The sequence below is a fragment of the Gavia stellata genome, chromosome 2 (genome assembly GCF_030936135.1).
Source record: "Gavia stellata isolate bGavSte3 chromosome 2, bGavSte3.hap2, whole genome shotgun sequence".
Taxonomy (NCBI): domain Eukaryota; kingdom Metazoa; phylum Chordata; class Aves; order Gaviiformes; family Gaviidae; genus Gavia; species Gavia stellata.
Window position 1 is genome coordinate 72024623 of NC_082595.1, and position 67630 is coordinate 72092252.

Genomic DNA, 67630 nt, shown 5'->3' on the forward strand with positions numbered 1-67630 from the left:
ACTGCTAGAAAATCCCTGCCATCTGACGTAGAAGGATTTATAGGTTTAGTGGAAATTGCTTTCCCCACTGTCCAGATTAAATACTGCAGGATGATTTTTTGTATGAGTAAACATCCTTCCAATAACGATCAGACCGATAATGTCTTAAAAGGAGGAACAGGATCTACATTTTGGTTTTCTTCGTCTTGTATGGACTATTTTTGGATACAGAGCCTTCAGGTAACATGTTGACTGTCCATAAAATGCATTTTAGCATCTTCCTGCTGTTGTGGGGATGGGTTTTATCCACTGAATGCAGAGCCCACCGCCAAGGAAAAGAAATACATGAGGTATACAAAAAAGGCAGGTGAGTCTCTTTTTTTTACATTCAAATTGCTACAGTTTGGACAAATGTAATGTTTCAGGTGAAGATACAATGACTAACAGACAATTAGAGTTTGCATTTGCAGATTGTGATCTCTCAGTCAAAAATATTTTCTGTTGCTGTTTTTGCCAATGAATAAGTTCTAATGCATTTTCTACAGTGAAAATCATTGCTCCCCCAAAAAATTAGTTTGTGAGGTATCTCAAAGTCTGCAAGGGTGCAAAAAAGAAGCATTTGCTTATATCTATTGTGGTTAAAATGTGGTAGAGTTTTTACACAAAAGGGGAGAGGAAATTTAGGTCCATGAGGATTGTTGTATTCACTGAAGATTAGCTTGACTTGACATCTGAAATGAAAACATTCAGAATTCATCTTATTATTCCAATACAGGTTGTTTTATAGAGCTTTTGAGAGGAAAAAAATAAAGTCTCTCTGCAAACTTCAAGGCTACAGTCAGTTATCAGAGGAAACAGAAAGAGCATTCAGTGTATTGAGTTAAGATATTTAAAAATATTTAAAATATTATCTACTCTTTTCTGTCTCTCTGTCTCTCTCTCTCTCTTACAAAAAGGCTGTGTGACATTTTTCTCCCACTACCTTGTAGACAGCCATTTTAGGAGGTTTTGAGTTGAGGAAGGTTTTTTGCTACGACTGAGTTCTGATTACTTATATTCTATTTGGGGAATATTTGGAACTTTGTATGAGGATTTTTATACTCAGGCACATAACAAGGTACATCTGGAGGAAAAATCCTTTGGGGTTTTTTTGGACAATATAGCTGGTACATTTAGTTTTCTGTTCAAATGTGTACTTCTGCTTGCAACTGCCTATGTCATTTCTGCTTCGCTATAGTCACTGTTTCTGTTCTGTAATGAGTCCATATCACCATCAATACTGTACAGTGTATGGGGGTGGAAAGGCAGGAGTGTCAGTGTCACAGTCCTGAGGAATTCAAACCACTGCTGTTAGCCTTCAGGAAAAGTGACTGGAAGGTGGAAGGGATGGAAAGTGTGGTGCCTTTTTGTTTTTCTGTAGCCCCTTGTAGCAAGTCAGGGCTACGGTACAGAGTGACTGCAGTGTCCCAGTTAACACTTGGGAGTCCATAAGCCATTTTATGGATACGAAATGGCTTTAGCAGTGACGCCACCTTCATGGAGGTATAACTGGCAAAATGGATGCAGTGGCTCTGTTTATGATCAGCCCCCAGGGGATGTGTTACCACAGACAGTATGGATGCAAGATAGCCACAAAACCTCTACTTTCATTGAGGCTACGTGACAGTGGCAGTGGAGGTGATATGCTGGCAGTAGCAAAATAAAGGGGTGAGATGCAAGGTACCACCATTTGAGCTGAAAAGCATCCAGCAGAGAGGAATGTGTGCACACAGCCATGTTCTTGTTTAGCGTCTTCAGCAAAAACTCCCACTGCACCAAATGCTTAATACGGTCAGTACAATTAAGCGACGATATAATGAATCACAGCAGCAAAGCATTAAAAGTATGTGAAGACAGAAAAGAAATACCTATTCAGTTTATGTGGGAACTGCCCCTTCACCTGTGTTTTGTATATACGATGTAATTGTGCCAGGACAAGCCCATCAGAAAGCCCTGAGGTGTCGTGGCTCTGAGAAGCTGGGTTCACCACCTTCCCAGCGCACCCATGCTGGCCTGGGAGGTCATTTCTGGCCTATTTCTACCTCAGTAGAGCACTATTGATGCTGAGGAGGGCTGATGGGGAGAGAGGAGCAACACTGGCAAGAGGCTATAGGGTTGTCCATCAGCAGTGTGTTGCCCAGTACAGTGCTCACTTTCGCCTGTGGTGGGATAGGCCACAAGACACCAATGGTTTTAACAGCCTTGTAATTTGTAAAGTAAAAAGGGATGATTATGGTCATCCATCTGATTTCCTGCTAAGCACAAGCAGTGAAGCCTTCTGTATGAATTGTACACTGAATCCCTGATTTATGATAATTACCTTCAGTGTCAAATAAACTCAGAATAGGATTGCCGGTATTTTTTAACTTCGTCTTCCATCCATTTGCTCCTGTTCTATGCTTGCTTGTCTCTTCTCCATCCAGGTACTTGCAGGTGGATCAAGCTCCCTCATCTCCACTTAGATATATTCAGAAGATTAAGCTGCTTATATTTCTCAGTGTAGGATGTTTCCCAAACCTTAACTCAGTCATTTGCTTGTTTTCCTCTGTCCATTCACTGCTTTTCTAGGGTTGACGTCAGGACTTGGTGCAGTATTTGTACAGTCCTCATGTAGGTGCTGCATACAGAGTTACTCCTGTTGACCTCCTGGGATTGTGGTCATGGTCTCCATTGCAGCCCCACAGTTGGAGATCATGTTTGCCCAGCATCACTGGGCATCAGCGTATGGCAGGACACCTCGTCTTAGAGCTACAGCCAGTCCTCTTTGCGCTCGTATGTAGTTCCCTATACATTAAGATGCTGATCATATGAGACAGTTTTGAAGTAGGTACAGTTCATTTGCATTTCAGTCAAAGTCAAGGCCTTTTTTTGGTCACAGAATTAGATACTGGAAGAAAAACAGAGCAAGGGGGGATGCTGTATAACATCAGAAAAAGCTTGCAGTGAAGATTGCTCCTGAACATTTTGTTATTTACTCTGTTTCCTCTCCCTTCAAGATGCAGCCCTGAATATCCATTATGCAGAAGAAGTTATAGCAATTGACTTTGTTACTTCTCTCTGAGCACTGCTATCTCTTGCTCCACAAGGCTTATGGTAAAGACCAGGATGGAATCCATCCCTTCACTGCAGCCTTTGTCTTCAAAAGAGACCCACATGCCTCACTGGAGGTTGATGGGGGAAATCTATGAGGAGTGGAAAAGGCTGGCTCCACACCACCACCAGATGCTCAGGGTGTCTTAATTTGCACCCATGGCCTCCCTAGCTTCCAGAAGCCCTTTAAAGGCACAAGACCATCCCCTTCCCTACTGCCAGGGCTCAGTGCCAGCCACCAGTGTTGGCAGGCGGTGCAGGAACCTGCTCTAGAGACCTGTCACCTTGGTTGTGCTGCCAGCATCCTGCTGTCCCTGACAGACATGTCCAGCTTTGCTCCTGATTTTCATGGTGCAGCTGACGGAGGAAATGCACAGGCTTTTAGCTTGTTTCCTTGGATGGTGCCATTCTGCAAGTGTTAGTTTCTTCCAAGGAGACTCATTTGCTCTGAACTCTGCTTTCAAACAAAACCTCATCATTTGCTCTGCAGTTTTCAGCCCCAGGGCTTGTCGTTTCACCTGCCCATATCCAGCTGATCCCACGGCCTTTGCACTCCTGGTGATATGGTGAACGGGGGGATGCAGGTCAGACACATTCTCTGTCACAATTTCTGGCACTGCAGGTACCCCAAGGTAGCCGTTCTATCATGAGACAGAACAACCTTGAAGAAGGATGAGCAGACAGGCATGGTTTTCCCCATGAGAATTCATGCATGCAGCACGGTACTTTGGGGACTGGGTTTGCATGACAGGAATTTTGCAAAAGGGCAAATAATTCCTGAAATAAAGCTGATGAGGCTTTGAGACAGTGCAGAGTGTGACAAGAAAATGGCAAATAAGTGTAGGTCAAAGTATGCATACAGTTACAATGAAAGCAGCAAAGTAGATAGCTTTATTGCATGGGACTTACTACAGAGCCCTCCAATATTGTACATCACTATAAAAATGTCTGTGTGCCAGTCAAAGACTCAACTACTTATTTTTGCTAATCTCCAGGACAAATCACCTCAAAGGGATTTCACTTGAAAGAGCAGCACTATAAAAATAAAACCCTTCTCACCTTGCAGACCTGTTCGCAGTTTGCAGTCAGCCGTGTGCAAATCCTGCGGGGTTTGTAAAGCTTTTTACTCCTGCTAAAACCACAGTGCCAAAACTCCTACAGGAAGGAGCTGAGATCCGGAGCACCGGCAAGAGGGCTGTCTGCTGCTTTCCCAACTGCTCAGGCTCTTGGAAAGCCACCAGGCTGCATGGGGGTCACTAGAAGGGTACAAAGGGTCACTAAAGGTCACAACATCGTTTTGCCAACAAAAGGGCCAAAGCCTGTATTGCTAATTAAACTTGCAGAATCTGCTAGAGAGGATGAGCAACAGGAAAAGAACTGGCCTGGAGCTGAGCCCAGGTTGTTCTGCCAGAGCTAACTGCTGGGAAAAAAAATCTCTTTTAACACTAAAATCTCCCTGGACAGCGTTACAACCACCTTTCAGACAAACAACTCTCAGCAGAAGAGATTTCACTGTAGAAGATTTATGGATCATGTTTGTTTAATCTTAGCTAAGAGACCCTCTTCATGTTTTTAGTCATGTCACTTCCATTCCCTGGCCATGTTATAATCATTTTGCCTCACTCTGGTCTCCAAATAGCAACTCATTTTCCACTCCTTTAGAGCTCCCTGTCCATGTTTCTGTCAGTAAGAGCTATCTTTTACAGAAGTTGAATGACATCCTCTACAATAAGCCCTGGGCTTGTTATCACAAGGTCTCTTTCATGGCCAAAGACCTTTCTTTTTATGACATTTTCAGATGTTATTACAATTATTGACACTCTTCTTAAGTGATGGGAGCCATCCTGCAACATTATGGCCATGGTTCCTTGTCCTTTCTCAAAGGCTCAGCATCATACTGAACATTCACAACACTAAAGTTACCTTCCCTTGCTTTTGTTGAATTTGGATGATACCTGTGTTGTCAGCTCCTCCGTTCCCTGGCCACTTTGTGTGTGAGCTCTCTGTGCTCCGTAAATCACACATGGCTATCCTGGTACCCTCGCTGAGGCTGCCTCCTACACGTAGAGCAGCTCCTACCTTCTTGCCCTCCAAATGCTTTCTCTGGCCTTATAAATTTATCCCTAACAGAACTTCTTCCTTTACCTCCCAGCAATCCTTGAGCTGTTCTCTTGTCCTTGAGTTTTGCTCTTGTATCTTATCTTCAGGATTGGTCCTGAAAGCATTTATTTGCATGAACAAAGCTTACTAATGCAAGCTGTCTTTAGATCAGATCTTCAGAGTGCAAGATAAGCCCATAAAATGCCCTTTGAAAGCATTGCCTATAGGAGAACTTTATCAACAGTGAGGCAGATCCGGTGGAGCACTGACCACCCACAGCTCCCAGGGCACTGCTTTTTAAGATCAGCAGTTTGCATTGTGCCTTGACACCATATGCACCAGCAGTGCTGAGTATCAGGAGAGCAATAAGAAGCCCAGAGTGGGCTTCAGACCAACGCAACTGGAGTCTCTCCACCTCCCCTGTTGGTAACTTGCCTTTTCCTTTCTTTCTTTCACCTCCATCTCCTTCTCCTTTTCTTTCCACCATTCAAGGTTCCTCCTCTTCTCCAACTTGCTCTTTCTCTTTTTTGTCCCAGACTTTCTCTGCCCTTTGCTTCACCTGCCTCATTTATTTGACCCTAGGCACTGCCACTTCCCCTGTCACACAGTTCTGCCAGATATTCTCCAGTCACTTTTAACTATGTATTATTCTGTAACTTCCTCTCCTCTGGCAGCTGTTGCTGCTGCCTGTGTTATCTCTTCTTCCACTTTCCAGAAGTCCTTTTCTTCTGTCCAACAGTGCTCATCTTCTCTATCTTGTTATACATAAACTTATTTTTCATCATTGCTTTGCTATTTCTCTCAGTTTTCCTTTCCACCCCTGTTGTTCTTTCAAGTAACTTCAATCCTGCATGACAACTTTCCTTGGAAGTCTTGTGTTTTTTTCTCAGAACCCAGCCAAAAGTGTCCTCTTTCTGCTTATCATTGCAGATTATAATGCTTTGAAAATGATATTTTCTACTTTCATTATTATCACCAGCCTCCTTTCAACCTTTCTAGAATTTATTTTGGTCTACACTTCACATAGCTTCCTATCTTTATTCAGGTGATTCACGGCAGAACATTGTCTTTACTGGTACTTCTGTAGCTGTGTTCCCATGTACTGTGTACCCATGTACTGTGCCACTTCACTGTGCCACTGATGATAACATCTCCAGTCAAAGTTGCCACCATGTAACTTGCTCAGGATCAGCAGCTTCATATTGTCTTCTAGCCCACCATTTCTCCAATGCTTTTTATGAGCTGGTGTGAGAAGACATAACAGACTCTAAAAACCTATCTGCAACCCAGCAAAAAAAACCCCAAACAAACCCAAAGATACTGCAAGGCAGTTTCCTCCCATTCTAAGTACATATAAATGGTTTGATTTCCTGGCTCAGGGGTTGGATTTACATCTGAAACGCTCCTGCAGGTCTTTCTTCTATAAACTGCCCAGTCATCTCCCAAACTTGTGGTTTTAGCCCTCACAGCTTTCAGTGAGAGTGAATTTCACACTGCGATGACATGCCGTGTTTATGTACTTCCTTTCAAATGTCTTCTCCATGTTATGTGTTGTGAAAAGTCTGGAGCAACAAATTCCTGTTCACCCTCACCATGCCACTCCTGATTTTATATCACGGCACCATATCACTCAGCTGTTGTCTCCCTTCCCACCTGGAGAGCCCTGCTCAGGCTGCCTGGAAGTCCTCTCCACCTCACAGCTCCCTCTCTCCTCTTGTTTTCTACTTTTTCCAACTATGGGCACTGGCTATATGAGATGTTGGCATGCCTTAGTGTTGCTAATAGCAGTGAAATGGTTTCTGTTTGGTTTGCTTCTCCATTCCCAATAACACCTAACCGCCTGTTTGGTTTTTTGAGCACCGTGGAGCATTAAGCTGATGTTTACAAAGGAATAGCTGCAATGACACTGAGACCTCTTAACATTGTTTCTGAAAGTACATTGAAAAAATGCAAAAATACAAAGTACAAAGCAATGTACACTATTCTGAATTCACTAACAGTGAATTTCTGCTGTCATTTTATCTGAAGTCACTTGGCATCATGAGGTCCTGCAGTAATTCTCCACTCCCAATTCTGATTTTGACTGCCTTGAATGGTTACATATCCTCAGTAAACATTGTTGCCAGTAATTATTTTTTTCTCCCAAATAATTTATAAATTTATTGAACAACAGAGATCCTATCATAGATTCCCATGGGACTATATTGAAAACGTTTCTTCACAGTGAAAACTCTACATTATTCCTTTTGTTTCTTATTTTGCAACCATTCACATGAAGGGAATGTCCCTCCTTCTGACCGGTTGGTTTCTTTACAAGCCTCTGGAAAGGACCTGTCAGCACCTTTTTGGAAATTGAGGTACACTGTGTCATCTTGATCATCCTTATCTACAAGGTCATTAACTTTTTAGAGAAGTCTATTATATTTACAGTGCATAACATCCCTCAAGAAAAGTTATACTGTCTCTGACTCTTCTTCGATACATACTGTATTTATCTGGTGTCTACCATTGGTGTTTGTTACTATGGTTGTAGCTAATTTGTCCAGTGGAGCAGTCTGTAGCTTCTCAGATTCCACTTGGAGCTCTTTTTCCAAAGAAGTGGAAAATTGTCACCTTCCGCTCCTGTCACACCAAGGACAATTTAAATGCTGGTTCAACAGTTTCTTATTTGGCTTTCTTCTGGGTGAAAGTCTGGTGACTTGTTACTGTTCAGTCCATTTACTTTAAATCTGTCTTTGGTCCTGTGCCAATATGAATATTTCTTAACACCACCCAACATCAGAGTTGTTACAACTCTGTATTTTTTGTAGTGTAAAAGAATTGTTAGTTATTGATGTTTTTGATTGCCCTTATAAAGACAGAGTGCTTTCATTGCTGTAAATAAGGAACTAAGACAAGTGTAGCACTGATAATCAGCTAGTTATTCCCCATTCTGCATTTGTACAACTATTTTTCTGTACTCCATGCAGTTCTTTGTATTCTCTTTTACTGAAATTCATCTTATTGACATCAGAACATTTCTCCAGCATGTTGAGGCTGTTTGAATTCTGATCCTAAAGCCCAAATTGTCTGTTTCTCTTTCAAGCATGCTGTCATGCATGAGTTTTATAGTTCTGTCATCTGCATTATTATTGAAAATATTGACTAGCATTTTTCAGGATGAAATCTGTGAGATGTCATTTAATGTCTCTTGACAGCAAAGTAATGGCAGTTACTCTAAGCATAGACTTTCAACCATGATCAAAGTCACAGTTTCTCATCTCAACCATATTTCCCTAGTTTGGTAATGAAATATTAAAAACCTCATTTTATTTTTCCTTCTGCTTACACTAAGGCAGCCAGTTACACTGTCAGAAAGGACATTAGACTGGTTTGACATCAATTATTGCGAAGATTCACATTGAGTCATCTTTATAATCTTGTTATCCCGGGGGGGCAGATAAACAGATCACGAATTTGTCCCAGTTTCTTTCCAAACGTCAAAACTCCAACATCCTTCTTTTTTCCCTTGCTTAAAAACAGGTTTTGTGTTCACCCTCACCCTCTCTCAGGGGTATCACCCGTCTGTGAGGAGTCCTCAGAGGTACCTGTTTACAGCTCAGAGACTGTAACAGCTGGTACTCCCAGTGCTCCTGGGGAAGTGCCATCAGCCTCTGTTGACTTAAATACCTCCAATATATCTAAATATTCCTTAACATGCCCTTCCTTCATCTGCACTGTGCTGACATCCACTTACAAGTCAACTTTTCTTCAAAGACTGGGGCAGACATGAAACCTTTCCGCACATTCTGCATTGCTCCATTAGTTGCTCCCTTCATCCATTGCTCTTTTTCTCTTAGCTGAGCCCTGGCATGTCCTGCCTCCTCCTCCGCTGGCAGGACGGACCTCAGTCATGCTCATTCTCCTCCCTCCAACCATTCCTTTCAAACTGTGTAACACAAAACCCAACAAACACACACCCACTGGATGCAATTTCTGCCACATAGGGTCACTTCCAATTTTGCAACATCAGGCACAGTGCTAAGACCTCAGGTGGCATGACATTTCTGTGAATAATCAAGATGTGTGGGTTTGTTTCATTTTTTTTTCTTTTGCTAATGTTTATGTCCAGACAAAGAACAAAGGAAGTGCAAAATTTAAAAGTTTTATATATGTCTCCTGCCTCTGCATATTTTGCATTCTGAGATTGATGTATATTCAAGTAATATTGGATTAAAATGGGGTTCTCATTGAATTTTCTGTATCACTCAAAAATAAGATGGTAGAACAGCTCTGAATCCCACTGTTTCTCAGACTTCGCGATGTGAACATCAAAAATAGTGCTCTTTCCCCATTCCTTTTCACAGATTTAACCACCTATAATAGCAATTGGTGACCTTTCTTCACCATCTTTAAATCTAGTAATCATAAGGACACATGACCCAACATAATTACAAGCAAACAAGAGCCTGCCAAATGCCAAGATAAAATACATTTGTGATTAATTTTCCTCAGTTTTTAGTGGCTTGTTTACAGCTCACAACTTTGTAACTCTCCCAATTTGAGTACAAATTAGTGGGTTTCTATCCTACATTATTCTTGGGAACTAGTATGTTACACAGTGGATCGTGTCTCCTGCAGTGCATGTCGCTGGATAAGAACAGCTTCCTCCTGATGCAAGTTTGCTCTCTCCTCACTCAGGTGCTGGGTGGTTTTTCTCCCCATTTAGCTACCTCACTTTTCCTCCTCCCGCAAAGCACTTCTCTGGGCTCTGGACTACCTCTCAGTCTTCACCCAGACCTGCTGCACCACCTGTCCACCAGCACCTCCTGCTTGTTGAGAAGGTCTTCCCAATTAATTTGCAAGTCAAAGGCACATTATGGGGGAACTTTCTGCAACCCTCCTGCCCCAAAACCTCTTTCGCTCCTTTGGGACACAGCCTGGGAGGTTCTTTAGCCCCGCGATGTTCATGCATCTCCAGGGGCCAGGCAGCATCTCTGCCCTGCACCACTCTGTGGTGAGGGGACACCCCTACTCATGCAGGACTGTCTGGGGTGTCTGTGCCCGAGGAGCCATCCCACACAATGATGAGGCACCGTTTGAGCATGATGTCTCCTCTCTGCTCCTTCTGACATATTCCCCTCTGGCCTTATCCAGTGTTTCCCCTCCCTCCCCATCTCTGCCTATCCAGTCTCTTTTATCTTCAGAGTCACCCAAAGCATAGGTTCTGTTGCAGATCCAAGCTCTTTTTGCCTCTGCCCCACTTTTTCTCTGCAGAAACCTTCTGTGTGTTTGTACAGACAACCCCCAGCCCCTTCCTCCCTCTCCCCCATTCCCTGACCCAGCACCCCCCACCTGGTTTCTGCCTTTAACATGATGCTGATCTGTTATGAACCTAAGTCACTAACTGGTCATAAAACAGAGGAAGAAACAACACCTAGTCAAATATTTAGGCATCGGTCTTTAATAAGACCTTTACACTTCTCACAGCTCTTTACTAGTACCAATACACCTTTGCCACTCCAGTGTCCTCCCTGCCAAGGCTCTGTCCCCTGCAGGGGGGTGGGCTGCCTCCGCTGCTCTCTCCTGATCCTTCTGCCTCAGGCAGCGTTTCATCAGGGCCTTGCCCAGCCATAATTTTACAGGAAGACCAAGGAGAACGTGGCTCCTGCCATTCTCCTGCCCAGCACGGCATGAAGGCTGTGCAGCATAGCAAGCGCAGGACGGGAGGCACCGCACAAGCTGCCTACCGGTGTCCACCCAGGGACGGGGAGCCCAGAGCTGAGCACCATGGCATGGCTGGCAGGGATGGGGGAGTTTTCATCACTTTCATTACTTCCAATTAAAAGTTCTGCAGAAAACTGGCTCAGCAACCTCCACACCCTCCCTTGCCTTGCATCAGTCGTAGGAGAGGCTGAGGATCGGCTGCACCACAGCACAGCGTGATCTGCAAAGCTTGTATTTGATAAAATTAAGCGCATGGTGCTTTCAGAGGCAGGGGGGAGAGTCCACAGTCTCTGCAGTGGAGGAGGGGTGGAGGCATCACCCAGGCATGAGATAAGCAGAGAGGAAATGGGCACCCTGGCTGTCTCTGCCACAGCCACCAGCTGCCAGGCTTCCCGGGGCGACAGGCACCTCTGCTCAGGGTAGGAGGTTTGGGGTCGGTTGCAGCCACAGCCGCTGGCCAAAATGTTGCTGATGATGCAAGTAACTGAAGGGACAGAGATTACGCCACAGCCACATCTCAACAATATTTCCTGAGACAAGATCCGTTCTGACATCTCTTCTCCGATCTGCCATCCTCTTTGCAGACCTAAGAATACCGTAAGTGATGGAGAGAACAGACTGTTCCAGAATTTCATGAAATCTGATAATAATAACATTAGTGTTAGCCCAGTCTGCCAAACCCACCAGCACCGTTCCTCGAGGATGTCACCCCTTGGACCCAGGAAAGACAGTGTAGATCTGGGTCCACAACTTCAGCAAGTTACTTTCACTTTTCTCTTGAGGAAAATACATCGGATCTTGCTTTTTCCTGAAGAACTAAAACTGTATCTTGATTTGACTCCTCAAAAAAGAAGTGTTCTCAGAGATTACCCCAATAAGACTGTAAAATAGGTCACTGCCTACTACAGGTATATTGTCTCCCCTAGGGAAAAGAGTATGATTTATAGGTGGGAAATGTATGCTGTATAAGTAATTACAAACTAAAATGCTAAGATGGGTAGTGGCTTCTCTCACATTTATTGTGGTTGCTTCCAAAAGCTCTTATTTCAGTGATGAAGAATATTGTGGGTTTTCTGGTGCACACTGCAAGTGTGGACCTGACACTCCTCTGGCACACGTCCTGTGAAGCTGGGCATTTGCAAATGCCTGCTGGAACCTTCAGATGTCATGGTTGGACTGTTTCTTCTGAAAATCAGACATAGTTATCCATAACCCTGCAACCCTTTTTGTTGTGTTGGAGGGACTATAAGTGCCATAGTAAGTCTTGGGCTTTAAAAAAAAAAGAGGAACCGCTTTTTGCCTTGTGTCTGTAGCTATAGCGATAAAAATCTGGTTTTGCTGAATTTTTTTCCCCCTAGGTATCCTAAGCTTCAGTTGCCTTATTCCCCCCAGCCCCAGCAAGCTTCAGCCTTTGGGGCAGAGGCATCTCATGATGCCTTGAAGCAGTGGGGTGATCTGGGGGACTAATGATGACTTTAGAGAGGTTGCATCAACCCAGCTGCCATCAGGAGCCTGAGAGCTATTCTAGCAATGCACAGGGAGCACTGTGAATAAATGCCACTCTGCTCCAGTTGTTGCTTTTTCATAAAGCCTCTCAGTGAGCTTCATGAGCCATGAAATGCCTTTTGTCACTGTAAGTATTAGGAGATAAATATTGACACTGGGGGAAAAAAAAAAAAGGTTGTTCCTCATTCAGTATATTTTACCTCAGGAGTTATCGGTTAGTTTTAAAGACAGCCTGTCACCCCAGCAAAGGCAGGATCAATACTGTCACACTGCGTGGCCACAGTAGCAAACGGTTGCGTTGAGCAATCTGTGAGCAATGTCTGGACCGAATCTCCTGAGTGTGGCTGTCTGACGCAAACGCTCAGGGACAGCAGATGTGCAAGGGGAAGCCGTAGCGGCTTGCCATTGATTCACAGCCTGAACAGGCAGGCTAATGGGGTCCCGTGATGGAGCTGCTGTTGATCACTTAAGCAGCAGACCACTCCCCAGGAACCGGACCAGAAAAGCTATTTATTGAGTAGGAAGAAATGGGGCTTCAAAATGCCGTAACTGGGGAACGAATGGCAACAGGTAAAAATGTTTTGCTGCCACAGGAGGAGGCAGGGAAGCGGGGGAGGCGGGGTAACCTCAGAGCTGTGACAAGGGGAACGGGACTGGCACAAAGAAGTGAAGGAGCTGAACCAAAGCACAAATTAACACAGTCCCCTGCAGCGGCTGAAGCATGGGGGGACATTTTATGCTGGTTTGTGATAAGGAAATAAAGTTTAGTTCAGAGGCAGTGGAGAATCACCTGGAAGAAATAAGAGGAACCACCTGGAGTTGCTGGGTGCAGAGGATGGGGAGGATTCAGCCATGAATTCTTGATGGATGGCCATGCCTTGAAAGCTCCCTGGACAGGCAGGATAGGGCCAGGGCCAACATGAAGCATTAGATAAGCTCTACAAAGAGAAATGAAAATTAGAAATTGCAAGAACATGGCCTGCTACATCCCTGTTTGAATACCAGCATTATTCCTGAACAGCCAAGAGTTTACTAGGGCACTTCAAAGTCATGTAAATAGGTCAGCCTGTTGCCAGAGTCTGCTTATCCCCAAAACACGTGAAATTAGTTCCTGACAGCCAGCAGATGAGAAGCAGGCAGCAGTGAGACATGTCAGTGGCAGCTCAAGGGCGTATCGACAAGGCAGAATACTCCAGAAAGTGCATTTTGCATTTGCAAGTGCATTTTGCTGCATGATGCCCAGGTCCAAGCAGTGCCAAAGAAGCTGCTGCTTGCAATAGCAATGGTGCTGCATGGTCCAAGGCTCCCCCAACAATGGTCTGCCTGTGGACTTATTCCCAGCTCTCCTCTGGGAAGCACAGAGCAGATTCTGGAAAAAAACAATCCCACTTTGCCAACGCTTCGCTTCAGGGCGAGTCAGTGATACAGCCCAGTGTGCCCACCCCTAGCCTGGGTGATGCGGCGGTTGTCCGCTCCTCTGTGGCAGCAGAAAGATGAATTTCCCTCCAATGCTCATCAGCTTTCAGAGAGTTCCCAGCCCAGAGAGAAACCATCCTGCAAATTCAGCCACCGCTCGCCAAAGGGACGATGGTGCTCGGGTGGTGACACTCGTTATTGTAAAAGGAGTTTTGCCACTGTAAGTCTCTACAGAGGGATTTGAAATGTATGTTAATGGGCAAAAAGTCTCATTAGTAGAGTTGATTAGAATTAGTGTTTATTACAGAGAGAAGCTAACTTTTTTAACTTTTAATTAAAGATGAGTTTGAACTGGTAAATGTTTAAAATGTTACTTTTGCTCAAGCTAGCACTTATATTGCTAAAAGCAATATTCTTTCCTTTAACGATAAAATAAAATATTGGCCAAACACCTGAGAGGAGCTTTCTTGAGAGCTAGCTGGGAGACAGTACGAAAGCAGAAACAAAGATTCCCACATTTTTTTACTTTTTTTCCCCCTGGAATACTTCGAAAAGATTTTTCTTCTCATGAAAATACCCAACTGCCTCTGGTGAGTAGATATAATGGCTGTGGTCCCTGCTGGCAGAGGCCCCCAGGCAGCCCGCCTTGGCCCGTGCAGCACGGCCTCTCTCCAGAGCCCCTGACGGTGCCGGCCACGGCTGCAGGAGGAGGGAGGCAAGCCGCCTGCCTGGGTCCTTTGCCAGGCAGTCAAAACCAGGGGCGTCCCACCTTACAAAAATCATCACTCCCCTCCTTTTGCCCTGTCCCGGCTGCAACCCCCCGGCACCCCCACCCTCCACACCCTCCGCCATGCCCAGCCTGGCACCGACCTTTGTTAAAAAGCTTTTAAAAAAAGGTAAGACCCGCTTCAAGAGAAGGCAACACCGTGGAGATCCGGTGCTTCCCACCGCGCTTCCCTCCCAATGTCCTCACCCACCCGCCCATGAACGCCTGTCTCAGCTCTCCCTTTTCCTGTCGTTTCCGTGCAGCCGGCCGCAGCGGCAGAGGCGGGAGGCCCACGGCGAGGCGCACAAGCAAGGCAGGTAGGCGAAACCCTCCGGTGGTTGCTGCTGTCCCAGCCCCGCCAGCCGCATCCCCGGGGCTGGGCTGAGGCTGTGGCAGGGGAAGGGGACACCGTTCGAGCATGTCAGTCGTATTTAGGTAGGAGTCATGCCATTAGCAGGATCCAGTGGGCTCCAGAGGACGCCACGTTGCCTGACACCACCTCATGGAGGTGAGGTGTGATACCATGGCCATTCGCCACAGCCCCTTGGGCTTCGTGTTGCACTGCTGCACGGTTAGTGTGGCCCGTGCGGAGGGTGTCTTCCCTCCGAGCATCCCTTCTGCAGAGCTGAGCCCCCCTCTATGGGCTCTCCATCACACCAGTCGTCCTTCCCTCTGCCACTGCCAGGGAGAAAGCACCTTTCTGAGCGTGGTCAAGCCCGCTCACAAATTTTGAAGGTTTTGCCAGTGATCTGCTAATATCACTCCCCCATCTCAGCCAGGTGTAGACCTGTCCTGATGCATGCTCACAGTGCCACAGGTCTTTCAGAGGCTGAATTAAATCTAAAGCAGAAGCAGGGGCCACCTTTTAAAATGCCTGAGGGATAGTTCATGACTGGAAGAACTCACTGATGGAGATAGATGACACGCCACTCCTCGAACTTATTACACTGAAACTGAGCATCTTTCTAAGATAGTCCGTAGTCCAGATAAAGCCCTGGGTTTGAGAGAGGAGTTGCTTGTAACACCGCTGGTCTCTGTTAGGAGATTGTTGTACTGGCTTCTTGTGGTACAACTGCCCGCGAGTCTGCCAGAAGTACAGCATGGTTAAGCAGTCTCATTTAGGAGGAGTTTTATCTCAGGAACATATTCCCCGTCAAGTTTCTGTGTTGTTCTGTTTTCCTTTAATCTGTTTTTGACTTGTCTTGTGTATATTCAGGCAAGTGCCTCCCTGAGCATGCCACCTTTTCTCAAACCGAGAACCAGCAAAACCTTTCCTCCTGTTTTTGAGCCCTCCTGCTGCCTGGGCGACTGGCATGCACCTGGCTCCCAGGGCAACAAGGCTTCACCTACATGATGGAGCAACCCAGGAGCTGCTGCCTCCACCATCCCAGCCAAAGCACTGGGGCCCTGAACAGCATTTTGCACCTTGGATGTGGAGGAGGGGCAGGGCATCCTCTGCCCAGCATTTGGTGCAACTCGAACAGCTTCTGAAATGACCCTCCCAGGCTTTTTAATGCTCAGAGACCTTCCAGACATTTAATGCTCCTTTTTATCCTCATTAGAAATCTGGGGCAGGCGCTAATCATTTTATCCCAAGTTAGGGGATGGCCTTCCCCCTGGCCTGGTTCCCAGCCTGTCTCCATTTTGTTCCTGGGCAACAGCCAGTAGCTTATTTCATATATTGTTTCCCTAATTCCTGCCCTCACGCCCCGTCATAACTCGATGTCAGAAATGCCTCCCCTCCGTTTCCATTTCCCCACCTGTCCACACACACTATTTCTCCAGCCCACACTTTTGAATGATTGTCTCCAAACTGTGCTACAAGCAGAGATGATTTTACGGAGCCAAAAAAATCACCAAACAAATGTTTTCTCAGTGCCAGAATTATCGCAGGTGCCTAAGCTGTATGTTGAGTGCAGGAATCATTTTTTTAATGACACGCTCCCAACCGCTGCAAGCAATCGCATGGTTATGGTCTAAGGGGTAAATGGTCTAAGAGGTAATGGAGCGAAGTGGCCACGTACTTCTCACAGGCACTGCTCAGGGCTCATAGCTCTGCTTCTCTCTTCCTGGTAGCCCAATCCTAAAACGAAGCCCTGACATCACCAAATCTCCGCTGACGAAGTCAGAGCAGCTGCTGCGAATAGATGACCATGACTTCAGCATGAGACCAGGTTTTGGAGGTAAGAAATGTGCACATTTGTCACTGTTCCTGTTCTACACTGTCACTTCTTTATACTCTAACATGTACTCAGGTGAACAAGCAGATTGACAAGCAGAGCCTTTTCTGTCTCTAATTTTTGTTATTTTGTGTTGTGAATTCATGGCATGCTCGGGGGTATAGGGGTGCAGTGAAATAGCCTTCTTCCTTGGATGAGAAAATAGCGTAGTCAAAGGCATGGAAATGTGATTACAGGCAATATAATACTCCTGGTATTCAGTAATACTTTCTTCTGATAAAAATCTGCAAATACACCTTATGTTTATTCGTGGATGATGGGAAAATTCTAAGATTTCGTCTTACTATGGCGATGTGTGTGCATAACCAAATCATGTACCACGCTTACTGACCTGGGCATTTCATTTATAACCCAAAAGAAAATATTTTGACTGCTGTGTCTTAATGCTTGCTCACAGTTTTGTGGCTGTGTGCTAGAGCAACCTAAGCTTTCAGGGAAAGGGATAAAGGAGAACACATTTTCTTTCAGCCCATTGGATTAGAGAATGTTGCAATTTATCTACCCTTTCTGGCTGACAGATGGTCATTCAAATCCAGGTTACCATTATATACTCTGATGGAGGAAGATTTTATTGCTAAATGCTCAATATACCAAATACCAGCATGTTCAATCAATTTAAAAAGGTTTCAGGTTCATTGCAGTCCGCTAACGTGAGCATTATTTGTCTTGACAGATCTCCTGTACTGTAATTGCCAGAGGTATACAGGGGGCTAGTCAAAGCCCGGAGGAGGGAAAAAAGATCGAAATCCCTATTCCATGGGGTCACAGATGGACCCTTCCCCATAGGAGCCTCAGGCTCCATGGCACATGCCTGTGTCCTGCAATGCATCCCCTCCCATCACCCACAGCTGAGCAGAGAGTGATGTGAAAGCCAAATACATGGAGTAGCTCTCAGGAATGTTATTAGCCTGAGAGGGGAGCAGAAGTGAAGGAAAAATTTGGAGTAACAGTCCTAACATTCCTTTAGCTGCACCGCCATTGCTCTCCATATGAATGGATGCTTTGCTGGGTATCCATCTCTTGAGCCCTGGACCTGAGCGCTAGAGCTAAAATCAATTAAATTGCTTTTAAATTTTGAAGGGACACATGTAGGATGACACCATAAAAAGAGAAAGTCGGTAATAGGCCAGTCTCATTGCTGAGTTTTATTGTTATTAAGAGGTTTTTGTTATGAATTCCAATCGCTTCTACTTTTAATAGGTTTACTGTTGTTTCTATTTCAGCCTGAGCATCTATTTTTATCTGTAAGATACAAAAGCCAGAGGACTACTTTGTCTCACCAGCTTTATACTTTGCCAACTTTTAATTTCTTTTCCCCCAGGCCCTGCAATTCCTGTTGGGGTGGATGTCCAAGTTGAAAGTCTGGACAGCATTTCTGAGGTGGACATGGTAAGAGTCATAGAAGGGCTAACGTCAGAAGGGACCTTTGGAGACCATCTAGCCCAAACCCCTGCTGAGAGCAGGGCCAGCCAGAGCACGCTGCTCAGGCTGCCTGGGTTTGTGTCTGTGGGGTTTGAAGACCTCCAAGGACAGAGACTCCACAGCCTCCAAGAGGCAGATTCAAGTTTGATCTGAATCTGCCAACAATTACTTCTATTCACCTCACGCTACCATTTCATCCCCCTTGAAGCAGAAGGAAGGAATCTGACATTTTCTTTTCTCTAGGACAAAATGATACCACACTGCCAAAACTGCTCCAAATGGATTTGGGTTTTTACATTTTCTTAAGTGATAGTGTGTTTAAAAGCTAAAGGCACTTTGATATACTGCAGACAGTCTCACTTTGGCCATGTTCTGAGGTGGTCAGGGGCCAGCTAGGTCCCAGCCAGAAGCCATGTAGCCATCCTGAGAGCAACACTGCATCAGACTGGTAAGCCCTGCTCTCAACAGGGCAGCCAGAATGAGCTCGGAGGATAGAAGTTTCTCCAGAACCTGCCTTTGGTGCGTTAGCACCCGCTGTATTTCCCCTGCTGTGTGCTGGGGACCGGCATAAGGCTCTGTTGAGCCTTCCTGTATCTTCACACTGATGCTGAAGTAGGATTTCAGGGGCACACAGGACTGATGCTGGTGCTCTGCGCAAGCTGAATTCCTTACTGAGTCTCTGTCCTTTGTTTCCTACCGTACAATTAGTAATGTGAAAATGGACAATTTTCAAACGCTCTCGAAGTGGTGCAGATTTTGGTCTTGACGTGTTTTGCTGGAAGGGTTTTTTCATCACAAAACACTGCTGAAAGTAAGGTATGATTTCTGCAGGAGATCTTCCATGGGAAGATTTTCCATGCATACATGACATGTAAACAACAGGCTGCGCAGGAGAGCAGGAGCAGGGAAGGGGAATGGGAGGTGGCCCTGCATGTACATTGCAAGAACTACCCCAATTTTATTCACCCTTTCAAAACCCAGAGCTTGTCAGATTACCCTGTTAGAGCATCCCCAGAGTCTCTCAGTAGCTCAGCTTTTGCTTTGGAAGAGAAAAAAAATCACACCCCAACACAGAATACTTTTCAAAATGTCTTGCTCTTTCAACAAATATATCAAACAGCTCTGAAGCTTTCACAGAAAGCCGCAACTTCTCTGTGCTCATAATTAACAGCCACAGGGTTAAAGAGCCTGCGCTCAACCTCCTCCCACGTCTAAGCCAGGAATGTGGCCGTGTGGCAGCACAGCTGGTGTTTGGCAGCCACCTCGGTTGCATGCTGGGCTCCTCTCACCACAGCTCTTTCAGCTTTTGAGCGGGCTGGGATATCTGCAGTCAACCGACCACTTGCAGAGTGCAGCAGGATTGCAAAGCTGGGGCGCATCTGGGTGCACATTCTCCCCAGCCCCGGGGAGCCTTCCAGTTGTCCCCGCTGTCTCCGGTGCTCTTGGCACCCTGACTGCCAGGCATGGGGACTCTGAGCTTCTGCCTCTCCTGGGATGGTCCCAGCCCTTCTGGTTGTGGAGAAAGCTTGTGAAGGTGGCCAGAGAGCCCCTGAAAAGCTTTGGGACTTGAAAGCAAAGGGAAAGAACTTAACACTGAGGATTTTAAAGGAAAAAAAGACAACAAACCCACTCACTTTTAAAGCAAGCATTATGATTTGAATGACTTCCCCTGGTTTTTGAATACTGCCCCTGCTCCCCCTGTAACATCATGCTGCAACACCTGGCAACATGGGCAAAGCACTGTATGGCCTCGGGTAAAAAAACACATTCAAGGTCAGTTTTGGCTGTTTGCAAAATAATGATGGACTTTATGTTGTCAGAATAAATTCTTTTTAACTCATGCATCTTTATAGAAAAAGGTCATGGTGTTTTGCAAGACCATTGCTTGCTTTTTAAATGAAGAGACATCAGTGACAGAGATATTCATTCTATACTAAATTTAAGCTTGAGGAGTTAGATGTGTCAATCTTTCCTTTTTTTCTCCTACTTTCTGACTATTTGCAAGAACATGGTAAAATAATAGAGGACATTACAAAACTTCATTAGTATGTCACAAATCAGATTCTTTTTGTCCAATTAATGAAAAAATTTACAAATATCTATTATAGGCCACTGACCCTGAAATGAACAGACCTTCTGCAGGATGTGTGGGGCAGCTGTTTTAAAGGAAGGAAAAGAAGGAAAAAACCAGATTGTTAGCCAGGATTGGAAATTCATTTGCAAACATAATGGGAGAGCTAATAATGTCTCTAAGAAATGGACCACAAGAAGTGGAAGATATTATATGGTTGTTGCTTGGGGGGTTTTCAGATGATGCGTGGTAAAATATTGTGGTTCCCAGTTTAATAGCCTAAAACTAGTATTAATAAATCTTTCCTAATGAAAGCTGACAATACTTGACTTTTCCACAGCAACCATAAATGTAACTTTATGCAAAAAAGTGAGGCATTGACTTCTTGCTGAAGAACAAATGTCTGTCAATTTATTACTGTTTAAAGAAAACATTAACACGCAGGAGTCAATGTAAAAGGTTTCCCAGAATGATCTTCTTTAAATTTGAATACAGGGAAAAGATGTTAAAGAACGCGATAGAATGAATCAAATTAAAAAGAAGAAATTACATGCTCAGTGGCTTTGGGAGCTTCAGCTGGATGTGATATAAAGCATTTCCAAGAATTATATTGGCCTCTAATGTAATAATAGCATAGGCTGCAACTAACAAATCACTTCTACTGAAAAAAGACTGCAGAAACTCTCATATTTCAAAATGCTTGGAAAACGTTGGGGGGAAAAAAAATCAAATGTCAAAAAATTTTTGAAAGAACACCCCAAATCCATCTGACTTCCTCGACCCCAGACACCAGGGCAGACTGGTCAGTCTTAGACACTTCCCTCAGTTTATGGGCAATATACTACGCTACACTCGAAGATACCATGCTTATAAACACTTGTGTGTGAGCTTATCTTCAGATACATGAGGGTTTCCTTCGAAATAAGGAAAAAGGCAAACCCAGGTGTATGTGCCTCTGGGGTCCGACTCCAAATACAACAGAGCTCAAAGAGAAGAAGCATGCCTCGGATCGAAGAGTACAGTATGTGGGGAGAAAGAGCGAAAAAACCACATTTTGGTCAAATACTGAGTCAAAAACATTTCAGTGGCTGTGCTGGAGGAAGAGTTCCCACTGCAGCACGCTCCTCCAGCTGCCCGGGGGAAGGTAGTTGCCAGAGCAGCGTGGAGGACAGTGCGGGCAGCAAACGCTTCTTCACTGTTGGCTCCAGAAATGCAGCATGATAGGGTTGGGGGATTAAGTGGTCAGCAGCACTCTCCACCTAGTGCTGCCTCAACATGTCTGCCTTTTGTCCCTGAAGGGGGCTGCAAACACCAAAACACAAAGTTTGCATTTCAGAGGTGGGTTCACCACCTGGTTGGCCTCTGATTTCTGAACCCAGTAAGTTGGTCTGACCTGAGGAATAAACAAGCTGCAGCCGGTTGTGTCCCCTGCACAGCTCAGGGAGTGGATGTGCCTTCAGGAACGGTGTTTTACAGCTTGTGGTTTGTCCCAGAGAGGAGAAGTCACTGCTATGCCAATAAGGCATTAAGTTGTGACACAAGCCTGTTTGTTGCAGGACTTCACCATGACACTTTATCTGAGGCACTACTGGAAAGACGAGAGGCTGTCCTTCCCCAGCACCAACAACCAAAGCATGACCTTCGATGGCAGGCTGGTGAAGAAGATCTGGGTCCCCGACATGTTCTTCGTCCACTCCAAGCGCTCCTTCATCCACGACACCACCACGGACAACGTCATGCTGCGGGTCCAGCCAGATGGGAAGGTACTTTATAGCCTCAGGTAAAGCTGCGTTCGGTCAATGCGAGCTATTAGTGGAGTGAGAGAGAAAGTGGTTTAATTGATTCCTGTATTGTGTTTTTGCATGACTTCATACTAAAAAAAAACCACAAAAAAAGAATGAATGTGCTGACTAGTCACCAACATCGGAGCCCCTGTGAGAGTCCGTTAAGTGCCATCGCAGGAAGTTGATTTCTATGACAATGTTGCTGTTTCCACCAGTATCCCTTCACCTTGCGTGCGTCGTTAGCCTCTGTAGCCTCTGCTCCTGCTGTCGGGAATCTGTGACCAGATGTGGCAATCCCTCGGGGCAGCTCACCAGGGGCCAGCGGGCTGCGATCCCCGCAGGGCATTGCTGAAGAGGCAAGGCACAATCTAAGGAAGAGGGCAATGTCTGGCAATAAACAGAAGTCCAGAGCAGCTATAGTTATCCACTTCACTATACAACAAAGTCTCTGGGCCTAGCAAAATGTACAATTTCTATTCTTATAGGTAACTATGAAGAAGTATCAATTACACTGAGCGCAACTTTAGCTTTATGATAAGCAACAAAACAGATGGAACACCCTTAAGCACATGAAGTGACAAACTTCAGGGCAAGGGTGTATAGCTCCTGGTGACTCACATGTGTGGCCAGCACAATCAAAACACTCCACTTTGACTCTTTCTTGCTTTTTGCTCACATTCATGTGAAATGCATGAAAGCTCCTTGAAGGAGACATTTTGGGTAAACTTTGTTTTGTCCTCTAGTTTGAGGGGTGACCCCAGTTCTGGCTTTTTCCCATATTTTCCAACTGGTGGATCAGCTTTGAGAGGATTATTGCTGGCCTAAGTCTGAACATTGTTAAACCAGGATTTTTTTCTTTCAATAAGTAACACTTTCATACTTCGAGACGCTAAGTGAGGAGCATCTGTCAATCTTCAAAAGAAACTAAACTCGGTGCTTCTGTTTTTCTTGGCTGCAGCTCCATCCAGTTAGAAAACAAGTATTGCCAAATGATCCATAAAAACCTATTAGAGAGGAAATTGCTGGACAATATTCTGATGCAAGAATGTCGACACCATCTCCACAGCAATGAAATAGCAAAATACATGATAAATGAACAAAGCTTTGTATGATAGATAATGTATTCTGAAGATAAAAAGAAGGAAAATCTGAATGATACGGGGTCAGTATCAGCAAGATGCTTGGATGTAACTAATGATAAGGTTGCAGAACACATTGCGTGGGAAGGCTGTGGAGGTCTTTAAGGGCATGTTAGATAGTGACTTTAGGAACTGCAGAGGTAGAGCTGAGCCTGCCACGAGGTGAGGAGATCAACTTCTCAGCCTGCCAAGGTGTTTTATGATTTTATGAAAGGAAGGCAAGCAAAGCAGTTCTTGAATCCCTGAGGGTATCAGTTTGACAAGAATTTTCTTGTTCTCTGATATTTTTATCTTACTGTTCGTTGGAATTCACAGCCTGAACAATGTCTACCTTCTCGTTATTAAAGCTTTTTCTTCACTCGGTGTATTAGACAAGGTTCAGGTGTACCTCAGGCCTTTGCAAAGTTTGCTCAGGTCCTTAGTACCATAAAAAAGGACAACAAAATGACATAATGTTCAGCTATAGCAGGCATGCCTATGTACTCTTCATTTAGCTGCATAATACCAATCACCTGTGTTGCATTTACGGTTGTCTAAAGAAGATGGGAACAGAAGAATATCAAACTACTCAGATCCTGCCACGGACAGTCTTGTGCTTAAACAATTGCCCTGTACAAATTGTGGTGAATGTCTTGAATAGCAAATGCACAGAGTTTCATTTTTTTATTCAGTGGTGACAGCAGGTTGCAGTGCTTTTTGAATGCTGGGGAGTATGAATGCTGGTCTCCCCTTAAGAGCAAATGGGTCATTACTGCCTGCCTGCTTTTGCTGAATGCCTTTGCCTGTAGATTATATTTTTCCTTGGTGTCTGCCTTTTTAAGGTTCTTTTTGCCAGACTTAGTCTTCTCTTGTCTTGGAAACCACTGTAGACCTCGCTGGCACCTCAACAACAAATCTGAGCCAAGCGCTTTCACTCAAAGACTAAATCCATATAGGAAAGCAACATCAGCGGGAACCCGCACATGCAGAAGGACTACTAACATAAGGGACTGCATTGTGGTTTTATCATTATGTGACAGACGTCTGTCTACCATTAGCCCTGCTATAATTCATTAATTCTTTCCCCGTTATGTTTTATACTTTTTTTTTCATTCACTTCCCTAGAGTTCAGGCCAGTTGAGTCAAGATTTATGGACGTTTCCAGTGTAAACACAAAATCATGCTATTAAAAATGAGATAATGAGGCTATAGCAAGACCAGAGCTTTTGATTGATGGGGCAAAACATTTCAGTGGTCTCTGTTGCTTAGCAGCTCCAGCCCTAACTCGAGGCACTGCCTGTGCCCTCTGGTGGCTGATACCCAGATGTGATCACTGGATTCTCATTGAGCAGCTGGAAATTCACGGTGTTTGGAGAAAACTACCTGCAGACCTCATGGCACTAGGATGCCTTTGATAAATGTAAAATATTTTCTCATATGAAGTATCTGTTGAAAGCACAGATCTCTGCAGAGAGATGTTTGCTGAGAGTCAAAGAGGAAGAAGTGCCCTCTCTGCCCTTTCCCATTTGCTTCTCCAATATTTTTGTCATCCAGTAGCGATTTGTAATGGCCTAACTTTCTGGTCATCTTTTCTAACATTAGTTTGCTGAGAAGAAATGGCTTTAACTAAAGTGGAATGGCTTTAGCTGAATGGAAGGTATCTATTTTCAGTGGACTGTTACTGGCCAGATAGTTACTTAATAAAAAACTCACAGCTTTACTGTTTTTCAGTCACCTAAGAAGAAAGTTTTAAATGGAGTGTTTTTTATTATTCCTAGAGTTACAGTAACGGCAATGTGCAACATGGATTTTAGTCGCTTTCCCCTGGATACACAGACGTGTTCCCTGGAGATTGAAAGCTGTAAGTAAAGTGGAGGTGTAGGGGAGCCAAGGGCTGCACCCCATGGGCACCCAAAGTATGTTTAATTATATTAATAATTATACCAATAATTAAACTCCTGCTACATTCATGGGAGCTCAACCAAAGTCAGCAGACTTCAACACTAAGAAAAACTCCCTGCCCATATTTTTTCACTAGAATTAGATGGTGTTTGCAACAATGCAGCTTTTTTAAACACCAGTTGTGAGCACTGTCTTGCCAGTGTCCCCGAAAGCCAGCCAGGTTGCCCCACTGCCACGTCATCCCCAGAGTTCCCCGAGCCACTTGCCTGCAGGTCAGCAGCCTCCAGCAGCACTCGCTTACCCAGGTGCCCTCAAACACATAAATAATTGGCCCTACACCCTTCACGTGCACCATCTGTTTATCTGTGGAGTAGAAACCATGATGGGGCAGTGACATTAACCACCTTCCTCTTACATTTCTTACACCTATTTGAGATAAACCCAGCTTATACCCACATGTAGCTCCTTTGTCCCGGGTATGACGCACATACAAATTGGCTAGATTTCATACAGTGACATTTTAAAATTTTTGCTTTTTAGGAGATTTTTTCTTCTTCTTCTTAAGCTTGCAAAAGGAAATTATAATTTTAATTCTATTTTAATACATCTATGCGTGATTATTTTCTCCCTGTCTGGGAAGAGCTGTTACTAAACCCATCTGAAAGGGTTAACATTACTATATTTCCACATGTATTAAAAAACCAAGACCTGTAATGTTCATGTGTGCATCACAGGCAGAAAGTTTACCCAAGATTTCTTCTTCCTGCATGCCTCAGACCATCGATAGATTGTTCCTCCTGTTATCCCAAGCAGGCTCTTTCCTCTAAGTCTCCTTTCCTTTGCTTCTGATTTTAGGGTGTTTATAAGGGACAGTTTTTCAAGTTCTGATGGGGTGGTTTACCTGACGCATGGGTTATGTGTGTGAAATTATGATTAGAGAAACAAACGGGTTTACAAAACGCACCAGGCATCAGGACTGAGGGCTGTGGCAATGAGCTAGTCCGCTCCTTGCCGCAATCATACCCACCATCATCGTGGCTCTCAGCCGGGTGGTGGCATGTGGCCTTTTCAACTGGGACCTCACAGGTAGCCTGGAAGGTGTGTGGACACACCCTGGGTTGTGGGTGCGATAGCAGCTGGCTCAGTGCACTGCACTGAGGTTTGCTCTGCTCCTCTAGATGCCTACACTGAAGATGACCTCATGCTCTACTGGAAGAATGGGAACGATTCCCTAAAAACAGATGAGAGGATATCACTGTCCCAGTTCCTCATCCAGGAGTTTCACACCACCACAAAGCTCGCTTTTTACAGTAGCACAGGTGGGTACCAGAGTGCTTGCCAGAGAGTGGGCTGGGGGAAGAAGGGGTGCAAACCTTCCCTCTTGATCTTGGCCATGGAGGATTGCCCATTGGGAGGTCTCCCTGTGGCCTATCAGACCTGCCTTTCTTCCATGTCAAGGCTGCTGTCCCTGACACAGGCTTCCATCTTGATGGTTATGTAGTCTGGAAAGGCAATCCCTCTTTAAGATCACACCAAGCCCTAACATGAATTAAACTCTCAAGGTGCACAGGTTCTATTATCTTCTCTAGAAGGTGTGGTCCTGAGACATGCTTTGACTTTGATAGTTGGTTCAGTAGGGAGTCTTTCCTGTAAACTGCAATGACCTGTGGTCATTTACTGTGTTTTTCTAAAAGCAAATGAGGCGCTATTCCCCTGATGCAACATCACCTTATCTGAAAGTAGTTTGATATCGGCGTGATTTCTCTTTTTCCTTCTCTCTGTTACACAGGGTGGTACAATCGCCTCTACATAAACTTCACTTTACGCCGACACATCTTCTTCTTCTTGCTCCAAACCTACTTCCCCGCCACCCTCATGGTCATGTTGTCCTGGGTGTCCTTCTGGATCGATCGCCGAGCAGTTCCTGCCAGAGTCCCTTTAGGTAAACACAATCTTGTAGTCAGCAGACCTAAGAGACAATTGCTGCAACTGTGGCCTTGACCATCAAGACAAAAATCCCCTGTGCTTTGCACTGCCCCTGCATTGCCTTGTGGCACAGAAATCAGCTATGCCACACATCTGTCCCTGCCCCATGCAGGGGACTGGCCATGGTACAAACTCTCCAACTGCCCTGCAGTGCCAAGTGAATTGCTTTCCCTGCTTGCACAAGCGCTAGCTCCACACGGTGCAAATCTGTGAGCAAATGTCCTGCTCTGCTTTTATTGCTGTTAACAGAGACGTGGCACAGAAAGAGCCACGTGGCACAGAAAGAGTCTTATGAAGAGCAGCTGAGGGAACTGGGGTTGTTCAGCCTGGAGAAGAGGAGGCTGAGGGGAGACCTCATCGCTCTCTACAACTACCTGAAAGGGGGTTGCAGAGAGGTGGGTGTTGGTCTCTTCTCCCAAGTGACTAGCGACAGGACAAGAGGGAATGGCCTCAAGTTGCGCCAGGAGAGGTTCAGGGTGGATATTAGGAAAAATTTCTTTACTGAGCAAGTGGTGAAACACTGGAATAAGCTGCCCAGGGAGGTGGTGGAGTCACCATCCCTGGAGGTGTTCAAGGAACATGTGGATGTGGCATTGTGGGACATGGTTTAGTGGCCATGGTGGTGTTGGGTTGATGGTTGGACTTGATGATCTTACAGGTCTTTTCCAACCGTAGTGATTCTGTGAGCCGAAGTGTCAGTATCCTTCAGAAACTTCAGTGTGCGAGAAGGTGAAAATCAATATTAGCAGCCCTGACAAAATTTCAGTTCATTGAGTTTTGCTAGAGGAGGGAGGATGGAGGAAACACAGCCAGCTGAGCTGCGTTGTTCAACTTGTTAAATGAGTTTACAGTGCAGTGTGTGGGATTCAGTTTCCCCTTCTGCAGCATCCTTCAGCCAGATGAAGCCATATGCCAGAGGAGTCACCATGGGAGCAGAACTATGCTGTGGACCTAATTCTTCTTCTAAAGCAGACACCTTGCCCTTAGCAAAGTGTTGTTTGTATTTTTGCAGACTTTGAGCCCAAGTTTGCTTTCACTTATTCCAGGCAACACACCTCAGGACTTAATTTATTGTTAAAATTGTATTCCTCAGTGGAGAGGATACACACAGACATAACAGAGATGGTAATGGGGCAGTTATCCATGTCTGTGTTTAGAAACAGCATCCATTGCCTTCAGACATCATCAAAAATTCAGTCCTTTGTGCTTATATGCATCACTTCAACTTTCAAAGGGATTATTAATGTGACTTAATCAGCCCCTGGAATAAGAAGGGCACAGAGAACCTCCCTCAGAGCTAAGATAACTCCAAAACTACGGAGGCTCCTGCCCTCACTGATGTGCTCATTGTGCTCACCCGTGGTGCTAACGTGGGGCAGGATTGCCCTGTGGGGCTCTGTTAGTCCCTGCTCTTGCCCTGGGGAAGGCACAGACCTGGAGCTGGCTGGTGACTTTGCAGAAAGCAGGACTTCCCAGGAGCAGACAGAAAACACAGAGGCTTGGGGAACCTGGTGCAGAAGCAGCAGATGGGTTTCACTTGTGCCTGTGCTGCAGACAGGGTGAACTAGAAGCTGAGCTCCATGTACACCCCCTCCAGGGACTGTCCTGAGCCCAGAGATGGGGTGCAGCCAGCACGGGGACAAAGCGCTGCTGCCTGGCTGCGGGGTGGGAGGCTGGGGCCGTGACGAGGAACCAGGCTAGCAACAGCCTGAGGCCAGAACTGGAGCTGTTTTCACTGAAAAGACAAGAAAACCCCCATTAGAAATCAGGGCTGCCTGGACCCTCCTTGGGCAGTGAAACCCACCACTCAAATGTGAAAAACAATACTGCAAGGTAAATTCAGATGTCAGGAAATTGTAATGACAGCTGTATTTGTGATGAAGAGTCTGGGTTGAAAGTGCCTTACGGGCTTTTTGCTGGTGTATTCCCAGGGATAACCACCGTGCTGACCATGTCCACAATCATCACTGGGGTGAACGCCTCCATGCCTCGTGTTTCCTACATCAAAGCAGTGGACATTTACCTGTGGGTCAGTTTTGTGTTTGTCTTCCTCTCGGTGCTGGAATACGCAGCCGTGAATTACCTGACTACGGTGCAAGAGCGGAAGGAGAGGAAACTCCGGGACAAGGTGAGGTTTTCTATCTCTGATGCAGCTTTATGCCCCTGGGAAAAGGTATGGCAAATGTCTGGAAATGTTCAAAAGTTTGCAATTACAGTGTGCTGCTCTCAGCTGCCTGGGGAGAATGCAGTGCATGCAAAAAGACACCGGCAGTGAGGCATTCCGGGTTATAAAGATTTGCTACAGACAACCCACACCCAAGCTCATTGCTCCTTCTTCAGTCTGCGGGCACTCATTCCCTCCATGTATAGCCCTCCACTGCCTGTATAAATGGGATAGAGTTTAGGATTTTACCTTTAAATTTTTTTTTATGCTAAAGATCCAAGCCTGTGAATAGCACCAGGTGGATACTGCGTTTTGGGTTTCAGATAACATGGCGGATTTGCCCCACCTTTCTTCAGGCACAGCCTAAACTTAGACACAGTGGTCCAAACTTCCCCCTTCTGCCTTTGTTGCATCAAATTACAACCTAAGCTCTTCTTTTCAAATGGGACAAGCCTGATACATTCCTCCTTGCGGATTTCCTCTGCCCTCTTCTCTGATTTTCTTAGCTTCAAGGTACAGGTCCAAGCTTTATTTACAACCTGATAGCCGTGCTTAAACCAAATGAACTTTTCCAGACAGCCCCGCTCTCTCCCTGACTGCGCTGTGTCTTGCAGACAGGAAAATGGAGAGGCAAAAAGCTGCTGCCCAGCTCCATCCTCTCGTTCCCCCTTTTGTGTCCCAGCAGCCCGAAATCCCCAGGCTTGTCCACTCCTCTGCTTTTGCAAGGAGAAAAGGAATGTCCGTATATATCTGGACACAGCTCAAAACCATCCTGCACTGACCTGTGTCCACAGCTTCCTTGTGCGTGCAGCCTACCTCAGCCTCGGCCCATGATGATGGACGGCAGTTATAACGACGGGGATGTGAATGAACTGGGGCACTACGTGTCCGAGAACGGAGATAAACAAGACCGAATGATGGTGCAGCTGGCGCTGGGGCCTGAGAGGGGCTCAGGCAGGAGGAAAAACCAGAGATACGTCAGCATGCGGATCGACACTCATGCCATCGACAAGTACTCCAGGATAATATTCCCTGGTGCATACATTCTATTTAATTTGATATACTGGTCCATTTTTTCATAAATATACGTAACTTCTGTAGGCACAGAGCATTGTGACATTAAATGAAAGTAACGTCTCATAGGCTAAGAGAAAGAAAATGGAGAATTGTTTTAATTGGAAGAAAGATTGATTTTTTCCAGGATTTTTTTTATTAGATACAACTCATCTGTAGCATAAATAATTGTGCAAGTTTCACATTTCAGCAAAATACAGGATATACAATTTCAAATTTTATACTTATTTAAAGCTGTGCTATGTTCCTTCTTGTGCCTCACAGGCCACTGTAAATTATTTTAACACGTGACTATAATTGCCAGTTGCTTATATATGGTGCAGCCTCCATTTTGTGCCCCTGAGATCCTAATTCTGTAAGTACCTGAGTACACGCATACATCTCTCAACTCAGCAGACTTATCACGTTCAATACCAATAAATACATAGAATATGCAAATACTTGCATGTTTGCAGGATGAGGTCAGAAATGGTCATTAGAAACACAAAATATCCAGTACCGGGAAACACGTTGGCAAGGTTATTGATAGCTACAGCTTGCTTACACTGCTAAATGCTGCCCTAGCAGTACTGCACTGACAGGTCCACGTAGGAATACTTTCAGACTTGTGCTTTGTCTTGATCATATTTAAAAGAAAGAAACCTTTCCAAGCTGTTTTGACTATCTTTTTAAAATATGACTTGCAATGTACACTTACTAAGGAATGAACGAAAGCTGGACTTTCTGCGATGCTAACCAAATCCTCTGGGCAACACAGGAGCTCTCCTTGGGTCCGCTTATTTGGGTCAGTGGGAGTTTTGCTCTTGAATTTCCTGGGGGAGGACACAGGTTTCTCTACAAAATGATCCAGTGAAGATGATCAGGCATCTACAAAAAGACTAAAACTGCTATAGGAGAGACCACTTCTCTCTGAGATACCCTGGGCATTACTGCTCTGTACAGCCTGAGAACCTGTTGTCCCTGCTGAAGTCGCTGGTAATTGCACTCGCTTCCAGGAAAAGCCTATTCCATCCTTTTTTAGTAAAAGCATAATAGAAAGGCGCTCAACAGGTGACAAAGCAGATGTAAGGACTTTATATTGGAGTTACGAAAGATACCATGCCAAAAACTTTGGAATGAAGTAAAAAGGAGCTTCTACCATGAGACAGGAGCTCCACTGCAGACCCAGGTACATCTAACCAACTCTGCTCTCATGCTGCATCTGTCCCCCCAGCACCCTGCAGCCCACCATGCCCTTAAAGCAGGCTCAGCACCCTCCAAGGCAGGAGCAAGGAGAAACAGCTGGGGCTGGGGGCACTTGGCATTGACTTAAGTCCCAACTCTCCATCACAGTTTCTGCAGAGCAGCCAGCCAGCATAAACACTCCATATGGAAAAGGCAAAAAGTGTAATGCAGACATAATAAAATATTTCAGTAAAACAAGAATTGGTTGAATGGAATCAGGGACCTTTACAACAACAGGAGCACCAAAGGTGTCTCAGAAAGCGAGGTCATTCAGTTGGTCTGCTGCTGTGTGTTATCCACCTACATCCACAAAGCTAACTGAGGGTTTGGATTAACAGGACTTTAAACACATGCATGATTTTCCACACAGTTACAAAATTCATCATTGCCTGAACAGCAGATGCTGTTGTCTTTTACAGGTGTAGCTGCTCTGAGAATCAGACCAAAGCAGTTGTGTCTCCAAAATGAAAGTGAATCTTCTTACACGAAATCTGCCCTGGACTGACTGATCTGCCACTCTATGCATTAGGCTCATGACACAGACATTGCAGTTGTTCGATCACTGCTGGTTGTTGCTTTAATTTCCTATGTAAATAAACGTCATGTAAACATACCCAGCATTTCTTACAACTGCTAAAATCATGACCTGCAAAACTACCTACAGTCATCTTGCACTTTCAGCCTGCACTCCATAGGTAAGGCAATGAAATCACAGAAGCTAAAATCATTAACAGACACACCCACCCATAAGATAGTTTTACCACTCATTTCTACATAGCTTTTTTTTTCCACATACACAGACTATCTTAGCTTCATAAGTTTCCTTCATATCATATTATTCCCCAGTGAAGTTTTTTCAAGTGATTAAAAAATACACATTTTCTTAAACCATAAACATTTCAGTCAGATGAAGGTAGAGAGGTCATTCTGGCAAAAGCAGATGAAAGGCTGGCCACCAGGTTTAGCCACCCTACCTTATTCCGATGGCACCTTCCCCCACAAGTAGCTCCAAGATTTCTTGGGCAATACTTGCACAGGAATTTATTTAGACCCTCAGCACTGTAAGAACCCATTTCTTTCTACAAATTTCCTTCTACAATTATAAAAACAGCATGAACAGGGATGCCAGATTTTACAGTAAGCTCTCCAGTTTTATAAGCAGCCTAATGCTATGTAGTTCACTGCAGTACTGTACATTCCTTTATAAACTCAATCTCATACTACATACATTCTTTGGCATCTGACCCATATATTAAGGGAGATTGTGAAGATACAAAAGGGAACAGGACTTTCAAATTCCCTGGCTTTCAGTGGGAAACTGGTTTCTAACTTCCCATGTGATTTTGAAAGTCTCCCTTGCAATAGGTCCTGCTAAACAGATTCCCCATCTCCATGTTTGGATTCACATTGTTAACTTACTTGTGTTTTATTTGAAAAACTCTAGTGCCTTTGCAGTCTTATAAATGTGTATATAGATGTATTCTATAAGTACAGGATATGTCATATACAGCCAGTGTTTGCTATCAACAACTGTACTCATTAAACATTTACATACACAGTTTTTTTTGGCTTTTAACCTTCTAGTGTATGGTTTTCGTCTCCAGTCATTAACATTCTGCTCCTTTCCATTTCCACAATAAATCAGTGATTTGTTTGGTTTATTTCTAGAAACACTCAAAATCACAATAAAACGTCACAGGCAGGGCTCTGTCAAGAAGCCTGCACACAAACTCAAAATGGCAGAGGAGATGACATTAAGCTTTCCACCCCAGACCATTCGTTACAGTCCTTGTTCTTCTTCCTTAGGGTGATACTTTGCAATATAATTCAGACCAACTTCTTGGAGGTCAACGCAAAGCCCAGCCTGGGATGATGCTGTTTTTAGAAGTTGAAGTGTATTGGCAGGTCTGGGTGGAATACGGATAGACTCAAGTTCCACCTGTGATCATGCTTAGATTAAGAGCTTTGGTGACTGAAGCCTTTAATAGTCTTTAAGGATGCTGATAATTACTGATAGGGGAAGCAGCAAGAACGTAAACTTCAGTCAGAAACAGATAGAGTAGCAAGAAGACATGAAAGATCAATGATCTCTTCTTCCCCAGTGAAAGGATATTCTCACAATAAATCGTCAGATATCTCTTTTTCTACATGTTGCACACCTGAGCAAGTGGTTGTCTCAGTACAAAACAGATCCAAATTCCCTGCAAGCCCTGATGAGCAAGTGGAGACCCCAGAACCCCACCTCTTCCACACTTGCTCCTATGGCAGTGTGGTATTTGATGGAGCACTGAAGAAGCAGCAAAGAGAAAAGAAAAGCAAATGTGAGACCACCTGTACCACATGTTCCACAATGGGACACGAGTAGCTCGGTGCTTGTACAACATGAGGGCTGTTCAGATGCTGAAACAAATCCATGAAAGCTGAACAAATTGTAGGGTGTGAAGCATGTTCCTGTCTGAGAACCAAAAGTATGTATGAACAGGAAAACTAAGAAAAATTACAACCCCTGATGAATTTTAAGTACTTACCAAACAGTTGTTATGAAACAAGACTCCAGCACTGTAATTCTGATGAACATGTACTACATTTGTGTGCTTTTAATCCTTCAATAGGGTCTTGAGAAGCTAGGAAGAGATGAGCCATTATTACATTTGCCAGTTATGTCTGAGTAAACAGCTGAAAAGATAACTTTGCACAGATACTCTAGAGCAATCATAAACGTTAGCACTGCACAAATGGCTGTTAAGACTATCCACAACCATGTGGACTTCATTCTTTCCTAAAATTAAGGCATTTGGCTTTCACTGTATTTTTAAATAAGGACATTCAGATGCAGTTGTGGCTAAGAAAAATCCTCGATGAGTTTGTCAGATACTTTTGGCTTCCATCAGTGCTTAAAGGAATCTAAAACAGCAGCAATCTTACCCAAATTCTCTACTAAGCCAAAGTTGGGTAAGAACTTGAGGGATGCACTTTTGCTCCCTAATAAAAACAAGGAAATGTGGTTGCCAGCAGCAGTCAACCAGACAGGCCAGCAGACAAAGGCTCTGTAGAGGGCTGCTACTTTCAGGACCAGGGAATAGTAAGCAGGCAATCATGTAGACTGACTTTTTCTTTATTTTAAAATTATTTGATCCTAAACACTTCGCTCTAAATAAAAATCTGTTTTAAAGAACGCTGTTAGCAGGTTATGAGAAGATCACTCCATGAATACTAGACAAAGGCCTACTTCAACAGATAATGTGTTATAACTCTTCTTCACAGGAAGAGTCTTGCTCTCTGTGACTGCAGTGTAGTCAGGTACAGAGCACTCAGACAGTAGGAACAAAATGATTACAGAAATGATTCACAAGAATGTAAAGCTGCTTCCCATTTACTGTTTGAAGAAAGGCTGCTGGACCCTTCTACAGCAGGTAGCTTAACTCAGTAGGTTACAAGTTCTCTCCTGCACATCTTTTTATGTTAAGAAATCCATTGCTTTTCACGGTTTATTTTTTGTTTTGTTTTAAACCAGGCATATTTTTTACTCAAGTTCTAGGACAGATATTAAATAAGGAAACACTGTAGCTTGGTAGGCTGGCAGAGGCTTTAAGTTTTTCACAAAGTCTGGACATGATCACCTCATCCTTAAACAGCTGCGATTTCCTATCAGCTGTTCAGAATCATTTCAGCAATTATAGTTTATTACCTACACATTTGATTCATTGCTAAAAGTACTACTCTTGGCAAATATTCCAATATTCTTAAATTACAAACAGCTTGGGGAAGACTGCAGTTAGGGTTAACTTAAAAACATGCCAGATATTTTCATATACATGCGATTTATGAGCACAAATTACTGAAAATCAAAGTGAGTTTTATTCACACAGGAAATAAATTTCTCTCTATATAGTATCAATGTGATAGTAAAATCCTAACATTGAATCCCAAACTGCTTTAGTTCAGGACCTTAAGAAAGAATATTCTGAGACACAAATTGGAATTAACTTGCCTGGGGAAGTCAAAAAGTCTCTATCCTTGGAAGCTTCCAGGATGCAGCAGGTGAAGCCAAGCTCACCTGATGTAGTGTTGGACATAATCCCACTTCAAGCTGGAGGCTGGACCAGGTTTAGCCTAACAGAGATCCTCCAGAGAGCCCTCCCCAGCACCATTCCTATTATTCTATGAATTCTAACATGTTTTAATAGTTAAAACAGCCCTAAGATTATAAAGATTATCATTAAGCATTGTGTTTGAAAAGCATTAACCCTCACAAAAAAACCTGCTCACTATGGCAGACCAAAATGGAAAGCTTAAAACACCCTCACACTCTTACATAATCATACCAAACTAGGGAAAAAAAATCAAACAGGCTATTCAAATGAAGTCATGCAGCATCCCAACATTAATCAAAGGACAAGAAAATTCAGTCAGAATTAAATTGCTTTATTGATATCAACTCATCTTTAATCAGTACTTCAGTTTCATTTTAATTCCAGCAATGATTACAACAAAATTAAGATGTGCTTTTAGTGCAGAAATGTTTAATTAAATGATCTTAGACATGATGCAGCCAACAGCCAGCTAGCCTGGACAAAGAGAACTGAGAAGGCTGTAATGCACGTCAGCTTATAGGAAACACAACAATGCAGCATGTATTCCCATCACTGGGATCCCAACACTCCATCTTAAAAACAGCAAAGCAAGAAGTTACAGTTGACACAGGAGGAAACCAAAAGCCACAGATGCTAAGGAAATTCATGAACTAGCTTGTTAACCAAGTAGAACTTAATGAATCATAATTGTGTCTGAGAACTGGCAAGGCAGGGTTTAAATTAAAAGTTAAGGAAAAAGGTCCTTTGACCTTCGACCAAATTTCAACTGGATTTAGTATACAACTGTTGGAGTGGGAGACAGACCCGGAGTAACGATGGAATCTCAGTATGAGTATAGTCGTTCTCCCCTTTATTCAAGCTTACAGAGTATATATAGACAGATGCCAAGAACACACGTCCGCAACAGTTGTATAATTGGCTTACAGCCTCTGTTCACGTGCCAAGGCGGCGAGTGTGATCGGTACAGTGCTCTTGTGCATGCACAAGAGCACTTCTCTTCGTGGATGTAGCTCCTTCTTGTTTACCATTCCACTGTCTCTTATCGCAACGGGCTTTCAAGGACAGTTAACGGTTTCCTCTGAGCCTTTCCCCTCATCAGAGACTGGGTTGCTCATGGGAATCAGATCATGTCCCTTGTTACTAAGCCATTCCTCCACATACAACTTGATACCCTGGACATATCTATAGCTCAGAGTACAACCCTCATCTGTTTCATGCGTTCATCTGTCAAAACCATCTGCTAATGAAAGCAAGGATACGGATGTAAGTAAGGACCACCTTGTAACCTGGAATACTTAGGTCATGCTCAACTCTTTACATAACTGGCTTGTAATACAAAACAAACCCCTTTAATTGTGCCTCTAGTTCTTACAGAAACAGATAAACAGTTACCTTCTTTTTCCAAAGACACTGAGCATTTAATATATTAATGGATAGTCTGTGTCCCATTACTACAAGCACAGACCCTGAAGTATCAGAAAGTCTAAGAACTGTCAAATTGTGTTGTCTACACTGTCTACAGGACATACAAACAGAAGCCAACCTAGTCACACTTTTTTTCCTTCTAAGAAGGGAAAGTCTCAATAGAATTCTTAAATAGCAGCTGGAGGTCTATGTTAAAGAGTGCACAGAAAGGCAGAGGAAGTGCACAGTTAAACCAAAATAAGGGATTTGGTTTTTTCCAAAATTAGAAATTTAATATAGACATCAATAAAATATAAATTCTGCTTAGAATTCTAGAGTTTACCATATAGAGACTGGTGCTTTTAAAACCAGGTTTCTGAAATTATTCTAGGTATTCTGACTTCCTGGGGAATACAGTTTGGCTGATGACTTTACAGAAGCTTACTGTAATACCTATGCTTAGGAAACTTAACGAATAAGCTGCTTTCTCCCCTCGGCCTGTCCATTGACTCTGGAACGTGTATCTGCACAAAAGATTAGTTCCTTCTCTATGTATTCACATGATCCTTTAATAAGCAAATTAAAAAAATTCCTAACACATTTGGACACACACACCACCACCTAGGTAGAATTTGCAACATTAATGTCTCTGGGAAGCAAAATAACACGGATTAAACAGACTAACCACACAACACACAGAAAGGAAAAACTGGCAAGAGTTAAAGGATCTGCCACTTAGGATATGGGAACAAACAGGTTTGAGAAGCCAGTTACTGCACAAGCAATCCTCAATGTGACAGCTTACTACAGGGGTTTGCACAGAACCAGTTTAAGGTTACCTTCATTTACTGCTTCATGGTACCACACTCACATCTTTAAGATTACCACTGGTTTAGCTAAATTTATACACATCCTTCAGATCAGTTAAGCTAGTGCAACACCTTGTGTGGACACTTGTATTGCCTTACAGTAGAACTTAATGGCACACATGCATTTTCCTGCAGTAGTTTCTGTGTTCATTTAAACAAACAAACATTTAGCTGCTTGCCAATTGTTTTGATCAATGACTTCTCCACAACAGCTCCAAAATTTATTAGGAGGAAGGTCAATGTATTTCAGGACAATCAACCTTTACAGATTGCATTTCCATACAAACAGTTCTCTTTCGTTGCTAGAAGATACTATTGTCAAAACCAGGCATGCTTCCAAACATATACCCTTCTTTCCAGTGAAACCAGCTCCAGTTTTAAGTCTCTCTTGTCCCAAGAAAAAGTGACTGCCCAGAGACAAATGCTTCATAGATCAGATTCAGCCTATGATCACTGAGTGAACAGTGCTTATTTTAGAACAAAAATTCCCATGTACATGCCATATTTCCCCTATAAGGAATATTACTTCAGTAATAAATAGAAAAATCACTGACAAGGGACCTAAGCACTATCATTTATACAACACTGCAACTTAAAGACAACATATTTAAGATGTCTCACTGAAATTCATCACCATACTGAATACAGCAAACACTACAGCTAGATAAAATAGCACATTTTTGAAAGCAGTCATACTATTTGCTTCTCCTAAAGTCCAAAAAAAAAATCAACATTTCTTCAGCTATGTGTTTATCCAGTCCCTTCTGGGATTTAAATATAGCATCTCCATTAAGACAATCCTACTGAGAGAGGTTTAATAAAGTTTAGTGTGATGCACATGCTCCTATGCCAATGCCAGATTCTTTCTTAGGTTCTGCTGGGTTTATTTGCCCCTCTTCTTTTAGCTTCACCTGTCTAAAGTCTTCCCTGACTTCTTCTAGCAGACCTGGCTTGAAAATGACATCCAGTGCTGTCATTGCCAAAGCTTTTGCTGTGCGCAAAGCATAGAACTGAGCATTCTGTGACCCTGCAGAATAAAGTTGAGAAATTTCAAGTTAGATTACTAATATTAGATACAAATCACTCCATACTGCATAATGCATATTCTATAAAATAAGATCTTCAAGTTTCAATTGCAAGAACAGTTAAAAATCTGCTTGCATGAAGGATGTCTATTTTCTGATGCTTCAAAACAAATTTTCACATGCAAGTACTTAACTGCTGTAAACAACTAAAAACAGGAAAATGAGTGTTCACATTTTCCTTTTTAGAAAATGCAAAGCTTTATCCCGTTATCTCTATTACATTTTGAGAGTACTGTGCTTTAGGAGTAAAAATTATTTTTATCTTTTGGATATTTAGAAACTCTTCTGAATATGCTGCTAGGGATAATCCCAGTTTCTTCTGACTAGATGGTATACTAAGGTGTTTAGTACAAAGAGTGGTCATCCTTCCCATATACATCTAACTTGAAACAAAAATAGAGTTTCTACGTTTCATCAGCTTTTTTCAGCAACTCTACAATTAACTAAGTTAATTGTTTCAGGGTCTGTATTCAGCTCAAATCCCATCATGCTTGAAGAATGCAACTCCATTTCTATATAGGTATTCACAAGCAGCCACTTCCAGATCTAGTACTTACACTTTTATACATTTACTACACAGTAGCTTTGAATACCATAGAAGCTTGTGAAAGCTTTAATCCCCTGCAATTTGCGATATTTATAATTTCTAGGTTTGCTGTAGTGAAGAGGCAGCAACCAGTCCCTACAATGCATAAGGGTTCCAAATACAAACCTTTCACTTCCACTCACCTGCAGCTTCTGTGTACTGCTCAGTATGATTCAATGCATCAGAGCCAATATAAAAATAAGGATGAAGCCCAGGGACTACAAATGTAACATTTCCGAAGTCTGTGGAACCTAGAAGCAGCATAGAAATTTTCTTAATGAACAAGTGTTGAAGAGTTTTGAATGCTGTAAGAAAACGTATGATAGAGATTATCTCCAGCCCGTATCTAAAACAGAATATCCTTTGCCCCAAATACTAAAATAAAAGCATTTCTAATGAGTCATTATCAATAAAAATATCTCCCATCACCAAGACGTTTTCCCTAACTAGCCAACTTCAGATGCTGCTCTCCAGTGCGCTTCTGATTAATAATCAGTTACTGGACTGCAAGGAAGATGTATCAGCATGTTCCTATTCCGTTTACTGTTAATTTTTTATCAAGCATCTCCTGATAGTAAGCTGTTAATTCAGAAACAACAAAAGCTGTAAGCCTTGGAGTTTCAGACAGTTCAGCTATTTTCCCCACTACAGCCCTTAGAACCAGGCCCAACAATTCCTGCTTTTCACCAGTATGCAAATATTCAGCATTAGGTAGGAGACTGAAGTAGGAACAATCTATCTTTAAGCAAAAACAGACTGAGGACAATTATTTTTCCTGTGTTTTTTGATTATTCTCAGTTACAGAAAAAACAGCACAAGCACTCTTGAAATAACAAGATCAGAACTAAACTCCAGACAAAATGCTAGTGCTTTGTAGACAAAAAAATTCTTGATAGCAATGCTGCAGATTTTAATGATGATTCTTTCATGCCTGACTAGTACTTTCAGGTACAATCACTAGCTAACATACTATCTCATAGTGCTGCCTTATCTATTTAATGATACCATCCAGAAGTAGTAGATCCTTCATAGTAAATCATCCAAGAGTCTGCAGCTACTTCTTAAGTGACTTTTTTGTTTTACCCAAACAAGCAATCCACTCAGTACTTGTTAAAATGACATTTAGAAGCTGGAGAAATCAACATACCAGTTATTGTGAAATTCAGATACCAGAGGAAGCATTGTTTTGTAGCAGGGAAAAATAGGGATGACCAACTAAGATTTCAATTAACTTTTCTCAGGCCAATCAGAGCTGTAAGAATTTTTTTCTTTAGCAATGGCATATAAAGTGACCATTCCAAAGATTTAAAGTTATTCGTAACACATCAGGTAGCCTCCATATCCTGATACTTTATGGAGAGAAGATATTGCTAATGCCTTAAGACTTAGTAATGAAATGATTGAAGAATATAGGTTTTACTTGGAAGCATATAGTTATTAAAAGTGAGTCCACAGAGCCTACATTATGTGATCAAAGAGGACAAGACTAGCTTGCTATTTGCTCTGCCTACAGACAAACGGAAGCAGCAAGGTTTGTCCAAAAAAACATGATCTTTTCCCATAAATTCAGTATGCCTTTGAAGAAAATCCAACTCTTGGCACAGCAACAAGTTATTTTAATTTTCAGTAGTCTACACTATTGATCCATTCTTCGTTCAGTCTGGAAAGACAAACCAGAAGTCCTGCCTACTCCAGGCTAAACAAAGAGTTCTTCATAGGAAGTTCTATTTAAACATGAGGAGGAACTTCTTTAGTTTGAGGGTGGTAGAGCACTGGACCAAGCTGCCCAGAGAGGTTGTGGAGTCTCCTTCTCTGGAGATATTCAAAACTCACCTGTGCAACCTGCTCTAGGTGAACCTGCTCTGGTGGGGGGGAGTGGACTAGATATCTCCAGATGTCCCTTTCAACCCCTATCATTCTGTAATTCTAGACTTGCCTTACTAAGTCTTAATACACAAACTGCTGGAAAGACTGTGTTGGCCTTTTTCCATGCTCTTACTCAGCAAATCAAGCATTAGAAATTTCAGTGCATTCCAGATCTTGGTCATGTAATTCCACTTAAATTTATATCCATACCCAATCTACTACCAGTTTACAAGATATTTTTGCTGAATGTAAGGGATTTAAGCTTGGTATTTTCTAGTAAGATGGAGAGCTTACCAAGCCAAAATCCAGGCAGCTTTTAATAAAGATATGACAATCAAATCTTCTCCTCAATCAGAAAAAACATTACACCCTTTAGTGGTAATAACCTATCAGCATGTTTAAAACATCAGGTGTTCTAATGGTTTCCATACAAACATCTGGAACTATATGCTTACTAGAGATGTACAGTTCAGGATTCCTTCTAGAAGCATAAATAATTGTACAGTTATCAATGCAATACATAGACTTGTGCACTATCTTCAACAGAAAGGTATGGGGAGCTCCAGCCTCTCAAAAATATCCTGAAGCTGATACTGAATCCTTTTTAAGTCACTGAACACGTAATGGAAGTCAGTATTACCACAAACATGAACAAAAGGGAAAATGCAAAAGATTCCACAAAGCATTTTTATACAGTCCCAAGCTTCAAAAGTAGTATTTTCAAAACATATGACTCCTTCTTAGGATCGTCTATACCAGTCTTGTGCACAGGAAGCCAATAAACCCCATGAATGCTAAAAATATCAAAGTTATCACAAGCATGGGTGCCTCAACTAAGGCATGCTAAATTAAGCCATCTGCTTTGGGATGTTATCAATATCCTGTAGTAGAGCTACCTTACCAGCAGAAGGAGAAACAGGTCATGACACCTGGTTAAAGCTAACTCAGATTCACATTATTTCACATCATCCTGGCTGTGTGCCAAATGAGTGGAGCGTGCACGAGGCACACACAAGGTAGTGTGATTTGATGGACTAAAGGAATTCTTCGAAATGCTTAGCTGCCTAGAGAGATACCTGTAAGCAGACCGATACTAATACCCATGTAGAGGTGGCAGCGAGTATGCTCATCTGTTAACGACTTTTCTGCTGCACAGACATGGAGAAGCAACTGAGCTATCTTCCTTCCCTTTCAACAGAAGAAACTGATATCCTAAAAGAAAACATTGAAAACCATATGAAGACTAAACAGAAATAGATGTCTTGAAAAAGAAGAGACAAAACACTCAACCCCCCCGAAAAAGGGTAGCACAGAAAATTCCACTCCTGAGTCTCTGAAGACTGTGCTTTGTTATGACTCCTGAATCCCCACTGCAAAAATTCAGAGGATGAGCTGTGGAAAGAAAATTCAGTAAAGCCTACTGCAGTGAGAGATAAAAACACAATTGCTCAAGCACATTTTGACATTTGACAAGCAATTTAAGGACAGGACAGGCATATGGAGTGTTTCAGTTTAAGCAAGTTAATGGTTAACATTTAGCATATATGTAACTTACATATGAAAGCACTATTACAATTAGGTGTCTGTACTAAGTTCATTTGAAGTCCTCTGAACCAGCAAGATCACCAGTATTCACGATCTTCACCCTAATACAATGGTTTGAAGGAAGCAACTAGCAGAGCTCCAGAAAGTTCCACTACAGTAAACATTCTAAGTCAGGTTCCTCAGCCCTTTTCTTAGGCTAAACAAGCAAAGTAGTAAATCTTACTTGTACCACACTGAAGAAGAAATCTGCCTTTAGTTATAATTTGTTTTTAAACCCTCAAGACAATGAACCAGTTGAAGAAAATATGCTACTGTTGCCTTAATTTGGAAGGGAAGTAAGAAATAGAGGAAAAACCAGAACACCATTAGATATGCTGTCTCCCCCACCCAAAAAAATTTGGAGAACTCTGTCCCCAAACACCAAGATCTCAACTGTCCAATGATAATCTGCATTTAATATAGAGAAGATTAGTACCACAACCAAACAAATTAGAACAACTTTTTTCTGAGAGCAATCTTTTCCTTCTAACCAAAGAAAAACCTTTAACATGAGTGGAGTAAAAACATTTATATATACAGTTATGATCAGTAGTGAAGGCTATAAGTATCAGCACCAGTTAAGACTTGAACAGAGCTCCTGTAGGAAGATTCTGAAAAACACCTGTTAAGGGTAATGAGAAACCCACCTGAGCATTCAAAAATTCACATTCCTATTACTATAGCTCTGAGAGACCAAGAAAGTGAAATAGTTTGAGACATAGTCAAGACCCAGAAGTGAACACCTACTTGAACAGCACCCTTTGGAAAACTAATCTGTGTTACTTGTGAACTAAAATTAGAGGCATAGAATTACCTGTTAATGGAAAGAGGTTTAAATTAGGGTTACAGAGATGCTTAAACTTCCACTTAAAAATCTCTTCAAAAACTCCCTCTAAAATATTAGTTGGATGCTAGTAAATTTTTTTTTATATGTAAGCTTGGAAAATATTATTAAACAAGGTTCCTAAAAACTAAGTCTCATCTCCATTCATTGACATACAGAATCCTGGTTTGCTAAGCAAGAGAATAAGCCACAATTCATTACACATCCTCATGTTCTCAGTAAGACTGTTCTTAGCCTTCCATCCTTCCACCCCTCCCCACAACCAAGCAGTTTCTTACTTGAAATATTTTCAGAAATATTATCAGAAAATGATTACTGCTTTTCATACCCATTAGGAAAATTTCCCAGCTTCTACAACAAATACAGAAATACATGCCAGAAGTATGATCCTTTTACAGAGCTTCAACTTTCTAATGTGGCTTTTTCTTCTGACCAAACTACATTTAACCTAGCTCTATCCCATTATTTTATACACTTAGAGTTGATCAACCTAAGCTTAAGTCATAACAAAAAACCTCAGACAGAATTACCTGACAAACTATTCAAGATACAGTCTTCTGATATAAATTCTATTCCAAGTTTCCTTCCATTCTCCTTGTAAACTTTCTGCAGGCTCTTATTTGGAAGCACATTGTAGTAATCATTTTCACCACCTTTTATTTCCACCTAGACAAAAAACCCCAATAATTAGAAATTTTTCTCCAACTTAAGCCAGTTTAATGTAAACAATTTAAAGACCAGAAAAAATAAGTACATATCCATACTTCAAGCCCATGTCAAAACAGACGTAAGTGCAAAGTTTCTTTCAAAAATACAACATTCTGCCAAATATTAACCTCGATCAGAACACAGCTGGTGCTCCATCAAGCTTGCACTAGACAGCCAAATTCCAGAAGCATGGATTTCATGGATAGCATCCCCCAAAATAGGAAACAAACATTTCCTGTAACAGCATCTAATGATTTCCATTGCAGGTACTATTAAACTACATAGGAATCAATTTAGGCTTTCACCAAATTCTATTTTATTATTGTTTAGAACATTTTCAGTAACTACAGCCCCATTCATGGAATTACTTTACACAGGCAAGAAGTTTGAAAACAACTGTAAAAAACATACTAGTGTCAAATTTCAAAAGAGATCTTAACTTTGGTTCTGCATAAAGTACACTTTCTGAAATCCTCTCCCAGCTAGAGTGGAGGGGCCATACTAGGAAAACAGCATCTAATGCCTCAAATAGACCTTAAAACTCACTAGCTCACAATCATATACACTATACCTATTTGTTCTGATGAGCATAGACATTCTTTTCACAGCTGTATTAGTCAAACCTGTAACTACAGAGCAGGTAGAGCTGCCTACCTTAGCAATACACTGCAAAGTAATCATATTGCTTGAACCAGCTACAGGAGGCACTTCCATTTACTAGAAGCAAAAAAATGAGTGGAATGCAAACTGAAAAATAACTGATTTTTCACATTTGGTTGCTACATGATCCTCCTGTTTAATGGGGCAAAGGACCTAGTGACAAAGAACATGAAAAAAGACAACAGACTTAATACCCGTTTTGCCTATTCCTACCGGTAAGGTTTGCCATCAAGCCTCCCAGGTCTCTGAGCCTAGTAGCACTGTCTGTGGGAGAGGAGCATCATCCACAGCAAAATAAAAGATTATGGGGCACTTAAAATTATATGTACATGGGACGAGGCAGGATGCATCCAAGGATGCTGAGTAAGAGGAGCAGCAATGCAATCAGGGAGCAATCATTTTTTAAATGCCATTGAAATAGAGGGATGCTCCAGCTCACTGAAAAAGACCTAAAGGTCACATCCACCTTGAAGGGCCAAGAGTAGGATCTTGGAAATCACAGAGAGGTCAGACTGTCCTACCCTCAAGCTCCCAAGGAGATTATAGAGCAAATAAATCTTCCTAAGATGCATGTCCAGGCACATGAATCACAAGGCAATTGTGAACATCCAGCATATAGTCATGGAAGAGTAGATAGTGCATGATCAAGCTTAGCTTTACATGATGACATGTCTGGCTCAGAGGACACAGAAGACATGCAAGCTCAAAGTCTTATGATCAGTGGCACAAAAATCCAAATTGCTGCCTGTTACTTGTAGCACCCATCTGCAATCAATACTGGTGCCATTACTGTTCTAATATCTTGATTATTGATGCAGACAACTCCTGTGAGACCACATCTGATGTACTGTGTTCAGTTTTGCACTCCTCAAATCAAGACTCGAGCTAGTCCAGCGGAAGGCCACCAAGATGATTAGGGTGCTGGAGAACATGACATACAAGGAAAGGCTGAAAGAACTTTATTTGTTGAGCCTTCAGAGAAGAAGGGTAGGGGGAGATCTTATTGCTGTCTAGAGTTACCAGATGGGGAAGGTACAGAAAGGACAGAACCAGACTTCTCAGAGATGCCCAGTGACATGATGAAAGGCAACAAAGGGAATTCCTGTTAGATACAACAGAATCACAGAACGGTTGAAGTTGGAAAGCATCTCTGGAGGTCATCTTGTCCAACTCCCCTGCTCAAGCAGGATCACCTAGAGCTGGTTGCCCAGGACCATATCAAGGTAGCTTTTGAATATCTCCAAGGATGGAAACACCACAATCTCTCCAGGCAACTTGTTCCAGTGCTCAGCCACCACAGTATAAACATCAGGAAAAACCTCATTCACCATGAGATGAGCACTTGTTGAGAGAGGTTGTAGAATTTCATCCTTGGAGATACTCAGAAGTCCACATGGAGCAATCTGCTTTAACTGGTCCTGCTTTGAGAGGGATAGACTAGATGACATCTGGAGGGCTCTCCCAACCTAGATTCTTCTATGATTGTGGCATTCTATTTATAAACCAAAGCTTTCTTTCAGGACAGAAAGCAACAGAATAGCAAATAGTATCATAGAAATTTAGATTTCAGCTAAACACCATGCAAACAAATGCTGTAAGCCTCAATTTCCTGTTCTGGCCTATCTTATCTCCAGCATAACAGAAACACATGACCATGAACACATTCTTACCTTGCATCCTGTGGCCAGTGATGCAGATCTGAAGCAGTTCTCGACCTTCTCTGTCAGAACAGAAAGATCTTTCATTGAAGGGGCACGCAAGTAAAACTCTAGTTCAGTGTAAGAAGGAATGATGTTAGGCTTCACACCACCATTTTTTATTACACCTGCAGAAAGAGAAGAGTCATGTTATCAGTGTTAAATACAATTGCTTGATCTTCAGCCCTGTCATGAAACACCTTGCTCAAGAACTGCATATATAAACGAAACATCAGCTGAGCATGAAATACTGTATTTTTGACATTCTTTGTATGTGGACAAAGTTTCTTCATCACATCAGATTAAGTGGAACATGTACATGTTTTTCAGCACAATTTCATTGCAGTCTTTGGTTAGACACTTGTTTTAAACCTAAAGATAAGCCAAAGTAGCATTTGTAATTAATTCCCTGAAATTCAATGCATCAGAGTCATAAAGCAATCTGGCTGCCACTGAAAGAAAAAAATGTTGTTAAAAAGGCTACCTTCGATTCCAACTTCAAAGGTTCCCTCAATGAGCATGTTTCCAACTTATTTTGCCAGCTTGGAGAGAAATTGAGTAAGTTGCATTTCTCAGCAATACTGGAGTAATGTGTGTGTTGCAGTACACAGAAAGTTAATTAGATTCCTCATACTGATTCTTTAGAAATACTGGAATATATAATATATGTAGTTTTATTCAAGAGTGAAGCTTGAGTTGAAAGTGTTCCCTCAAGGAAACATGTGACAACTACATCGTTTTCAATTACGGCATCAGAGGCATTACCATAAAAGACTAATATTTAGATACTTCAACAATAAAACATTAGACCTCAATTCTACATTAGATTTCAATGCATTTTCAATGCACGTTTGTTTCCCCGGCTTCCTACCCTCAATTTATATATGTGGAATAAGATTTGGTTTCTGTAGAACCTGAGAAACTATCTACTTTAAATGGAAATACTGCACCAAGTTACTGATGTGTGTCACTGAAGCCTGAAAAGACAGCACTATCAGGATGCAAATGGACAATTCTTTACTTTTGGTGCAGAAAACCTATTACGACTATGAACTCCCCCTCAAGTAAAACCTTTCCAGTCTGGAATACAAAGTAAACTAAGTGCTGAATTAAACCACTATCAGTACTAGTCCATAACAAAGGGAACAGCTCAGATGAGAGGGACAGACATCCCAGGAAAGGAACCAGCAAGTAAGTAGTCATGCAAATTTGACATACCATAACACCTTTGCTCAAAACAAATAGTTTAACAAGTAAACAACTTTCACTTGTCTTGTCCAGCACATTTGTAAATGGAATTGGATAGAGTCTAAGAGTATGTCTACACATAAATTTCAAAGCAACCGCAATATGGACTGGACAGCAGATCTAGCTTAGAAGTAGGCTGCCTGCACACTACTAGTAGCACCCTGTTTGCCCTTCCTCTAGATGGAACCTTTTTCTTTTACAACCTGTTTAATAAAGCTTTTTAAATAGAAAAAATCTACATTCCTATTTTTCAAGGGGGCAACATTTATTCCACTCATAAGCAGGGAAGAAATATAATTATCAAATATCAGACAAACTCAAACAAACAATGTTCAAGTACATAAAGCAGTCAAGTACATAAAGTAATGGAAAATATTTCAGTTTGTTAGTGGGTTAACATCAAGATTTTTAGGATCACTTAAGTCAGCCACTGCTGTTACTGCAAGTCTACAACACAAGATATCCAACACACTGTTGTAAAGAAAGCATTCCTAAAATTAAATCTCATTCTGGCTGCTTATACTTTCCCAAAGGTATTTTTAATATTTCCAGTTTGAAAACCAGGTTTATGACAGCAGTTGATTCAAGACAGTAATTTAAATTTTGCTGTCATTCAGGAAGTGTTACCTCTAGGAGGCTTGTTTAGATACTTAGCTTTTTGCCTACATTACCCATGTAGCCCTTAGAAACTATGAAGAAAGCAGTATTTTGGGGTTTAGGCTTAGATTCAATAGAAGACTTAGGCACCTCCAACCTTAAACCTGCAACACATGGGTTTCAGACACCGAAACTCATAATTAAGTGCCTTGTTTCCTACAGAGCAATAAGATAGAAAGGCTATGCCCACTGTCTGAAATTCATTTGGGTATGCTGCACAGAACGGCAAACATCTTAATCTACAGCCAAAAGGGTTAGGGCTTCCAGGCTCCATCCAGATATCCTGGAGGGAAATACACACATGTATTACACAGCACAAGCAGCCAAGACGTGTTAACAATTAGCTCAGAACTTCTGGAAGTGTTTTAGGCTCACAACAAGTATTCCAAATAAACAGTTCTACATTCAGAAGTCCTGTAGAAATGGCAAAGTTTCTTAATTTCAACTTGAACAAAGTTGTGTTGGATGCAGTAAGGGAAACCTGGGTTTATAGCCAAAGGGCAGCTTCCAGCTCAACTTCTGAAACTTTTTCACTGTACAAAAAGAAATCCACAAAGTTGAAGGAGTACAAGTCAAGCTTAATGTTTAACACATCTTATTGCAAAATTACCTTTCTACTCCAAGGTCTACTAGATATTTAATATTAGAATCCAGTGAACATCAAGTTGATTGGGCTACTAAACAAAACTATAGGCTTCTGCTATTACTTGTTTTTTGTAGTTCAGCAAATAAACTTCAGTCACTCTAGACCACTACACATTTCCAATATTCTGTTAATTAAATGGCATTTGTCTACTACAAAAATGATGCAGTAACACTCCATTTTTCAGAAGCATTTAATCTTACACTTTGCAAAGATATGTACATTAAGGAATTCAAGGCCATGTACGAAAATAAACTTGCCCTTTTTTTCCTTTCTGAACTGCAACTTCAAATGCAAAGACTTAAAGTTTGTCTAGCCTCTACCTAGGTACCAGTGTCCTCTTGAATCTGACTTAAGTCTATTTTCAGCAGTTAGTGCTGGACACTGACATGATTTTGAAGATTACAGACAAACTATTTAATGAAATGGTGCTATTTCATAATATTTGAAGTGACTATACTAATTTAGTGCAATAATGCAATACTTAAAATTGTGGGATTTTAAGTTAGTATTTCAACAGCCTAAACTTACTTGCTGGACATTAGATTTAATGAAGATCTCACCATGAACTCTCCAGGTCGGTTTCATTTGCTGTCTTAAAACAGACAGATTGTTGTATGCAAGAACAGCAGCATCTAATGCATTAACTCCTTCCCAAGGATAAGCAGCAGCATGAGAAGCTTTTCCATAGTATTTCACAGTCACACTAGGAAATAAAAGGCATTGCTTATTTGTTTTTCATTCACCAAGAAAGCTGCTAAAATAAAAAGTTCCTTTTGTTCACACAAATACTTAAGTTCTGTGCAGCAGAACACCAAACCATTTACCTGGCACTACACTGTTGCAAAGTTGAACTATCTTTGAGTGCAGGAAGATGCTGAAAGATTTCTAGAAAACCGATGAAATAGAGCGATACCAAGAGCCAATCAGGCAAAAGAGTTACCAGTAACATACCACTATATAGCCTTTTCCCGAGTACAAGCTTCACATACTAAATTTCTTCAACACTTTTTTATACTGCCTGACTGTTCTGAGACTTAAAGTTACCAACATTCTTCTCAGAGGATAACAAACACTTTTCTCTGATTCAAAGTTAGAAGTTGATTGTCCTAATTCTTGTCAAACTTAAAATGTGTACAGTATATAGGACAGCAAAAGCACATTAGTAAGTATCACATACAATCCATAACTAAACAATAAAAGTCAAGTTTTAAAAGGGTAGTAAAGGCATAGCCTAGTATAAATTATTCATTACTATGCTACAGCAAGGATGTTCTTTGCCTGCACATGTCAAATGCTGGCAGAAAGGCTTGCAACAGGGAAGAAATCTAGTGCAAAGATTACCCTCCAACTTGGTAGAAGTCATGAAATACTGCACCTAAACATATCCAGTAAGAATTCATGCTTTGCTTCATCTGAGGGACATTTATATTAGCCTTACAAAATAATTTAACATTTCAAGTTCTATGAAAACTCTTTACACAAGAGGCAAATATTAAATACTGACAACTACATAAGGTATTACTATTTATCAAATACAAAAATGTTAGGTTTTTACCAATAGTAGAGATTTTAACTGAATCTGTTCATACTCAATACCCAGTCCTTTACACAAAAAACTCCAGCTTCAAGCTCAAAGAGTTCCCCCCACCCCAAGACGCACAACCTGTCTCTTACCCACCTAGGACCAGCCTAACTTGCTTGTCCCTCTGTCTTGCACAAGTGCCAGCTTAGCACTGAACTGACCCCTTATACTCTCAACCACAGCTGAAAGTTAATATCAGAACTTAAATACTGGATAGCAAAGAGGGACACAATGGAGTGTACTGTTGCAGCAGAAAATGACTTCTGCTACTGTCTGCAATCCAAAGTAAGTACACCCTCTTCCACCCTCCCTGATTCTCCAAGACAATCATACATCCCAATCTGTGAAGTATGAGTTTTATTTAAAATTTATTATCATTATGATATCAAGATAAGAAAACTTATCCATTGACATACCAAGTACTAGACTGCAACCCCTCAAATCAACTCACAAGAAGGCAGGCCAGATCCCTGGATATTGTCCAAAAAATTGAGAGAAGGCAAAGTAAAACAGAAAGTCTTGTTGCAATAATTTTTTTCCCCACAAGAAACATGTGGTTCTTATTTAAAAAGTGTTCTTTCAGCTTTCTTTTTCTTGTAGTTCTATTGCTACACACGTCACACACTCAGAAAAAACCCCACATTTTGGTGAATAACAACACCCTAAGCCAGTTTAAGAATATCAGCAGAAGAATGTGGATCCTGTTTGACCAACAATAGGTGATTAAGTGAAGGATAAGCAAGTAAGAATCAGCAAACTTTGGCATGTTTTCAGCCACAGTTATTCCAGTATGTTAATTTTACTTCAGGCACAAGCCAGCTTTCAGAGTGTGCAGACATAGCACTACTAGCAATTTAGTCATCACCAGCCCTTAAATTCCTTGGAAACAACCAAATGTCAATTACAAATTATCAAAACAGTCTTTGTACCTTTGGAATCTTGCAATTACATAAATCATGACATAAACTCAGTATTTCAAGCTTTGGAGGCAGTAAGTTGTTTCACTCAGTACTTCAAAATTCCATGCCTCCTCCATATTCAAGGTTTGAAGGCTATCTAGGACTCACAGCCTACAGCAGACCATCAACTCAGAAGGAGATTTCCAAATCTTACTGTATCAAGCTCAAAAGGCTATTGCAAGAGTTGAAATGAACAGGACAAAACTGTCAATGAAAACTGCATCTTGAAGATTATAAATATAGTCTTAAGGTACAGCAATCAAAAGGCAAGCTGGGATAAGTCTTGAAGACTGCAATGACCAGTTAAGACTCCTTAGAAACACAAAGATGGAATATAGCAGAGAGCTAGCTAGGAAAGGAAGACTAGGTGTTGCTAACCTTGTCTGCTTTACCATAAAACTCAGCAGTAACAGAAGCAAATTATCAACCAGAAACAGCACTGGCAAAAGCAAAACGGCCAATACAATCAAGCACATAGGAGCCAGAAGGTAGCACAACCAAGCTGAAAACAGTTCTCAGCACACCAAGTCAGAAATGATTGGTAAAAACAGTTATTTTAATATTAGAGAATTTAGTCAGAGACAGTCAAACATAATACTTGGAAAAAACTGTTGCACTGGAAGGAGGTTACTAGCAGAGTCTCTGCAAGATAAGACCTTAAGATCAAGAATCATTAGTAACCATGACACAAAATGTAGTAACAAAACCTGCTGATAGACTACTACTGGAACACTACAAAAACAGAAGAGGTTTATAATACCAAAGGAAGAACAGCATGGCCTTGCAGACTGGCAAAGAAAGAACAGAATAAAGCTGAAAAATATTTTAAAAGATCATGTACTTACAGACTAAGCATTTCTCTAAGAGTTGATTGCTTGAAAATTACTGAGGAGGAAGCCCCAAATATGCCAGCTGTCTCCAAAATGATAAAAGGACACTATGGTCCTGGCATCAGCTGAGTAAGGTCTAAGGAAATTCCGCCTCACGTACTGTGTACAATTCTGGTTACGCACATCCAGCAAGAAGTACTTCAAGACAAGTCAAGTCACTCCAAGTACAAACAAACAAGTGCTGTCACTAAATAGTAGGGCTAATGAAAAGAAGACAAGGCATAATTTCTGCAGAGTTATAGGGCTGGCAGAAAAAAAGTTGAGTGAGGGTATGACTGCTGTCTATACTTATATTGGGGGTAAACATGAAGGAAAGCCAAGAACTACTTTGAATAAAAAAGAAGTTGATGTGAGACTTGATACAGAATGGCCATGCTTAAACTTAGGCTGGAAGTTAATAAGGATCCAAACAGCAGTCAGGCTCAGCTGGCTGGCTCTTTCAAAAGTGGGAGAGAAAACCTGAAACACTTTCAGAACTGATTAAAATAAAATGCGTACAGAGGACTATGTAACCTGGTGCCCCGAAAAGCAAGGAACTACAATCCATGAGACTCCCTCCAGTTGCATGTTCTAAGACTTAAAAAGCAGGTGTTTTTTTAAACGAAACTTCTTTTTTTAATAGATAAGATAATCACATGCACGTATAAAAAGGAATACCTAGAAACATCAGATAAAAGAATGAATTTTGGGGACACATGCAAGATTATCTCAGAGCAGTCAGGGTTCTTTAACGCTAAGCTGAATACTGGCACTTTGGAAGAACAGCTCAGAGTGTCCAAAACAGTGACCTGGGTCCTTATCTGACCGCAAATACTCTGCCTGAAGGGCACCTCCAAGGTCCCCAGCCCTACATTCAGCCCCTTCCAAAGCAGCTCCCCTACTCGGGGAGGGGAGAAAAGGCTAATAACAAGCCAACGCCTTCCACCTGAACCTGCTCACTCACTCATGCTCAGCCACATCGGGCAGGTAAGCTGCGTTCTCTTGCGAGGGGTGTGCCATGAAAACCACATCCAGGCCGTCAAACGCTCCAGCCTTTATCAGGTCTATTTTGCCGCCTCCTTGTTCTTCCGCAGGCGTCCCCAGCACCGTGATCTGCAGCACAAACGCAGAGAGTCAGGGGCCGACCGGTCCACCGGGGCGGGGGCCACAGCCCCTCGGGAGGGCTCTCACCTGGACGGCGACGGGCGGCGGCTGCGGCAGGCTCTCCAGGGCGCCCTTCAGCCCCAGCGCGGCGGCGGCTCCCACCTCGGCGATGAGGTTGTGCCCGCAGGCGTGGCCGATGCCGGGCAAAGCGTCGTACTCGCAGAGGAAGGCGACGCGGAGCGGGCGCGGGCCCTGGGGAGCGGCCGTGCCCCACTCGGCGCGGAAGGCCGTGCCCAGCTTGTAGCGCGGCTGCACGGCCCAGGCGGCGCCCAGCAGCTCGGCGCTGGAGAAGAAGCGGGTCATGGTGTCGTGCGCCCGGTGCTCCTCGTAGGCCAGCTCGGGCCGGCTCCAGATGTCGCGGCTCAGCGCGCCCAGCCGCGCCGCGTTCAGCTCCACGTTCTCGCACGCCCGCTGCTTCAGCGTCTCCAGCGCCGGCAGCACGGCGGCGGGGTCGCCCTTCGGCGGGTCCTGCGGCCTCATGAGGGAGGGGTGGGCCGGGCCCAGAAGCACCTGCCGGCGCACCAACCGCTCCCTATCGCCCGCCTGCACCTGTCCACCGGCGTGTGAGCCTACCGCCACCGTCGCCGCCTTTTATCGCCTCCTCGGCGCCGCGGGGCACTCTGGGAAACGTAGTTCCTCACCCCGGTAGAGCCTGCCGGCAGCGCCCCGCCAGAACTACCCGTCCCAGCGCGCCCAGGGGGGCGTCGCTCGCCTTGCCGGTGCCGCCGGGAGTTGTTGCGCGGGCGGCGGAGGTGGGACCTCTCTCACCCCGTGCTGAGCGTGCGGGCGTCCTCCGCGGTGCCACTTGATACTTTTAACCGCTCTGTATTGCTGCTGGCTTAACACACGCCTTGCTCACACGTGTATTTGCAATCAAAACAAGCTAATTTCAGTCTTCAGCTGCTCTCTAGGCGCCATTTCCCCGAGATTACATTCGAGTGCAAGATTTGCCATAACTCCCCAGGGCTTGGAAATTAACACCCTATGTCCTCCAACATCTCCTTTATTTTTTCAACTAGAAGTCCTGTCTGCCTGGATTTTGTTTTCCCCTTTATGTTTCTTTATGTATTTATGTATTTCTTTCCCCTTTATGTATTGCTGAACCCCAGACCTGTGAGAGCCGCTGCACAGTGTAGCTGGCTGGGCGGTGGTAGGCAGCGCGGGTGCTTTGTTTATGCACGGTAGATCGGATGCCGTCGACAGCACCGCATGCAAAGCACGTGGGCTAAGCCTCTGCACAGTCCAAGTCCAGAAAGTTCAATGCTCGTGGGAAGCCTTGGACTTGCCACCGGTATGCTGCATGGCATGTGGGCACGCGGTGCTGACCACAAAAGTCCAAGCAGTAATAATCTGTGGCTTTGCTGACTTTCATAATGAAATCCTGATGATCAGATGCATGGGGTTTGGGTTTTTTTTCTGAAGTTGTTGTACAACATGGCACTTGTTTAAAATCCTGCATGCGTATATCACTAACGATGTTTTATCAGTGGCTGGAATGGGCATGAAGTGCTCATCGGGAGTTAATATCAGATACAAGCCAGTTAGCAGGGACTGTGGCCAGATAGCAGGGACCTTGCCTATCTAACCAACCTATATCTGACAAAAGCTGAAGTCAACAGAAACAAAATTACAAATTCTGGTGGTTTTCCTATATTCATTGAATGACCAGAAATTCACTTTTTGTTCATTTTAATCACGGTTTATCAACTATGCCCTTTCTCCACAACTTTTCTGTCACCTGGAGAGGTGCTTTGGTGTACTGAACTGCAAGTTTCCCTTCTCCACAGAAGATTGAGGAGGTCCTTTTCCCAGTGACAGCCAAACTCTGCATGACTCTTGGTCATTTCAAGCAGAGATCAGGCTCCCATGACTTATATTTGTGACGAGCTCTTTTTACTCTTGTAACCCACTCTGGCAAGTATCGTGGTTGTGGTCGGTTCTTTCCCTCCACCCCCAAATCCTTCACTAAAAAATATGTGCTGAACTTCCAACTGCCCTACAGATACATGCAGTTAGTAGTTGTCAGCAGCTGAGGGGGCACATACTCAGCAAAGGGGTCATGTAATTCAGGTCTGTTTGCCAAGGGATTTCTAGGACTGGAAGCCTTTTGGAGCAGTCAGGGTGTTCCTGAGGATAGCGCCAGTGTGCTTTAGGAACTCTATGCACCCATCAAACTCAACCACTTTTGCACTCATGGAAAGAGCTGACTCCCACTTTAAGTTTGGGGGGGTGGGGGGGAACCCACACGTTTTTTCTTCCTGAGTACTTGGTTCCCTGAGGCACTACTCTTCACTATATAGTTTCATATTTCTTCAACAAAAACATGGGGTCCTGCTCAGCCTGCTGTACCTTTAGCACAGATTCATCCTGTACATGGTATAGCTTTATATGCCTGATCATAGTCTTGCACCCAAAGGTGGGTGCTTGCAGTAGTTTTAAAACCTGTAAACTGGAACAATAAACATTCAATGATGTGACATTTAAATGGCTTGCACGTGATTCTTCAGGAGGATTAGATCTACTGTGTAGACCTCATCCATTTGCTCTAACAAACCCAGATCAATGTCGCAGGTCCTGGATTTCTGAGGAGGAGTACCGTGGGGGTAGCCCTGCATTAGGTTTCATAGATATTTGCTGGCAGTGGGGAAAAGGTGAGAGTCAGATGGGGACTCTTGGGCTCCATTTCAGTGCAGAAGAGAAGTATCCTCCACAGAGCACAAATTCTTTCTCCCCTCCTTCCCCAGCCATCGTCTCCTTCCACTGATGCCCCTCCAGCCTGTTTTTGCTCCATCTCTGGGTGCTTGTTACAGCCCCACTTACCACATCCAGCCAGTTCTAATCTTCACTCCTCAGCATCACCCAAGAAGTACTACTTTGCCCTTCCAGGGTCCCAGTCAATGTTTACAGTCCCATTCTCCTCACCTAATGGATCCTAATTCTCCTGTCCTGCTCCCTCCTCCTAGCTGTATTCCCTACCTCCACCAGGCACCAGTCTCTCCCTCCCAGCTCTTTCAGACTCTGCTGGAGACAATCCCAGTTTGTTGCCCAGCCAGCCCAGGTCACCTCTTCACTTGTTTCCTGTCCCAGTCTCTCTACACCCTATTTTCTTTACAGCTTTCAAAGTCTGCTCTTCTGCTTTTCCTCCTTTGCTCCTACCTGTCCTGTACTTTTTATGCCGTCTCTACTCCATCTGCATCTGATGCAGAGAACTCCCCGTATGATGCAGCCTGTGATTTGAGAATTGAAAACGAGGGGCTTTTTGGCTGAGTTAGTTTTCTGCCGGACTGCTAAAATGGCTCTGCATGGGGTCAGAGGAGATCAGTCAGTGCAGTGTGCTGCAGAGGATGTGCCAACACATGGCCAGGGTAACTGTGACACGAAGGGCAAAGCCAAAGTGGCCAGCACACAGACCGGTTCTAGTCTAGGACTGGTTTAGGCTGCTTTAGCATTACAGCCGAGGATGTTGAGTCTAAGAGCCACAGCTGAGCCTGAGCTAACAGGCACAGGAACGGCGAGGCTTGGCCACAGAGCAAATTGTTCTGCGGCAGCTGCCTCCAAACAAACCGGCTGCTCATTTGACAGGCTGAAGAAGGAGCAGGGAGTGCACAGGAATGCAGGCATTTGGAAGTGAGACAAACTTAGCTCTGGCTCATCCAGGGAAAATTTACCACTCGTGGGGAGTGGCTAAATTACTTTTAGGGATTATGTTATCTGCTCACAGCTTGCTGCTTTTTTTTTTTCCCCAACTGAGACATCTCAGGTAAACATAGGGTTGACTTACTCACGTGACCACAGCCTTAATAATTTGAAATTAACCTTTGGGATATGCTTAAAATCCTCTTTGTCTGCATGAGGACTTGTGAAGCATGCATCAGTAAGATGTCTAATAATTTTTAAAAATTAAGCATTACAGGGTTTATGCCAGCTTGACAGTTCCAACTTGCATGTTTGAAAACTGAGAATACGTATAATAATTAGTATTAACATCAATTAACATGATAATGGGTATGTTATTTTGGTATCTTCCACTTCACAATCCCAGATAATTTGCACGCTCCATGTACAACATGATTTTCTGTCATTAGTATTGTGTGTCTATTTGTGCTAGGTCCCACTTTTCCATCTGTATATAACGGACCTTTCTGAACTACAATATTTTAGAGTGTATAAATGTGTTAGACTTTAACAAATGCTGAATCTATAAAATACAACACGTTCAGCAGGTGTCCGTGTTGGAAACGCTAATATTTTACAATGATTCTTTGAGATGTGGAATCTCTCCTCTTGCAAAGCTGTGAGATGTTCATTATAGGATAGAGCAGGAAAAAGGAGGAATGTGCTTCAATTTATCTCACATAGATGAGGAAAAATCACAATGTAATCTTTACTTACTCCTTTTCCTTCTTTTACAAAGAAAACGCACAGTCTTTTGCGCATTTCCTCGTCATCAGCATTTCCTAGATAATAAGCTATGGACTATGTCCTAGCAGCATGGGGAGTCTCAATAGCCGTTGTGTACGCTGCAGACTTCCACAAGGTGATCTACAAATCACGTCTACCGATGATTTACAGATGACAGAATCACAGAGTCACAGAAGGTTTAGGTTGGGAGACACCTCTAGACATCATCTACTCCATCACTGCAGGGTCTGCTGGAGCAGGCTGCCCAGCTGGGTTCTGAACATCTCCAAGGATGGAGACTCCACAACCTCTTTGGGCAACCTGTGCCAGTGTTTGACAGCCCTCACAGTAAAAAAGCGTTTTCCTGTGTTCAGATTGAATTTCATGGGTTTTAATCTGTAGCCATTGCCTCTTGTCCCATCACTGGACACCGCTGAGAAATGTTTGTCTCTTCAGGTCTTTAAGCACATTGCTAAAAGCCTCCTGAGCGTTCTCTTCTGCAGGCTGAACAGTCTCAGCTCTCTCAGCCTCTCCTCATACGACAGGTGCTCCAGTCCCTCAGTCGTTTTCGTGGCCCTGCGCTGGACTCACTCCAGTAGCTCCGTATTTCCCCGGTACTGGGGAGCCCATGCCCGGGCTCAGCACTCCAGCTGCGGCCTCACCCGTGCCGAGCAGGGAGGAAGGGTCACCTCCCTCGACCCGCTGGCAACGCTCTTCCTGGCGCAGCCCAGGTGGCTGTTGGCTTTCTTTGCCGCAAGTGGCAGGGCTGCCTGATGCCTAGCTCGGTGTCCACCAGGACCCCCAGGTCCTTCTCGGCAAAGCAAGGCCACGAGAACTTTTTTCTGTTGCAATACAAACAGTGTTATGACTCCTGAAATCAGATCAGTTTAGGAAAGACAAAGGAAACGGTGTAAAGTATTTTTATTCATAAGCAATGGATACATGCTAAATGAAGTCTCTATTCCTTTTAGACAAAGCCCTTGCCATCCTAGTCTTGTTCCTGTTCTATCTCTTCCTCAGCATGTGGTAATTGTTTGTGTGGCAGAACTGGTGGTATTTACAGCAGAGATGTGATGGTACCTATCAAAACGAGCAATAATTTTTTTGCTCTTTATATTAGAAAGCTTCCGTTCACAGTTGTCACACTATCACATTTTGTCTCCTATTTTGGGAGAAGGCATCGGCCTTTCAGTGTTCTACGCAGATTTGAAAATTCATTGAATGACCCAGTAGGAAGAAAACATCTGTATTTACTTGCTTCATTTTCTACAAGTTGTGCCTTAGGTTATGATCATGACAACGTTTTATTATACTCAATCTAAATTATAAATCTACAAAATGCAAAACATATATCCAAAACATGTTGTTGTGGTCTACTGGACATAAGGAAAAAAAATAATGCATTTTTAAAAAACAAGGTCAAAAATACTATGCTGATATTTCCATTGTGATAAACAAATAATGCAGTTTAATTGTTTACAGTTAAAAATACTGTTACTAACAGAGGAAATACAATCCAGACATCATCACAGTTCGTTGGGAAAAGCAAGAATTGTGCATATATTTATTTGTAAGTAAACAAGAACAAACTTTGCAGCTGCTAATTCGATTCATATTCCTGTAATCAAGCTGTAAACAAATGCTTGTATTTTTGTTTTAGAGGGTGGATGAGCTTCAGTAGCTTTCCATTGGTCTAAAAGAAGGAACATCTGTTGTGGCCATAAAAAACTTGATGATCAAGTTTACCACATCTCACATTAGCAACATTAGGCATTTAGGTTGAAATCCAGATCGGACTGAACTCAGTGAAAGTTTCACTGTTAAATTCAGGGTGGCCTGGATTTCAAGCCAAAATCCAAAGCTTTAAAAACAATAGCACAAAGAGTATTAAAAAAAAAAAAAAAGTAGGCTGATGCTGTGTGTAGGAGCTACACACTGACTTGCCTAAAATAACATTCCAGTCTGGTTTACAAATAGCTTTATATTAGGAAGTATGTATCAAAACATTCAATGCTACGAAAGTGGGTTGTATGTTTAAAAAGAAAGCGTGATAAGAGCTTCTTTGATTGGTTCACAATATCAGTATCATCATAAAGCAGAAGAATTTTAAAGATCTCAAAAAGAGAAATGGCCAAAGTCACTGGAGCATGTTGTCTTCTTTAACCATTAATGGATTAAGGATGCCACTATGTCTTACACAGTGCTTATCAAGGGAAAAGAAATGCAGGATAGGTGGATTCAGAAGAGCAAAGCCTTCTCTCTATAGACACATCGTTTTCACCACTTAAGAGTTAATTGTAGTGGGGTCAAAATATCATTGTCCAGCCCAGACTGAGTCAGAAAACATGAGCTTAATGTTCCCCTCAGATTTGGTTACATCATGTACAGAACTTGGAATTAAATCTGAAATTGCCCACACAGCACGTTTATTCCTCAGGACCTTTTTCATCTTCCTTCACCAGTCACATCTGTATTAGCTATTTGACTTAGTGGTTAAGACCTCCCCATTTGTCCAAATGTTGCGAACCTGTACCCAAACGGGCAAGGTAAAAGCCGTGCTTAGAGTTTAGATACGTGCACTGAGAAGGCAGCTGTGGCTATCTGAGACACCACTGCCCCCACCTCTTTGTACCTGCCAAAGATTCCTGCCCCAGCGCTGGTGGCAGAATGAGACACAAGTGCCTCTGAGCTGTTCCAGTGCAAAGTCCAAGAGCTTAACTCAAGCTGCTCCCACCCCCCTTGGCATTTTATGCTTCAAACACTGGACTTCATCCTGAAGCAGCTTAGAATTATCTGTGTTTTCAGTCCGCTGACTCTGCTGTGTGGGTGGTATCCTCTGGGAGAGAGGCAGTAATATTTTAAACCGACACAGTTATTTTCAGAACAACCACTTTTGTGCACCGTTAGCCGCAGAGGCTGGTATAAGCTTTGCTGGCTTTAGACTGGTTTAACAAAACAAAACTCTTGTATCTGTTGCAAATTTTCACTTGCGCTCTGAAAGCTGCAAGAATGCAGGTAGGGCTTAGTTGTATTCTGTATTTTTGCTGTTTTTCTTTTTATATTGGGGGTGTGATTTTTTAACAAGAAACATTAGTTAACTTCAAGAAAAGTTCAAAAATTGCCTGAGTTAAGTATTGCCCGTTAGGGCAGGTAGATGTCCAAAAGGCAGGGCTAGATAAACTGGCATTTCTTTCCTTGGTTTGGCTCCCTGAAGAGTTACATAAAACTTACCAGCTATTATGGGACTCCTTGAAGTTTGCACAGCAGAATGTAAACAGAGAGTTAAATCTCTGGTGTTACTAATAGCCAATACTCTTAACACAAAACACTGACTGACTGCTTGCTCTCTCTTCTATATTCAAACTTCTTTAGTTTTGTCACTGCAAGGAAAATGTCAAATATGAGAGATCTTACCTTGGAGAAAAATGCCTTGAGCCCCTCCCACTCCTCCGATAAAAAAATCTTGTCTCAACTATTCCCTTTTATTTCTTACACCATTAAATTTAGATATCTATTTTAATGTATAATATGGTCACGTATTTCACATTATACTATAGGTCAAATGTTACGTTCGTATCATTTCTGTAGTAGCAGCATCATTACCGTCATAATGCTATCACAGGTTGAAAAGATTTGTGATGAAAATGGCCTGATCACATAGACGTTCCATCAAGACAGCTCCATTACTGACACTATGAGGCTTTATTTGTTATATTAGGGGCTTTGTTATTTGATCGTGTCTTAGATGTCTAGTTCCTTTCTCCCTCTAAAAGGCAGATTTTGCTTATTTAAAGTCAGGTAAATTCAGTGATTCGTTTCATAGCATGACTTACTAACTGGTTTATAAACACAAACAGAGGGGAAGGAAAAAGTGATCGTAAGATGTGAATCTTAAGTCTCTATTGCTGCCAAATGCTATGGCCTGAGCAAGAAGCTGCCTCACCCCTTGGGAAGGAGAGGAGCGCGCACAGCAGCAGGTACTGCTGGTTTTCCCGCTGCGCGTGCATTCCCGGACTGACTCACAGACCACTCGTGCTGCGGGCACCACAGTAAACAGCCGCACAGAAAACAGGCAGGTGGATAATGGTCAAAAATTGCAGGCACTTTGCACATCATCATTAACTTCCCCCCACTGCCTGTAAAAGAGACAATTAATCCATCTCTGTATTCATGAGACCAAGTGTTTTCCCTGTTAAATCTTCATACAGCTAGAGAGAAAGTAAAAAACTGTTACACAAACCTCCACGTATTTAATTGCTGTCAATTTTAAAAGCGGTTGGTAATATTTTTCATATTTATGACAATGTAAAGGTAAGTGAAAAATGAAATCTGGACTGTGCTAAACTTTTCAAAGTAATGAAAAAAAGTCTGATCCTTCCTGATGTTAAAACACCCCTTTACTAACATATATACGCCACCAGTTATTTACAGTGACATCCTATGTTGTTAGAAGTAAAGTTTAATTTTGCTGTTGATTCAAACAGAACCTCGGTCAGGCCCCAGCTCTTTTAGTCCCTTGGAGGAAAAAAAGTATTTTACAGCTGTTACAGATATTTATTTTTAATCTGTTGACTCTTTGAAGCATTACAGCTGTTTCTTCATAGACAGTATCTATTTGTGGGTTAAGCAGACAGAAGACGACCATTCAACTCAAACAATTCAATATTCAATTTTTTTTTAATTTCAATTTAAATATAGATTGAGATTTTCATCTCATAAAAAATTATGTGAAAGCCTCTAGTTTGTTTCATATGAGTATACTATTTTGCAGATAGACAGCAAAATTATGATATATTTACAATCCACAGAAATCTTAAATGGATTACTTCTGTTAGGCATCACAAATTACTATTAAGTACTTTGTTGTGGATTTAGTAGTACTGAGGAGCTATTGAGACAGCAAACCAGCAGCTTACTGCGTCTAATTGCAAATCTCTTTACTCCCAAAGCTTTTTTGTTATTATTTAAAAAAAAAAAAACTGAAGTATGATACATTGCATAATCATAAATACACTTGTATTAAGTGTTGACATTTTCCATAATACCTTGGGAAATTACATTAAAAAGAGTCATTATTTATGCTGCTATTACTGAACAGGTTTGTACCAATCATGCAAATACGAACACAACAAGCCTTATGGGTGTTCATTAATAACGATTATATGCTTAAGATACTAGTTTCAAAATAAATATTTGCAAAACCATACTTTACCTATTCACAGTGGGAATATACAAAGCAATAACATACTGGCAATAGCTGTTATAACACACAATGATTTTTTTAGTCTTTATTTAATTTATGTGATATCACAATCTTAAATAAACACTTACAGATTATGTTTGCACTCACCACATATACTTCTGGGTTTACTGCTGACAAGAAGAGGTTTATGGGTATAGTGAATTTTCAGATTTGAGTTTATATCAGTTTTCTGGAAAAAATAAGCAGGTAAGTGAAAAAGGAAAAAACATATTTGTCTGCAGGGCTATTAAAAAGGATCGTATTTCTAATTTACATTACTATGAACTTTGCTGTCCTTGTGTACATGAATAATTCACGGGAGCGCAGTTGGATTTTTTCAGGTCATTGTAACACACGTGCAGAACTTTGCCAGAGTTTTAGGGTCATTTGAACTTGTGCAGTCATCACTGTGAAATGAAACAAGTATGTTTTTATATTTTTAAAATCCAAGGAAACTAGGACATCCAGTATATCCAGAGACCTGTGAAGAAGTACTGGAAATTGCAAACAGTTGTGGTCAAACTGTATTACTGAACAAGCTAGTCCAATCCATTTTGGTTTCAACTAAGGGTTAAAATTATTTCGAGGTGAAGTCATACATTGCCCAATGACATCTGGCAAACTTAGGTAATGTGTTCTAGTAGTCTCCAGTCCAAGAGAGCTTGATCTTTAGTTACCACAGCCTGTTTGTCGTTGCCTAGAGTTAAGCTGTTTTGCTTTTAAGCACATCATAGAGACCCTGAGTTGCGGTTTGTTCAGGTACTTCATAACCTTATTACCTTTTCACAGTTTATTGTAAATCTCAGATCTGGTCTGTGCATTTACACTTTATAGAGATCTGACTCTCCTTCTGCTGTCCCAAACCTTTCCACGAAACAGGAGACAGAGGTGGCTCAACATTAGCTGGTGGAAGATGGATATACTGCAAACAGCATCCAGTTAGTAGCAAGGTGACCAGGACCAGTTCCTATAATTAAAAAGTTCATCTCCTACATTCTCATGCACAATCTTCATGCACCAACAGATATTTGTGTGCTTTGTAGTATATTTTATGTATGTTTTGTATCACATGCATGTGACCTCCCCTCTCCTTATCAATGATGCTTACTGTATCACATACCAAAGGCTCTTGTTAGGACTTGTATGCGATGCTAGTGATGCATCCCCTGTTCACCCATGTGGAGATGCACCTTTCCAGAAATCTGCCTGTGGAGAACTTAAATATCATCACTTCAAATCAAGAGCACTATTTTTAAAAAAAGTCATTCTTGCAGCATGTGGGTAATCCATACTGAACAGGCAAGTGGGAGAGAGCTGAGTGCTGTGCAAAGAAGTTAGAGAGACAACTGTGGACATGAAATGCTCTTTATTTCACATGCTCACCATTAAAGAACAAGAGAAGCAAATTTAACTGGAGCCTGACAAGACTCACTGTATACCTATCTGGGGCTGACTGCTTCCCTAAGCTTTCAACAAGGCTGCTGGAGAAGCAGAAAGCAGACGGGCATGAGCACCTTTTTGCTTAAAGCAGTGTTGCCCAGGATTCACTATCAGCAAAAAAATCAGGCCCTTCTTGTTGCATTCCCTCCCCACTCAGTTATACTCACCTCTAGTATATTACTCCAAGACCTGCACTCAGCTGCTAAAAACATTCCCTGATTGAATGAGCTCTTGTGATTAGTAGTCTCACTGCATACAACAGCTAGGCAGAGCAAGAGGGTATTAAAAATATATGTTAAACTGCAGGATACCATAGGGAATCTGGAAACTTCTGTGGCTTTTAAGTGTCAACAGATGGCACAGAGTGGCCTACTTTGGAATAAATAAATGAAAAAAAGAGAGGCTAAAGTTGTTCTGGCAAGGAGTGCCTGTGCTGGTACCGGGACGCTGTGGCGACTGCGGAGCGCAGGGGACTGACAATGGGGTGTCTCGAGGCTGCCAGCTGACTTCGCAGCCCAGGCATCATTAGTATGTGTTGGCTGTTCTGTAGCCTACTCAATATGTGCCAGTAATATTAATCTGGGTTCCCTAGCAGCAGGTGCCTCTATCATAAGACTCTCTAGCATGATTACTTTGCAGATTGGCAGAAAGTCCAAGGTTTGAGTGACTCAAAAGAGCAAAATTAAATTTCCAACCCTAGCAATGTCTTTTCTGGAGTCAGGCTGGGTATTGATTCTACAGTATCACTTTTTACTTTTAATAGATACTTAAGAAAAAATTACCTCATTCTCCAAAATAAAAAATATAGCCCAGTACTTTCAATCAGCACCACAGACATAGAAGGAATCGTCAGATTTTTCCACTTTCCTCTTATAGTTGCTTTACGGTATAAACCATCTATTAGTACTACTGCTCGTTTCAATGGGAAAATCTCTAAATCGTGTTATTCCTATAACATCAAGTGTCCTCACTCTCCTCACTAGCTATTTTGTGAATTCCACTTATGTTCACTATCGTATCTGGCCTTTTCCAGAACTTTCCTTAAACAAAGAGCACATAAATCCTTCCAAAAGTATAAAGGAAAATTAAATTTGGATAAAATTTTATACTGTGAGACACAATGTACAGACAGGTCAGGTACTTCACTGAGCTCTGCTTGTTGAGTAACATAGTTGTGAAACTCACGGTACCAGCATGTATTCACTTGATTTTATGGACAGCTAATGCAAAACTCCTATTTGCCACCTGGCAAGCAGAACGAGTTATCTTATGCCTGCTGAGCATCCTGTTTGTAGAACAATATAACAAATTAGTTATCCAGTATGGATCATTTAGTTTTCCTCATCTGTTCAAATTTTTTACAGTTCAAATCCGTATAAACATTCAGTTCAGTTATGAGTGCTTGGCTGCCTGTGTGTAACATAAGGCTATGCTTTCCCACCAATCTGGGACAAATCCTCTCGAGGGACGCTAGGCTAAATATCCATTTGTTTTTAGATGACAATTGCAGAATTAAAACACTTTACACAAGATCCATTGTGATTTTTTTAATCCCTCCTGCTCATTCTTAAACTTTTTATACCTTTCAGGCCTTTTAACTCAACATGCAGAAAACAGGGACAGATGGAGCTATATTTAAACTCTCTGACAGGGAGAATCCTGTATGACAAGAAGAGGTTGAAGGCAGTCAGTCGTCCAGCCCTCTGCCAGGCTGCATTGCAGATGATCAGAATTGGCCCAGAGTAACCTGGTCTGACCCTGTAGCTGACCCTGCTGTGAGCAGGAGGATGGACCGGAGGACTCCTGAGGTCCCTTCCAGCCTGAATTACCTTATGGTCAGGTATTGGGAAGTACTGTTTGCATTAGACTTTAATATGGTGAGCCTTAGCAAAGTGATTTTTCTGGAGTGCCAAAGGCACTTTCCAAATCTCCAAATGTTGCGTGAATGGTGCGGATGGAGATGAGCGGATAGACCTGCTCTCCCCATGGCATTGGCATTCAGTTTACATGAGAAACATCTCAGATATCCCACCTTGGAACCACACACCTGCCTCGAAGGAGAAGAAATTATTTCGAGTAACTCGTAGATATCCTCAAAATATACGTCTCATTTCCTACAAGAGCTGTGACATCTCTTTCTGCTCCTTCACTTACTACAAACCATCAGCTATGGCTGCTGGAGTCCTCAGGGAGCCACGCTGGCACTGCAGCCATGTTGTGCTGTGCACAGACTTTCCCATCAAGCAGGTACAAATCCTCGCTGCCCACCCAGGGTAGCAGCATTGACATCACCTGGGGAGGGTTAGAGACCATGGAGAGTTCACAAAGAAGTGGCCTGCAGCACACAACGTCTTTCTTCCTGCCTTGAAAGACTGCACGAACAGTCCTTTGCATGAGTGTGTACCGTGTTGAGGCGATGGTGGAGGAACAACACACCC

At 42.6% G+C, this 67630-nt stretch overlaps 2 protein-coding genes across 3 annotated transcripts; one reads left to right on the plus strand and one right to left on the minus strand.

The window, feature by feature from the left end:
• The first annotated feature begins 224 nt into the window (after positions 1 to 224).
• On the plus strand, positions 225 to 30371 carry LOC104257765 (gamma-aminobutyric acid type A receptor subunit rho1). Of its 2 annotated transcripts, XM_059831196.1 has the most exons (10): positions 225 to 346; positions 14866 to 14919; positions 16679 to 16785; positions 18164 to 18231; positions 21892 to 22115; positions 25016 to 25098; positions 26318 to 26458; positions 26929 to 27081; positions 29057 to 29253; positions 30084 to 30371. In XM_059831196.1, the coding sequence occupies exons 1-10, from the start codon at positions 225 to 227 to the stop codon at positions 30369 to 30371; spliced, it is 1437 nt and encodes a 478-aa protein (XP_059687179.1). The 2 variants fall into 2 exon arrangements, with proteins under 2 accessions (XP_059687179.1, XP_009810962.1); XM_009812660.2 differs by lacking the exon at positions 14866 to 14919.
• Positions 30372 to 35996: 5625 nt separating this feature from the next.
• On the minus strand, positions 35997 to 54589 carry PM20D2 (peptidase M20 domain containing 2). The gene is made up of 7 exons (XM_059833013.1): positions 54137 to 54589; positions 53910 to 54058; positions 50096 to 50238; positions 46958 to 47112; positions 44450 to 44585; positions 39769 to 39876; positions 35997 to 38981 (listed from the first exon to the last, which is right to left on the minus strand). Exons 1-7 carry the CDS (start codon positions 54587 to 54589, stop codon positions 38779 to 38781), a joined length of 1347 nt encoding a protein of 448 aa, XP_059688996.1. The 3' UTR covers positions 35997 to 38778.
• Between the last annotated feature and the right edge of the window lie 13041 nt (positions 54590 to 67630).

Coding starts and splice junctions, on each gene's coding strand:
- LOC104257765 (XM_059831196.1), top strand. CDS start 225: ATGTTGACTGTCCATAAAATGCATTTTAGCATCTTCCTGCTGTTGTGG. Junction 18,232..21,891: donor GCATTTCTGAGGTGGACATG/GTAAGAGTCATA, acceptor TGTTTGTTGCAG/GACTTCACCATGACACTTTA. Junction 22,116..25,015: donor AAGGTACTTTATAGCCTCAG/GTAAAGCTGCGT, acceptor TATTATTCCTAG/AGTTACAGTAACGGCAATGT.
- PM20D2 (XM_059833013.1), bottom strand. CDS start 54,589: ATGAGGCCGCAGGACCCGCCGAAGGGCGACCCCGCCGCCGTGCTGCCG. Junction 50,239..53,909: donor CCCGATGTGGCTGAGCATGA/GTGAGTGAGCAG, acceptor TTTATTTCCTAG/TGTGACTGTGAAATACTATG. Junction 44,586..46,957: donor CACTGGCCACAGGATGCAAG/GTAAGAATGTGT, acceptor TTTTTTGTCTAG/GTGGAAATAAAAGGTGGTGA.